This window comes from Lolium perenne, chromosome 3, assembly GCF_019359855.2.
Source record: "Lolium perenne isolate Kyuss_39 chromosome 3, Kyuss_2.0, whole genome shotgun sequence".
NCBI lineage: Eukaryota > Viridiplantae > Streptophyta > Magnoliopsida > Poales > Poaceae > Lolium > Lolium perenne.
This window is the reverse complement of record NC_067246.2, coordinates 344,486,985-344,559,073: the sequence shown is the minus strand read 5'-3', so window position 1 is coordinate 344,559,073 and position 72,089 is coordinate 344,486,985. Positions and strand designations below refer to the sequence as shown.

Genomic DNA, 72,089 nt, shown 5'->3' with positions numbered 1-72,089 from the left:
CTCCTGCTCGTCCCGAGTAGGTAAGTGATAACAAAAGTAATTTTTGAGGTGACATGCTATCACACAACCATGATCATGCAATTGTAAAAGCACATAGAGCTGGGATCATAATAGCATCAACATGGTAGATATAATATTGCAATGAACTTAGAAACCATGTTGGAGTCATGAAAAGAATCAAACGAAAGACAATGTATAGAGTGCATGAAAAGTAAAGTGATTATCTAGAGCATAGAAGAAACACAAAGTGGTATTCAGCTTGTCCATATTGAAAGCAAAAGATAAATGCTTGGACACCTTTAAAGTTCAAGGGTGACTAGATACAAGTAATTTGAGACAAGTCATACCATAATCATGAATCGATCAATAAAATCTTGGGACCATGCACATTAAACTAAGAATGACAACTATGCTCTCATAAGAAGGTGCATATAGCAAAAAACTGGAGACTCAACATGGAAGTAAAAGAAAGTCTCTCTTTGAGAGGCAGGTGGAATTACTCATGTGCTAGAGCTTTTCATTTTGAAATCATTGAGATATTGAAAATGTAATTTGAGAAGTGGACTCAAGTCAACGGCAGTGAAAAATATTTCGTGCAATTGGAATTCTTATAAAACTCCTTGTCTCATGCACAATATACTAATAGTACTCACACCTCGGCCTATTTAGTTCATGTTCCCAAAGATTATCACCGTATGCATATGTTTCTACCAAGTGTCACAAAGGGGTACCTCCTTGCTTCCTGTACAAAGGCTCTAGGAGACAATTCCACTTATGATATCTCAGCTTGGGAATATCTCAACCAGAACATCCATACCGGAAAACACAGACAACAAACATGGACTACCTCTTTTTTAATGCTTTAAGCATTCAACAACAATATTATCTCCTGAAACTTCCACCATGTAAGCATGGCTTTCGTTAGCGGCCCAATGTTCTTCTCTAACAATTATGCATAAATCAACTCATGGAAAATTTACCACATTTACTTCAGCCAAGATGAGTATGCATAGCAACTCACATGATAATCAACAAAAGGATATGATGAAGGCGTCCCCATGTCAGCATGGTTGCCGCAGAACAAGCGTTAGAAGAATTAAAATCACAATTTACCATGAGCAAAAAGTTACACAAAACGATAGTGATTTGAAATTTTAAAGGTAGCACATAAGTAAACACTTGCGGAGTGGCAATGAAATGCCACAAAATAGGTAGATATGGTGGACACGCCTGGAACAACTTAGTTTATGGTGGTTGGATGCACGAGTAGAGCACATACTCGTACAAATGGAGGCTAGCAAAAAGATTGGATGCGACCGTCTAAAAGAGCAATAATTGCCATAATCATGCATAGTGACAAAACAAATTGATCAAACCATAAAGTGATATCACAAGTCAAAAACGAAATGATCATAGAGGCAAAATTGACTATTTTATAGTCACAACATGGTGCAAGCATGCGCCAAGTCGACCCAATTGAAACATTTGCAGGGGAATATTTTCACCGCTATAAAATGCTTTCTATACTAAAAACAATGCATGAAACTTTTAATGGCACAAAAAACACTCTTAGCTATTTGAAACGATTCACGATACTCACATAATTGGTAAGCTCGCAAAAACATCTAACACGTCATGCTAAAATAAATGCCACGGTCTATAAAGCTTCCATTTGCATCTAATAACGCACGGAGAATTTTTTTCTCTACTCTTCCAACACCTATCAACTTATTTGAAACCAGTCTCATGAATAATAAGCAATAAAACCAGAGAGCTATTTAAACATAACTAAAGGAAACTAACAGGCTCTGAACAAAATATGAGTGGAAAACTCAGGCTAAACGAAGTACTCGAAAAATAGAACGCTCACAAAACAATGACAATGAAAACTAGAGCGTTCGTATGCAATTAACGCGGACCGTGTCGGTGGACGGTGGCTGCCGCCAGCTAGGGTTGCCCAACCGGACGACCTGCGCCATGGCCTCCAGCCGCTGCGCAGGTCCTCCTCCTCTGTGGTTGCAGCGCCGATCGCTGCACCATTCTTTGGCGGCGACGAGACCGAGCGTGAGGAGGAAGAGGAGGAACTTGGCCATGTTTGGTGTATTTCTTGGACAAGGAAAGTGAGTATATAGAGGGTATGGTGGATTGGTGGTGGTAGTGGCACACCGAGATCGCGTTGCGCAACTGCCTCAGACTTTGTTTGGTGAGTATAAGCGACATGAGTGGCAGTCGAAAGAGTGTGTGACTGCTTCTTTGACAGCCGTGCACTGGGGCCATTGTTGAGCCTGCATCTTCATGTGAGTGGTACTACTACTACCTGTGGTAAAGTTAATTACACGGTTGACTGTTTCTTATCCCATTCCCTTAAGAAATTGTAGTTTTGTATTTGAGATGAAGCAAAGAATTGTCACTTTTGTTAACTAGGAAGAAGATTATTAGCTTGGCAATTAGAGAAAAACCGAGCGATAAGAAAGACTTCAACACTCCACAAGTTCGCCATGAGACACTGCAGCAAACCGTGTGAGTGAACAGGTTGATCGGTGCATCTCCCGTTGACAAGAACCTGAGCATATATGGTACTGTGGCAGGCACACCAATGTTGCTAGTGCAGTGTAAGCGGCGTGAGTAGCTGACGAAACAGCGTGACTAATCTGTGCATCTTTGTGACCGGTACCAGTGTTCACCTTGTGTGGCCTGCAGCTAGCGTTGGTACACTGTATAGTGTGTGACCCGGCCGGCTGACTGGTTCTCGACTCATTGGCTGTACAAATGATATGGTTGCCTGGTCCGAGTCAATGGTGTACTGTCCAGCTTAGCTTTATGCCTCGCAACATGTACTCTCCTCTAAAAAAAGTTATCGTTGCAAGAGTCACGCAGAACGACCGGCCAGAGCACCATCATATCACATCAACAGCAACATGTAGGCACAGTACGTACATCAGTGACGAATGTCCGTTAAGATCACATGGATCCGATGATTAGCATAAATGATGAACTTGGAAGCCCGTTAACGAACAAATATTTCCATCAAAAGAAGGAGAAAAAGATAGCTCTCCTGAAGTTGAACTGGATGAATCCAAGACCTCTCATAGATGAAAATTACTACTCTACAAAACTTGAATAACATCCATATAAATAAAATGCTATAATAAGACAAGCGCACATTTGGCCAAGTAATGGCGGCAAACTAGCTACTACTACTACTACTACTAAATATAATTGAAATTCTAGACCAATATCTGCCAAGTTTAGAACAAGCTTAGTTCAGGTGCCAAAGACAGGAAAACGCCGTGCCTTGGCATAATCATGCCGGCATCAGAAAATTCCGTCCCTGAATGACTAAATGCAACAATTGGGACTGGAATTTTAATTTTTCATAACTGACATAAGAGGATGTGCTTGGGTGTTTATTCACCTTGTCACAATCTAGTTTTCTTATTTTTATTTATTTATTTGATTTCAGCATTCCGATGACTGTGACTTCAGAAATGTATATTATAGTAAACGTTGTCTTGGTTAAAAAAGGGACATAATATGAAAGTGATGTCTAATCGCATATAGAACACAATGAAGTAGTAGTAGCACGAATACACTAGAGATAATCGAAGAGCAGAAACAAAGCGCACTATACTGCTCACACGACCAGGAAACAATGAAAGGCAGAGGCCTAGAACCAGCTAATAGAACAGAGGACAATTAACAACAGAACATAACGCACTCCCTAGAAAGAAATTAAAGGAGAGGCTTAGATCGATCTCGCCAGCGAAACAACCTACGTTACGTAGCAGCAGTAGCAACGCGTAATTAAGACGACGGACAGCTGCCCGACTGCCTGCACGCGCCGGAGATGTTGTCGCTGCCAAGGAGCAGCTCCCGGTGGTGGCGGATCATGAGCTCCTCGGCGGCGTCGAGCGCCTGGGCCTTGCCGCGGACCTCGGCGACGCTGCTCTCCGGCATCCTGTCGATGGCGTTGAAGACGATCCCGAACGGCCCGAGCTCGCGCTGCATGAAGAGCGTCAACCGGTGCATCGTCTGCGCGTCGGCGGCCGCCGCGGCTACAGGGTCGGTGGACACCCGGATGACCTCGGCCATGGACTCCTGCCTCTCGAGCAGGTCGCCGAGGTCGGCGGAGGAGGCTGCGGCGGTGCTGGCGGCGAGGAGCGCGAGGGTGTAGAGGAGGAGGAGGAGCTTTGCCGCCATGGCTAGTCGAGTCGCTCGGTGTGGTGCTTCTTGTGGACAAGTAAGGTGAGAATATATGGTGGCTGTGGCAGGCAGGCATGGCGTTGTGCAACTACCGCCTGCATGCTGGTCAGTTGGTGCAGTGTAACTTGCGTGAGTGGCAGAGGAGGGACATGTGTTACTGCCCAAATGCCCCATGCCATGTTTACCTTTTGTATGTGCCTGTGGCGGACCCACCGTAGGGGCGAGCAGGGGCGGCCGCCCCGGGTCTCCCGCGGCGAATCAGGGTACCCCTCGTCCCTACCTTGTCTCCGGTGGCCGAACGGAGCAGCGCCATTGATAGATCAGTTCGTTGATGGAAGCTTTCCGTTCACACAGTGACACAGGTCTAAGGGGCACGGAGAAGATCGCCACAGTGGGCTTGGTATCTGGGCTAAAGTGAGAGGCCCAACAATGCGTCACACACAGACCCTGGTAACCTCGTGGTAAAAAAAAGCGGGCACCGAACCTACCGCTCCGTTTAGAAGAAAAATCCTTTTGGATCATAGTGTGGCAGACGACTAGCGTTTTTAGCGGAAGTACACTTTCTAAATTTCCTTAATAGTTTCATGTTCTCCATAGCTATATAAATTTATGAATCGAAAAATTAAATATTTCACAGACAATATGTTTTCTTAATTAGACTTGCGTTTGTACCCAAAAGAATTTGTACGGCAAAAGTTCGCCCCGGCAAACCTCAGTTTCTGGGTCCGCCACTGTGTGCCTGCATCTGCATGTGAGAGGTATTGCATTGTACCCTCTTCCCATCTCATTTGACAGTTGTTTGAACTAGTCTCGTGTGCCCTCCGGCCTCTGTGCTTCATATCGAAGTTGGCCGGATGAATCCGTAATCTGGACATCTACCGCTCCAAGGACTCCACGCTAATCAAGGAAGATAGGCAAACACGCAGCATAAAAACACGGCCATATATATCATAATTAGACAATGAGTAGCAATACCAACCAAACAAGCATTGTCAGTTTTTAGAACCATGCTAAGAAAACATGATTAGACACAAGCAGGCAAACATCAGCCGATCTCTCCCAAAAAAAAACAGCAGCCGAATGAACCCAATTAGCTCACAAGTAATATCAACGCAGATCCCGTAAAAGTGGCCAAATCCGTAAAATAATCGACTTTTATAGTTTTAGTTGAAAAATATGTACAGATCAGATATCCTGAAGTACCTCTACCCATGGAACTTCTTACAGTGGCAGTGAGTCAATGAAGAAAAAGGAAAAAAGGACACTAACAGTGGTTTTTTTATTACGATTTACACACATAGGCATATATTACTTGTATTCATAAACATGATAATAAACAGTTGATATGCATACAAGTAACAGAACACACGGACAACATAAAAGAGCCATCTCCGCAACTCACATGCACACACATTCTTTGCTGTCGGCGGAGAAGAACAACACCAATAGTTGGCCCAATTTTTGGCACCACCAGCCTGTAAGATTGGATCTAACCATATGGGAACATCTGCCGAAGGAGCCCTCTGAGCCTCATCAATGCCGAACCTGGGGCCAGCGCCACCCCTCCCTACGGGCGGCAACACTAGTACAAACTCGCAAGTTAGAGATTGCAACTAGAGCCGGTTTAGCCCCAAAAGATGTAATCCCTTGGATGGCCAAAATTTCTCAAGGAATAGCCAGTTTTAAAAAAACATGCCGTCTATCGTGGTCGATACGTTAACCGGTATTGAAAACTTACTGTCTCCAAAAGAACCACACCACACCCCACCTCCCTCTCTATCTCTCTCTTTCTCTTATCCCCTCTCATAGCTGCACAGGGCCCCTTTCCTTGCTATCTCTCACAACCGCGCAAGGGCACACCCCCTAGGGTTCCTCTCCTCCAAGCCCCACCGCCGAGGTCGAGCTTCCTAGCCGTCTGACACCAATGGTTGTCGTGGATCATTGGAGAAACATATGGAGGTATGCAGCGGCCCTCCACAGTGGGGACGCGGCCCTCTGCTATGGTGATGGCAAAGATGTTGATTCTGGGGCCGCTGGATATGGTCGCCGCGATGGCGTCGCGATGGGGCCGCCATTGGCAAGGCCCCACAGGCAAAAGCTAGCATCTATCCGGACCAGACGCTACTAGGCTACTACTCACTTCCTTTTGTTGCCTAGTAGATCTGTCCATCGTTACTTAGATCCCTTAATATTGAAGCTAGTCCCGTCCCTCATTGACAAGATTATTTAAATCCCACAATCTTGAAGCTAGTCCCCTCCAGTAGATCTGCCATCGTTGAATTTCTGGATGAGGAGTTGAATAATTAACACTGCCACTAGTCTTTTGATAAGGCGTAGCTACATATCCTGTGTTAAGACGGTGAAGAATCACTTGAATTGTGTCATTTGGCAACAACTTTGGCTTCTAATACGACTTTCTAGGTGTTTATTGTACTCATTCTCATGCTCTTGTCTGTGCAAATATCATTGAAGGAGATCAACGCCGGCCTCCCCAAGCTCGGGTACTCTCATGATCAGATTGGTGTGCGGGAGCAGGAAGTGTAGCACACGTTTGGCAGTGGCGCTTGAGAAAAGATTCTTAGTTTGCGTAGTGGATGTTTAGAAGAATTTTTGTTGTCTTAGAAGAAATTATCGAAATTGCATAGTGGATCTTTCGAAGAAATTTCTAGTTTTCTTTTTTATTTTCTTCAATATGTGGAACATAGCCCCCGCCTCTGCATCCAAAGGATGCATACAACCTTAATTTTATTGCATAGTTTAAAATATTCAAATTATTAGATCATGGATCAACTAAGGTTGAGACAAAAATGAACCAGTGAAAAATGAAAAGAAACATGATTCTATCCATCTTGAATTCTACTATGTGCCGCCAGCCAGAAATAAAAGTCATGAGAGATCTAACAACCGGTTGCATTCAGTAATCATAGGCTCTCGCTGATTCTCTAGGAGTAGGAAAGCCCAAAGTTGAATCCAGTGGGCAGCTCGATGAATAACATGCAAAAAATCAGTACCGTTTTGTTTATCAAAAACAATATCATTTCTACAAGTCCATATTGCCTAACATAGAGCTAAAATACCAATTCGAATTCTAGCTTTATCAATCTTGTTCACATCATTCAACCGATTTCCAAACATATTAGTAATATTATTTGGAGGTGGAATATAATAGGCAAAGTAAACAATACGCCATATAATCTGGTGATGAATAGATTCAGGCGCATCACAAAAACAACATTTTGTACACGCCTTCCATTTATGTTGTTGTTGTATTATATTCCAAAAATGTTAATATTATTTATTATCAATTATTGTGTAATATTTGCCAATATATGTATGTTTGTTAAATTATGTCCTATGTGTATTTAAAATTCTCCCATGTATATCATTGAGGAATCCTGCAGTGGGGTACGCATATGTTTTTATTTATCCATCACATATTGTAGACGGTGCTTTGTTGTAGCCACCTGATGGGACAAAACTTTTGGCGACGGTTACTATATACAACCGGCTGAGTGTGTCTACTTATTGGAGCTGGTTTAAAATAGTTATTAGAGAAAATAGGCTTGAGCCGGATGTCAAAACCGGCTTTGGCCAACGGTGGAGAACCGGCTCTAATTCTAAGGGTTGTACTAGTGCAAACACGAAACAGTCAAAACAGTCACACTCCAAGAGCAGCCTATCCTTACCGCCACACCACAACACAAGGCTAGATGGAAACCTCTCCAATAACTTGAACTTCACAAGCCTCTCGTTGGCTTCAGCAACACCTCCGAGGAGAAGGGACATGGACTAGAAGACCATTATTTCTAGAAGCACCAGCAACATCTGCCCCATCATGAGGCTGACGGAGAGACCTCGGAAACCTAGAAAACCTAGAACTAAAACACACACAGAAGAGAACTGGACCTCTTCTCCCCCTCGTGATGCCAGGACGGCGATCGAGTGGGGAGGGGAGCGACTGAATCACCATTAAGAGCGCTACGAGTGCGAACTGCAACCACCACCTTGTGTGGTTTATTTTGAAACTATCAGCCTCCGCGGTACTACATAATTTATTTAGCTACCATATTGATTTTTTGCAAAAAGATACGCACGAGTCCCTATTAAAACTTGTTTTCTCTTCGCTCGTTAATTAACCGGCCGAAAATCCAAGAGCGTAGGGTCAGTGTTATTGCTGAACGACTATAGTTTGGATTTCCGAGTGTTTAGTTTGGTTTTGATCTGATTGCCGGCTGGGCAGACGGTGGAATCGATCAGACGAGGTTCTTGTAGAAAAATAGTTCCATAAAATAATAGACGGTAGGTTCAAAACGAGCCCTACTTTAATTTAACTTAATAAAGCCAGACATGGAACCTCGGCCTTGCTCTTCTCCAGCCCGCCGTTGAAGACGATCCCAAACGGTCCGATCGGGGTTTGCACCAAGATTGTCGTCCGATACGTCGTCTCGCGGTCGGCGGGTCCCGCGGACACGGTGCTGGCGGAGGCGTGAGGCCCGAGCAGGTGCCGGAAGTGGCGCATACTCAGCTCCTGTGCCGCGTCGAGCGCCTCCTCCTTGGCGCGGACGTCGGCAGCGCTCTTCTCGGGCATCTTGCCGATGGCGCGGATGATGGGGTGCGCCCAGCGGCCCGAGCTCGCGTTGCATGAAGGCCGCTGCCCGGTGGGTCGTGGCGGAGTCGGCGGCCGCCGCCGATGCCGGGTCGGAGAACACCCGGACGACCTCCGCCATCGTCTCCCGGCGGGCCGCCAGGTCGCCGTCGTCCGCGGTCGCCGCTCCGCCACGCTGGCCGCCACACCACAACACAAGGCCAGATATATGGAGCATGTTGGCCACTTGGCCTCGGTACCGGCCAGCTTTTGCTTCACAAATTACATGGGTGTGATCATGTGATTGTCGTCCGCAGCGCTGTTGTCGCGGATGGCCTTGAAGAAGCTCGCGCGCGGTTCACCACCACGGAACCGTACGGGTCGTCTCGGGTGGTACGGACCTCGTGAGTGAAGATGCCGGATCGATCGGTTCCACGCGGCCCCGTCGCTCTAAGGAAGGTACGCGCGCACGTGCCGGTTTGTACGGGAGGCACCCAGCAAGCGGATGAGTACGTCTCGTTCCGCGGAAAGCAGATACAGATACGCGCGACGTTGACGTGAGGCCGGTATTTGACAGCGCATCTTCTTCTTCTATAATCGATCAATTAGTACTAGCGTCTAGTACGTGTACACCGCTTAATTCCACGGATCGGATCCATCGCGCGCATACATATGCATAACGTCTATTTGTTTCCTCGACATCACTCCCTCCATCAAGCTGGCCCTACGTACACCCACACGTTATTCCGGGTCGACTAGCTGTCCTGGTTCTCTCTTCACCATGCACCTACTCCAGCCCGGCCACACTGCTGATGCTCATGATTTCGCTACTCTTTATCCTTTGGAAAATACATTTCCGATAATCTGCTAAATAAAATCATTGTGATCGATGTTGAATGAATTTCCCATTCATATATATAATGGCCTTGAAGTGAGGTTATGCACCATTAGCCCAATACATGTGTGTATAATAGTCCTATTTGTCAATCGGGTGCTAGATCAGAGTTATGTTTGGCTACGCCGCTTTAGAAAAAAAGACCATATATATACTCGTATTAGGACCCCACACTACAAGGGAAGAGTTTTCGATGGTTTTGCCGTGATTTCATGTGTTCCTCTGTTTTTCATTCTCCGTGATGTCTCCCCCTAGCATTCCATGGAGAGTGTTGATTCCACGTGACTTTACTCTTTTTGAGTTATAATGGGTCACAATCCCTATAGGAAACAACATCTTTGTCGTGTATCAAAAATACCCAGTGACGATTAAAACACCCGGCAAAGACTTCGCCGTGTACAACACTCGGCGAAGACGACATGACAAAGATCTAGCCGGCGAAGAATCTTTGTCGGGTGCTTTTCTCGAGGGTACACGGAAAAGAGCCTTTGTCACTGTCAAACGCGCAAACACCGGGCGAAGAAAAGCGCAACTCCACTTTCATTCCGTCAAACCGAACGTTTTCTTTGCCATGTGTCTGTTTATGGGTACACTGCAAAGAGTAGAAATCGGCCACGTCATCTCCCTCTCTTCATCGAGTACCTCGAAGAGTAACACACGACAAACACCAAAAAACCACCACCATCGCCGGGTGTTTCTACTGGGGTACACGACAAAGATTTGGTTAAGGATTAAAAAATAACAGCTCGTCGGCGAGGGCCAGAGGATCATGGGGGAGGAGGCTCCCAATATCAGCTCGCCCAGGCACCTCCCTGCCCCCTCTCCATTGCATGTATCACCAGCTCACCCGGTCGCCTCCCTGCATCGGCGAGCATGCTAGCAAGAGGCTTGCGGCGGCCCTCCTCACAACGCGACGACCCTCCTCGTGATAGATGGCCTCGTGGCGGCCCTTCTCAACATACCGTTGCGTAGGTCGAGCTCGTGGCGACCCTCCTTGCGACGCGGTGGTGGCCCTTCTCACGACGTGGTAGCGACGGTTACGCCTAGATCATGTTACCCATCCTCGCGATGCGGATGGTCAACGCGATTCTGGTTGTCCACGAGATGACAATGGTCAACGCGAGCGAAGAACCATCACATGCAAAGGCAACCACCAAATACCATCAAGGGAGAACGCAAAGCCGGGGACCCTACAACTTGCTATAATATGCAAATCTTTTCTTAGCGAACCGTATCGATGATGCATGTCTATAATGCTTTGAAATATGTTACTAATTAAACCATGCTATGAATAATTTTGGCTGCGAATAAGTTATCACAACCGCAATAAATTGTTATGGCTTGAAATATGTTACTCATAGTTAAGTCATGTGACAAATTGCTTTAATATTCGTGAAAATAAGAAAATATATTTGATGATGATTTTTTAATGATCGATGGAAAGTCACGCGCCCGCGCGCGGATGAGTCCGATAGCTAGCTCCCTTAGAGTATCTCCAGTCGCATCCCCTACACGATGTCCGGCAAAAGCGTCGGATTGGTCGTTTGGGGACGTCTGGACCGAAGCAAACAAAAAGCAAGTGTAAAAATCGTGTCCGCTCTTCCTGATAGAGCCTCTATACATAGGAGATGGGCTAGAGACATCGAACAATATTTACGGCCCGTCCAACCGAAGCGACCTTTAGAGCTTGCGACTGAAACAATTTTTTTGGCCAGTGTCCCCCAAATCAATCTCTTTAGGGGACGTTTTAAAAAATGTAGCTGGAGATGCTCTTAATTAATTGGAGACGAGTCAGCTATCGACTCGTGCAGCTACCAACATCCATCGATCGATCGCGCCTATGCGTTGTGCGCATGGCGGAACCATCCAATTAATTCATTTACCTTCCTTTCCATCCATTCGTCTCATGCATTTTTCTAGTAGTATTTTATTTCCAACAATCCATTCCAAAGAAAGAAGAAAATCTAATGCATGCATCAATTCGATTTCCTTCCAACATCGATTCGATTTCCTACTACGGATTGTAGTATCAATTCGATTTCCTTCCAACATCGCGGGATCAAAGGTGCACATTGATTGATTGATTGGTTACCTTTTAATTACGTCCAGGGACCAGATGGATCGAGTTTCTCTTTCCCTTTTACTTGTCGATCTCGCTCCGCCGGCCGCTTCTTCTGCTATTATTCCTTTTTTTTTCTCTCTCTCTCTTTTTTCGCTTTCCAGCTCATTAGATTTTCCGACCAAAAAATACAAACAGGATCTTCGCAAAAGGGAGACGCCGACTTCAGCGCCCGTGCGTGCATGCCGCCGGAACGTACCTGAGACATAAGCGTGCTTTTTTTTTCTTTCCTTTTCATGTAGCCAAAAAAAAATCTCATTTTGCTTTTGGCTTCTGGGTAGCAAAAAATGATTCATCGGAGACCTCATAGCCAAAAAAATATTCTAATTTACCATAAAAGAAAAAAAGAACACCTGAGATCTTGCCGGAGACCCGTCCCAAACATATCACGTATAAGGTTCCACTCACGCTTCCGGGGTGACCTTGGCCGGTAGTGGCGGACGAGCTGCTCCTTCCCATCGACTCGTGGAGAGTCCCCGACGACGGCTTAGAGGCATGTGGTCCTTACGCTCCTTCAAACAAGGGAAGCCGGATTTATTACTTCTAGGCCCGCCGCCCCCAGAGGGCCACCCGCCAAAGGCGCCCGGATTCGATGAAGGGGCGGCAGGGAATTGGTGCCTTGGCTCTGGCGTGGGTGAAGGGAGGGAATCTCCTGCGCTCGAGGGTACATGTACGGCGGGGAGACGGCCCAGCCCGCGCTGACCTGGCGGAAGTTGGATGTCGTCGGTGCTGCTTGTCGGCTCCTTGACTTCACGGGGCGACCTGGTGCCGACAGGTGTGTACAGTGGTCACCCCGCTTAGCTTACGGACAAGATTTGAAGATGGCTGCTCCTCCCCTTGCTGCGCATCCATCCTCCTCGGCCCTGGATTGATCTCCGTCGGTTGGTGTGGTTGGACCAGATGTGGGGCTTACCGGGGAAAACCCTTGGCCGACAACAGAAGCCACGACGCCGACGATGTTGCATGCCGTTCTACTTCATGAAGGCGACTTCGAGGTTTCCCCCGTCCTCCCTTACCAACTTGTCTCGGGGTGAAAACCCAGAGCTTCGGCCTGGGCAGCGGTGGCGCTCCAGCGACATACCCTTCTTGAAGGCGCTTCCTTGAGATAGCGGGTCTGTTGGATGAGCTCGGCGATGGTTGGTGGTAGTTGGTAGCGGTTGCTCTCTTCGTGCGGTGGTTGGTGAAGCACTCGCAAAGGCTCTGCTTTCGGCGAGTTGTCTGGTGACTCTTGGCCAAACCCGGAGGCACTAGCCTTATCTTTCTCACCGTGTCTTCATTGGCGACTTCGCCCGACAGTTTGCGTCTCGACGAGGTGGTTGGTGCTGCAGGCGGCGGCGAAGTCCATGGGTGGCGGTTGTGCCCGGGGTCCCCTCTTGCAACGTGTCTCTGTCATTTCCCTTGCGTGCTCGAGGGAGCGCGCGCCCCCGTGATGTTGTCGTTGCCGAGTAGCAGCTCTCGGTACGTGGTGGCGAATCATCGGCTCCTCGGCCGCGCCGAGCGCCTTGAGACCCTTGCTACGGGCATCGGCGATCGTGCCCTGTGGCATCTTATCGATGGCGTCGAGAATGACCTCAAACGGCCCGAGCTCGCACGTGCTGCATGGAAAACCGTCATCCGACACATCGTGTGGGCGCGCATCTTAGGGCATGTACAATGGGTTATTTTTTAGTCTTATAATCAGATATCCTAAATTTGTGGTGAGAGAGATTGTGCTAAGAGATCATCTCTTAGCTAAGAGATCCGGTTGAGTGAGTCACTTGTATTTTTAGATGGAGCAAGTGTGGTTTAGGATGAGTAGAGGCCAAAATTGCAGATTCAGTGAATTTATTAGACGTAGCCAACATTACATTTTGCTTGAATCTGGTCTAAGTAATAATGTGGGATCCACTAATTACGGATTTTTAAGATAAGAAGGTGAGTGATCATGAATCCCCAAATTTACGGAGCGCGAAATTTGGGAGCGAGAGGAAATATTATGGCACGGAGTTTTGCTTTGGAAAACAAAAGAGAGAACAATATCCTGCCCCGCCGCCGCCGCCGCCGCCGTCCCCGTCGCTCGTCAGCCCGCCGGACTCCACCCCCCACCGAATCATCCATCCCGAGCCTCCAATCGGCCGCGCGCGCGAACCTTCTTCGCCTCCCCTGCATCCCGCCCCTTCTTCCCCGATCCTCCTCCTACGCGGCCGGTCCGCTCCAGCTCAGGCGGCCATCCGTGGAGAAGGACGAGGACCTCCGAACGGTAGCTGCAGGCCCAGAAGCTCCCAACGACCTCCTGCAGACGGCGCGCACCCGGAGACCACCTCCACGACCCCCTGCAACCGGCCATATACGCGACCTGCTGCTGCTCAAGGCCGGCGACGCCCCCAACCTGCTGCACCCGTCGAGGTCTACCTTCTCCTCATCCCTGCTGCATTTCCCTCAATGTTCGTTTCGTGTTCCCTGTCGAAACCGATACGCAGCAGCAACGCACTAACGAATAGGAAATCAGCAAGAACTTGTTCTGTCCGTGCATAGGCAGTGAAGCATGCGTAGGAAACCTTAGATTTTGTTTTTTCATTTGTTTTGCTGCTTACTACTTGACTAACTATGCATATGCGGCAGTGCTCAGCCCTGAATGTACATCTCCTGCAGGTTAATTATGGAGTAGCATCGTGACAACTCCTTTTCATCTTCGGTGCCAGATCGATGCAACTCTTTATCAGATCAGTACGTTAATCATGGAATTTCTCATGGTATCAAACTGTTGTTATCCCTACCTATTTAGTCGAGTCAATTCAAGTGTTCTGTAATACCTGCAAGCTGAAGCAATTTGTTTTTTCTAGATGATTGTAGTACTTGTCAAAAGACAACAAGTAATGGTGCTGTAATCATGTCATATTGATATATTGTTTCGGTTCAGATTATAAATTTTCCTGGTCCCATGTATTAGTTACAGAGTACTCCGGAGTAGATTTGTCACGCTCGCTAGTGTTGCTTTTCGTACATGTACAGAATGATGTTCTGTTCTGAAAATTAAGATAGACCTGTCCTACATTTGTTAGATCTCCATTATACTTGAAGTCATGCGTACGATATCATCGCCTTATTGTTTTTATCGCACGATAATGAAGTAGTCTGACTCCATTTCTTTTTCTGATTAAATTAAATGATTTATGTGGTGGCTAAAGTGGCGATGCTGGTCTGTTGTTGGAATTTCAGCTCGGGTCAAGCTTGCCTGGTCGAGAAGAAGTGCGGGCCTGTCGCTGCTCGCCGGACACCGCCTCCATGGCCATTGAGAAGGAGTTTGAGCTCTTGCACACCTCAGAGTCCTCCTGTATCTTCTTCTCTGGTTATTACAACTTCTTCCAGCCGGTCGACGGAGATGAGATGGATTTTGACTATGAAGAATAATCGAAAGGTATATACATACATGTTGCTGTACTTGTACGTTCTAGTGCTCTTGTGGTGAATGTACCGCGAGGAATTAGGTGGTGGTCTGTTATGATTTCAGATGAAGAGGAAGAGAAAATCATTCCAAGTAAGCAGGAAATGGGTCTGCTGCCTCCTGCCACAGGTACCTAAACTTATGTTGGATAAGATTTTTTATCCAATAAGGAAATATTTTTCAATTATCTGCATGGAATTTCTTTATTCAATTAAAAGACCAAGCTGTTTTAGCAAGGGTTAGACAATGAATAGATTGTTTTTACATGTGGGAATGTTTGATCATGTCAGGTCCAAAGTTGTTGTCAAACAAGTTGGTACATGACTAGGCTTTTTTTTTCACAACTACATACTGATGTTTGATTCTTGGCAGGGCTAATATATGTAGTTTGATGCTGTGGTGGCTGTGAAGGACTTGGGTGGCAGGTAACACGATGATGGACCCGATTAAGATTTCTCCGGTAAGCATCCGCTTATCAGCTTCTAATTCCTCTCCCCCTTTCTTCTGTCATGATCTCGATTGGTGACTTGGCTGTGTGCCAATGGTTTGATCTATTAAGCTTTCTGTGTAGCTGGGATTTGTTGACCTAGCTAATTGTTTGTGCTGTACATTGTTTTCTGCGTATGTGACCTTGTGCTCTATCATGGTGAATTTGTACTGATACTATGCTAAAACTAAAATATGAATCAAAATTGAGAAGATTTATTCGCTTTACGTTGTAATTGAGCATTACTCGTTTCTGGTACTTCGGTTGTGGGCGTCCCCGAGTTTTATGTCACATGGGTCGTAAATATTGTCTTTATTGAATTATATTGTTTGCTGTGCAGGTTTGAATGTCGAAAAAACAGCAAATTTCATGTCGGATTCAATGGTTGGTATTGGTTCCAAAATGTCATGTTCGGAGAGAAAGGGGATCCGGATTCAAATGTTCAAAATTGTTTACACTATAGAGTATAGATATGTAGATAGATATATCATATATGGATGGCCAATTAATACAGAGAGAAACCACAAAATTAAATGCAAAATATCATAACAGAATATGTATCTTGAGGTTAATTAACATGCTGCTGCATAGCCATCTGCATAGTCTTTTTCTTGCATTAGCTACCAAACGACCGTGCAATGCTTATATTTAGCACTTCTAAACTGAATAATGCATGTGATGCTTCTACACGTGCACCAATAAACTGGAGTTAATTGCTGATATATGCTAGCCAATTACATCAAGTGCTCATGTGGTATAAAGTTTATGCATGCAGGGGCTGTACTGCCATCTTTTCTTGAGAGTAGTGTTCGCTGTACTGAATTGATGTTGTTGTCGTGCCTTTCACCAGGGATAGATCAGCCACAGTCATGGGAACCGGAGGGCGCTCAACACTGGCACCAGGTCTGGCCACTCAAACTTCAGTGCAACCGAAGGCGACCAGTAGCAAGGTCCGTTTCGTTTGCCCATCTAACTATTTCCCAGCAAGGTCCCGTCTTGTTTCTGCGCATTGTCTGCTCTGATCCTATTCTAATTTAGCGTGGGAAAAAATTGAGTGCTCAGCTATGGGAGGGGAACATGCTGCAAACTTCCAATGCATCCAGTGATTTTGTTATTTATAGAACTGATTGGAGAATCTTGAAATTGGATAACTAGGTTGGTTCGTTTTTGGTGTGGAAAAGTGCTGGGCTATGAGGTGATTTTATTGTTCATAAAAATGATTAGAGAATCCTCAATTTGGACGACCAATTTGATTCTCTATCTGTCAACTTATGCAGTCTAATTTCTGTTTTTTGCACAGGCCTGTTTCAAGTAGTATTATCCTTTGTTCAGTATTGGCTATACTGAATTAATTTTGTTGTTGTGCCTTCCCCCCGGGACAGATCAGCCACAATCATGGGGACCGAAGGGCGCTGCATGCCGACGACGGGGCGCCAACCACCAGGACACGTGGCTGAGGGAGAGTTCTCAACGTTGGCAAAAGATGACGTGTCTGTGTACACTGCACGCTCATTCGCTCACAAATCAAGCCTTGTTAATGTCACACGCTGGTATGATCATGTCAGTGCTCTACTAAGTGTTTTTATTATGTAAAAACTAAGGGTATGCTTGTTAAATTTTCAGTGGAGTGACTGCAGATGGCGAAGGTGTCGAGGTCGAGTCATCTGCTTATTTTGTGGCATCAACTGCTCAAGTTGCTAAACAAAAGGTTGCAACCAACTACTTATCTTATATGTTTGACTTGTAAGTCTAATTTAAGTGTTTCAGTAAAAGGATACAAAAAATATTCGCTAGATCTATTACATCGTAAAACATGTTGTGCGTGGTATAACATAGCGGTGTTCATGATGGTTTTGTTATGTGAAGTATTTCGATGCGTCATCGTTAAATTTTTTGATAAAAAGGGTAGTTCTAAGACATTTTTCGAAAATAAGCAATGGTAAGGAAATCGGTAATCGTTAACTGCTCGGTCGGCTTGGGAGTAGCGATTAATCGGAATTCGGACTATTAACTGATTTAATCGGTCGGCTATTAATCGGTGTGACCTACACAAATTAGCACGTAAAAAACAGTTTATATAAGAAAAATAATAGTATATGAGCCTCTATATGTCTGGCTCTACTTCTCTAGAGCCTAAAATCCCAGAAAAACATGTATGTTTCTCCTCCGTGACCTAATCTTCAAGGTCACGAGCGAAACAGGATCCACTAGTCGAAGCCACGTTTCTTCCTTCCACTTCTTATCCTCTCACCTCTGAAGTTTATCTTCTCCCACCATCTACCTAGCTAGGGTACGACCCCTCTTACACCTCAACCACCTAACCTATCGAAGGCACCCTTGAGCTCCTGCATGAGCTACTCAAGGTGGTCGAGCTGCTGTATCTAGACAACTGAGAGTAACTGGTCTAGGAGGGCAAGGAACTAGTTGGCGGCGGCGGAATTCGAGCAGTTGGAGGCTACAATCAAGCGGGAGCTTTGCAAAACCTACTTTATTGTTGAGGGGTAGCGTCTGTACTAGCTATATGCATTGAAAAGTTTATAACTTTTTTGACCAAGTGCAGTAGTTAATCGGGAACATACCTAGTAATCGGACTTTCGGTACGATTAATCGGGCTAAAGGATTAACACAAGAGATTAATGGTAATCGACACGGTCAGACCCCTAGTAGCGATTAATCGGCCTAGTAATCGTTGAATCGGCCTAGTTTTTGAACAGTGTTAAATAAGTATGGATGCTTCCTTCTGCTAGTAAATCCATGTTACTTGTCTAGTGGTTAATATTAACATTCTTTACATTGGTACACTTGTATTTCCGTAGGGCTTTTATGAGGTTCCTTACCATGAAAATGAAGGAGATCAATAAAATAATTAAAGAATTATGGTAGCAGGCATCTAGAGGCCAAGATAATGATTGCATAAGCATCAATTCTGATTCTCAGGGTGCTGGCACTCAATCATATAGCTATCGTTGAATTTGAACTAGCTACATGTTTGATTGACTTTCTTGGACTACTACATTAACCATTTTTAACTATCCCTTGTGTTGAAATGTAAAATGCTGCTGCTGACCTGGAAATGCGAGGGTAATGTAGTGCTGGTCAGAAGGTGAACTCTATTGGGCTTCTTTTGTCGGTGTAAACTTTTGTTTACTAGATGAGTGTAGTACTTGTCAGAATTGGCTCGAAAACAGATTCAACCGTTAACAAAAAGACAACAAGTAATGGTGCTGTAATCATGTCATATTGATATGCTGTTTCGTTTTAGATTGTAAAGTTTCCTCGTCCCATGTATTAGTTACAGAGTACTCTAGTAGATTTGTCACGCTCCGTGGTCTCGCTTTTCGTACATGGACAAAATGATGTTCTGTTCTAAAAATTAAGATAGACCTGTCCTACATTTGTCAGATCTCCATTATACTTGAAGTGATGCGTACGATATCATCGCCTTATTGTTTTATCGCACGGTAATGAAGTAATCTGACTCCAATTTTTTTTCTGGTTAAATTAAATGATTGATGTGGTAGCTAAAGTGGCGATGATGGTCTGTTGTTGGAATTCAGCTCGGATCAAGCTTGCCTGGTCGAGAAGAAGCGTGGGCCCGTTGCTACACGCCGGATGCCACCTCCATGGCCATTGAGAAAGTGTTTGAGCCCTTGCACACCTCAGACTCCTCCTGTGTCTTTTTCTCTGGTTACAAGCTCTTCCAGCCGGTCGATGTAGATGAGATAGATTTTGACTCTGAAGAATAATCTAAAGGTATATACATACATGTCGCTGTACTTGTGTATGTTATTGTGCTCTTCTGTTGAATGTACATGGCAAGGAATTAGGTGGTGGTCTGTTTTGATTTCAGATAAAGAGGAAGAGAAACTTATTCCAGTCACCAGGAAAAGGGTCTGCTGCCTCCTGCCACAGGTACCTAAACTTATGTTGGAAAATTTTGTTTAATCCAATAAGGAGCCGCATGGAATTTCTTTATTCAACTAAAAGACCAAGTTGTTTTAGCAAGGGGTTGAACAATTAATAGACTGTTTTTGCATGTGGAAATATTTGATCATGGCAGGTCCAAAGTTGTTGTCAAACAAGTTAGTACATGACTAGGATTTTTTCTTTTCTCATAGCCACATACTGATGTTTGATTCTTGACAGCACAAATATATGTAGCGTTGATCTTTGTGATGGCTGTGAAGGACGTGGGTGGCGGGTAACACGATGATGGACCCAGTTAGGATTTCTCACAGTAAGCAATCGCTTCTCCTCTTCTTCTTCCTCTCCCCCTTTGTTCATTGTTTTCTGCGCATGTGAACTTGTGCTCTATCATGGTGAATTTGTACGGAGACTATTTTAAAATTAAAATATGCCTTTCACCAGGGATAGATCTACCACAATCATGGAGACCGAAGGGCGTTGCATGCCGGACACCAGGACACGTGTACAAGGAAGGGGCACTCAGCATCGGCACCGGGTACGGCGACTCCGACTTTAGTGCCACTGAGGGCGATCACCATCAAGGTCCGTTTCGTTTGCCCATCTAACTATTTCCTAGCAAGATCCCATCTCATTTCTGCGCATGGGCTGCCCTGATTCTATTCAAATTTAGTGTGGGGAAAAATTGAGTGATCGGCTATGAGAGGGGAACATGCTGCAAAATTCCAATGCAGGCAGTGATTTTGTTATTCATAGAATCCTGAAATTGGATAACTAGCCTGATTCGGTTTTGGTGTGGAAAAAGTGTTGGGCTATGAGAGTTGATTTTCTTGTTCATAAAATGATCAGAGAATCCTCAATTTGGACAACTAGTTTGATTCTCTATCTGTAACTTTTTTTGTGTCAACTTATGCAGTCCAATTTTTTTTATACGAGGCCCGTTCCAAGTAGTATGTATCTTTTGTTTAGTATTTGCTATACTGAATTAATTTTGTTGCTGTGCCTTTCCCCAGGGACAGGTCAGCCACAATCATGGGGCCCGAAGGAAGCTGCATGCCGGCAGCGGGGCGACAACCACCAGGACACATGGCCGAGGGAGAGCTCTCAATGTCGGCAAAAGATGACATGGTTGTGTACACTGCACTCTCATTTGCTCCCAAATCAAGCCTTGTCAATGTCACACGCTGGTATGATCATGTCAGGGCTCTACTAAGTGTTTTTATCATGTAAGAACTAAGGGTCATCGCATCAACTCCTCAAGGTGCTGACCAAAAGGTTGCAACCAACTATTTATCTTATATGGTTGACTTGTAAGGCTAATTTAAGTGTTTCAGTAAAAGGATGCAAAAAATATTCGCTAGATCTATTATACATCCTAAAACGTGTTGTGCATGGTATAACATAGTTGTGTCATGTGAAGCTACTATTTCGGGGCGTCACCATTAAATTTTTGATGAAAATGGTAGTTCTAAGACATTATTCTGAAAAATGTATGGATGCTTCCTTCTGCTAGTAAATCCATGCTACTTGTCTAGTGGTTAATATTAACGTTCTTTACATTGGTACACATGTATTTCTGTAGGGCTTTTATGAGGTTCCATACCATGAAAATGGATGAGATCAATAAAATAATTAAGGAATTAAGGCAGCAGGCATATAGAGGCCAAGATAATGATTGCATCAGCATCAATTCTGATTACGAGGGTGATGGTACTCGATCATATGGCTATCGTGGAAGTTAAACTAGCTACATGTTTGATTGACTTTCTTGGACTGCTACATTTACCATTTTTTTACTATCCTTTATGATGTCATGTAGAATGGAGCTGCTAACATGGAAATGCGAGGGCGATGTAGTGCTGGTCAGAAGGTAAACTCTTTTGGGCTTCTTTTATCGATGTAATCTTTAGCTGATGTAACGTCTCCTCTGCAATATTGTTTTAATAATACACTATTTGATTACCGCTAGCATGATTTTATGAACTCAGTAGGCATGCAGAATCATGTCTCACAGCTACATCCACTGCTTTTCAGGTGCTTGCTTCTCTTATAATTACACTAGCACTTGGAGAAACATCCTGTATGAATTGTGGCGTATTAGCTTTGGATGGGCCGAATGCAGGGAACCAAGCTGCTGCACTATTGAGGTACAATTTGGCATGGCAATGTCATTATCATTTGGAGCTTGTACCATTAGCTTTTTTGGGCATATATCTCTTTTGTGTGATTCACCTTTTCACTTTTGACAGCGTGGGCTCATATTTGTGATAATTCTTTAGCTGCTAAATCTTTTTAAGGCTTGTTTAGACTAATGCCTCTGATGCCGTTTGTTACTAGATGATCTCTATTTGTACAATTATCCCGTATGAGGAAATTATTTATCAAATTTTGCAAATATTAGTGCATGTTTTTATGAACCTGTGATTAAAGTTTAGGTTCAGTTTTGGTAGTTGTATAACTAGGACTTGGTTGTTGCAGTAGTAAGTGATGTTTGTCGATGCTTAAGATGAATGACTATTTTCCTGCTCCCTGACTTGAATTTTATGGTTGGATGTCCCCTAAGTGTGCATCTTGTTCAATTTTGAAGTATATTGTCTCCTATGTGATCTGGCTGTCCAAAGACAGCATTAGGACATGCTGAATTTTCTAGCTGAAATATGTATTGGGTACTTTGTTTTCTTACTTTAATTTCCCAGGTAAATAACACTCAAAAAATAAAGCAAAGCAATTTGAAAAAAATTAACATGTAGCAACACAGTAGTAATGCTCATCTTATGGAACAGTTTGATATATCAATCTGATTTGGAAATGTAGCATTTGCAGGTTACTTGGTGCCTTTATTACATGTAACACTTATATTTTGTGTTGATATGTATTTATATGCATATACACGGACATACGTGAATATTGTTGTCGATGCCATACCAAATCCCTTCAAGTGCTGAACTAATTTGTATGTTCCGTATCTTCATTGCTAGAGTATTTCCAGACTTTGTAGATTTGATCTGCTATGCTATTGTGTCTCAGGTTCTAGGATCATATTGGTGCTTTGGAGCATGAGATGCAAGTTGGTGACTTATAGCATGAGATGCTTGTTTGGATGAAGCAACAAGGACCTGACATAAACTCCCTCGCCGACCGTCGCATCGCCTCCGGCTTCTTCGGTGTCCAGCATGATGCAGCTGCGGCTCGCTACGGTCGTGGCCAATGTAATCTGTTGGTCCTTGTAATTATTGTCGAGTAGTCGTCGCCATAGTGGCAAACATCATGCAGGTACCATCATTGATGCTGCACATGTGTCTCCCTTTCTACTACCATCTTCGTTATTTCTGCATCCACATGTTTGTTCATTGAGGTCTTGTTTGATTGACCGAGGCATTAACAAAGTGTGTGAACCTTTTCTCCTGTGCAGATCTTTCTTGAACAGCACGAGAGGCCAATTGAGAGCCTCATGTAGGTTACGTATATAGGGATACATGCTGTCTGTTTATCTGCGATTTGGTTTGCCAAGTATTAGTAACCGTGTGTGTGTGTGTGTGTGTGTGTGAATATGCAAAATGGCATGCATATTTTTTGGCTTGCCAAATCGTAATATACAATATCTTACAAAATGCATTTTTAACATCAATATATAAAAGCTTATTTTTCGAATTATCAATATATAAGCTACTTGAAAAGAAAAAGAAACTGTACCAAAGTATATTACTTAACCATAGAGTTTGACTGCTTCAAATCAATCCTATTGATTCTTTTCGCTGCTGCATTTCATAAAAATATCCTCAAAATTAATTAGTTGTACCTCTTCATGATTTAGAACCTAATTAGATCTTGCCCCAACTATAAGATGCAAGAATCATAACTAAAAGAAATCTCAAAATAGGTGGATGTGGTGACTGCAGTAGATAAGGATAAATTTACAGGTTGGCACAAACGAGATTGCCATCAAATAGACGAGCCGCAACCATTGATCAATCTTTGGCTTTCCGCCGCCGCCAACCATGCCACCGGCCAACCCCCACGGCCACACACCCAGCCAGATCTGCGTCCAAGTGCAGGATTGCAGTCAAGAGAGAAAACCTGATCGTCTCAAACGAAGCTCCCAGGTAGAAGAAGGGACGGACGAGTAATATATTAAGGGGTAGTCTGAATTATCATTTTTGCTAGGGGTCGACCGCCCAGGTTCGCCCCGTGAAGTTTTGCCAGTGATAGTGTTCATAATCATGCTTGCCGCTGAATACCTATTTGCATGTCTGGTTTATATACATCATAATTCATTGAGTGCCATACATACACCAGAAATGATTACCGTGATGCACGGGAACAACTTGTATTAGGATGTATGTATTGCTTCATATGTAAAGTTAGCCTCTCACTGGTTAGTATCTAGTTGCTGTTGTTGTCCAACTAGTAGTGTTTATTATGGAACTTTGACTAGTAATTGTTACTGCAGATTTTTCCGCTGAATATCTAGGGGCGCACTGCGCACCATCCTACTCGAGCCTCCCGCTGTCTTGGAAGAAAAAGTAAGCAACTTTCTCTCTTTTCCCTCCCTATAACCTGCTTGGCTCGGATGTGCGGTAATTGAAGTTTTCTTCAGGCCATTCTGCTGTTTTGGAGGCTGTCTGTGGGCGAATTCTTCTTCATGGTGCCCATGGCCCTGCAGCTCACGACCAACGCCTTCAGGTCCTGCTGGTGGTTGCCTGCCTCCTATGACCCGGCGTTCACCTAGCGCTGCTGCCCGGTGTCTTCCGGCGACCATGCCCTGAGCAATTGGTAAGAGTAACTCAAAAAGGTCAATAATGAAACCCTTAACTCCATGTCATTTTGGTGGTTTGATAATCTCCATTTAGTAAGTGCAAACAGTAATCACTGTTTGATTGTTAATTTAGCAAGTAGTTGATTTTAAAGCATGTTTGGAAACCCAAGTGTATGTTTCGTCTCTTTGAAGTTTGGAGTTGGCATCTTCTGGACATGGTTACTCTTGTACATGCCATCTTTGATTTGTATATTATTTGTCGGGCCAAACTTGCTGATACCGTTTGTCTTCAACGCCATGACATTGTTTTTGCATTTTTACCTGAAAGTCAGAGTTGATGGAGACCGTTGACCTCCAATTCACACAGCGCTAGTAAACTACACAATTAGTATGCTTAGCAAAGCTCATTCATTGTCTAGATGAAAATGTATCAGGTTCCAGTGCCTTTTATTTTTTGCTTCAAGAAGAATGAAGATGACGTCTTTGGTAGAAACTGATTGACGAAAATCTATTTGATGCATTAAACTAATCAAATTTATAGTATCCTGTGAACTTAACTATATCACACGCATAGAGAGATAGGGAGAGTGAATGAGTATATAACTATATATCCAAAGAAAAATTGTAATGTCACACGTTTCATTTCAACAAGAATGGCATTTGCATAGGGATCATAAAAGGTAAGGTAAATGAAACTTTAATATTGAACTGAAGCATTGCACTCATACTTTTTCCGAAATGATGTAATACATAGTGGAATATGGCAGTAGAGAGTAGAGACCCCAAACTTGAACTAATAGTGGACTCTGCCATTAGTGTGGTTCCCTTTCTAATTTTAAATGTTACTATTTGTGTTTAAGTTGACCGGAAAAGCTATTTTGAATATGTTGTGCACTTACATGTCAAAAGTCCGGAAAAGCTATTTTGAATATGTTGTGCACTTATATGTCAAAAGTCCAAGAATGAGCTTTGATGATGTTGGAGTTGCAACTAGAGCAGCTATGTTTTTCTCTTTTGGTTCGCTAGGTGGATCAGGTCCATCGTATTATACTGTGATGTTTCCTGTTTCATCTTGATAATTTGTCTAGCTTGCTGATGGTTTGATAAATTCTTGACCAATGGGGCATATAGGATGGCATCTCTATTGCTGGATTATTTAAGATAACTTAGTACTGAGAGATCTACTCTCAGTCTGGCCTTTTCCTGTTTTTTTTTTGGGTCGGAGATGATAAGGCTCAAAGCTAGGGCATCATGTTGCATCTTGTTAAACTAAACATGTTGCAGATGTATTATACAAACATAATTTCGTATTGTTGTCCTCCTGAAAAACATGTGTAGCTTTACTATGTGCGTTCTTTGATATACTCCCTCCGTCCATAAATAAGTGTACACGTGGGTTTTCCAAGACAAATTATGAAGTGGTGTAAAAAATGCATTGGAAAGATGCATCTCTCATCTTTAATTATTTCACCCCCAATGAGCTAAGTGCATGTAGAAAACAAGGAGAACATATACTCAATATTATTGGGTTTGATTTCCGTTGCTACTCAAGCACGCCGGTGCTAGCACATTACGTGACTATCGGCCGATCAGCCTCATACACCTTGTGGCCAAGCTCTTCGCCCAAGTCCTCGCCTTACGCCTCGCCCCCAAGCTTGACAAGCTGGTCAGCCCCATCCAGAACGCGTTCATCGCCGCCCCATCCAGAACGCGTTCATCGCCGGTCGAAGCCTCCACGACAACTTCGTCCTAGTTCGCCAGAGCGCTCGCCTGCTGCACCAACTGAGGAGCCCACGCCTGCTGATCAAGCTTGACCTGGCCCGTGCCTTCGACTCCCTGTCATGGCCCTTCCTCTTCGAGGCGCTTCGACAATATGGCTTCGGTGACCGTTTCTTGGAGTGGCTGGCCGTGCTCCTGGCCTCGGCCAACACCAGTCATGATCAACGGAGACCCAGGCCCGCCAATCTGGCACCGCCGCGGCTTACGCCACGGAGACCCGCTGTCCCCACAGCTGTTCGTCCTCGCCGTCGACACCCTCGGATGGCTATTCTGCCGCGCCATCGAGCTTGGAGTGCTACGTCGGCTACACCCACGCCGTGTGCTACCGTCGATATCGCTCTACGCTGACGATGTCATCCTGTTCTGCCACCCGCTTCGGGAGGAGATCGAGGACGTCAAAACTATGCTCGAGCTCTTTGGCCGCGCGTCGGGGCTGCGCGTCAATTACGGCAAGAGCACGGCCACCCTCATACGCTGCGCCTTGGAGGAAGCGGCGCCGGCCATTGCGCTGCTGGCCTGCCCTGTCGCCGAGCTGCCCATAACCTACCTAGGCATTCCGCTCACCATCCGCAAGCCCACGAGTGGACAACTGCAGCCGATGGTGGACAAGGTGGCAAGCAGGTTACCCACCTGGAAGGCCGGCCTCATGGGCAAGGCTGGCCGCCTCGCCATGGTGAAATCCGTCCTTGGTGCGATCTCATTTCACCAGCTGCTTGTCCTGGCTCCATCCAAGAAGATCCTCAAGCTCATCGTCAAGATTGAGCGAGGCTTTCTCTGGTTGGGACGCGCGGCCGCCAACGGCAGGCACTGCCATGTCAATTGGCAGCGCGTTGCCCGCCCCATCGCCTACGGTGGCCTGGGTGTCCACGACCTGGAAAGAACCAGCCTGTCCTTGCGCTTACGCTGGCTTTGGCTGAGCAGAACGGACAACCGGCGCGCTGGCATGGCACTGGAGCTCCAATTCTCCGACCAAGAACAGGCCCTGTTCTTCGCTTCCACGACAATGATCCTCGGCAACGGCCGCGACGCCAAGTTATGGGACGATCGATGGATTGAGGGCCGCTCGGTTCGAGAGATTGCGCTGTCGCTCTCAAGTGCATACCAAAGAGGCGCCGCAAATCCCGCACCGTCGCTGATGGGCTGCAAGGAAATGCTTGGGTATCCAAGAGATCGGTGAATACCTGCTCCTTTGGCGAAGGATCGAGGGCACGATGCTCAGCCAAGAACCGGACCGACTCAACTGGAAGTGGACATCGCGAGTATATTCAGCCAAGTCCGCCTACATGGCCACATTCCACGGGTCCACGGCGTGCCCTGCGGCCAAGCACATCTGGCGCACCTGGGCGCCCCAGAAGGTCAAATTCTTCCTCTGGCTGGCCCTCCAAGATCGCTGCTGGACCGCGGAAAGGCTCGCACGACGAGGGCTGCAGCACCACCCTAGATGCCTGCTCTGCGACCAGCTGCCCGAGACCATGCATCATCTGCTGCTGGAGTGCCCGTTTGCCAAGCAAGTTTGGCATGAGGTGCTCTCGTGGCTTTGGATGACATGTAGGATCCCTAGCGCCGAGGATGCTTCGCTCACGTGGACTGGATGGCAAAGGTCAAGCCAGCACTTCCAAAGCCGCTTTGGAAAGGGTTTGCATCAGCCTCCTTGCTCATACCATGGATGCTCTGGAAGCACGAAATGACTGCGTGTTCGACGGGGCACAGCCATCGACGTGCACGCTGCTGGCCAACATCGGGGAAGAAGCTTCTCTTTGGGCAAGGGCCGGAGCTGCGGGGCTGAGGGCCGTCCTTCCAGCCAGTTGGGATGTGCACTAGGCAAACCATCCCCTACCTTGTATCACCGTCTCCTAGGAGACTTGTAATTACAACTCTTTCTTTTCAATGAAATGAAGCGCAAAGGTCCTTTGCGTTTTCTCGAAAAAAAAGAGAGAAGCAATTAAAATGCATTGGGAAGATAGGAGTACACTCTTTTGTGGACAAAGTTTAGAGCTAGATGTCCACTTATTTGAGGACGGAGGGAGTAGTCTTGAACTAGGCCCTACGATATGTTACTTTAAGGCAAAACCACCCTACGGATTCATTTTAGCTAAATTTGAACCTACCATCGGGTAAGTGCGGTAGACATTCAGCCATACAAGAGCAGTAGAGAGTCTAATACCGCTAGAGTAGGCATATGGTAGCCATCTTACCATAACTCATCTTAGTTATTTGGTTCAGTAGTTACATAATGATCAATTTACTGGCGTTTCCAGTATATGTATGCCTTATGATAACACAATACTATATGAAACATTGCGAAGTGTATTTGTAATGTTATTATCAAGTGTTGCGGTTATTGGTGTGTCTTACGGCTGAACTCCATATACATGTTCTTTTCATATTATAATATAATGTTGTGCGGTATATTTTTCATTTTACGCACTTAAGTACTTACGGTCTCTCGCATTGTTTCTACGGGCGGTCATCAAGCCTCAGTATCTTGACTACATTCCAAGAGCTGTCCAAGAAAATTTTGGGCAACTACTTGATGAGTAAGTTGGCACGGGACTGAAAACTAAGTTGTGCGTTGACTTTGAATTGAACCAGGTTATTGACCGAAATGTGGGAGATCTTTTGGATGGTGAGCTCCAGAGTTGTGCAATAGCATTTCTTGCTTCAAAAAGTGCAGAAATTTACATGTTTGACGAACCATCAAATTATATACTCCGTATCTTGTTGTTAAGCGGAGACTGAAGGTTGCATCTTTTGAATCTTCTGACTAAAAGCTTTAAAAAATTCACCGACAAGCTCTTGATCTATGATGTCATATGCTCTGTGAAAAGTTACATCTCTAGCTTTTTTACGACAATAATAAACAGTAGGATTCGGGTGGTATTGTGGGAGATTTCACCCCTTGGGTTCTTGGCAAGTATTAAGGCATACCGTCACATAATATACAATACTAGTTTGCACACTTACTGATTGTTTGTTCATTTGTTATTGGTTTGCATAGCTGTTGAAGTGAGTACTGTAACAAAGCTATGCTCGGTTTTTCAGGCTTAGGTTTACTATATATGTTAATTACTCAATTGAAGTTACATTTAGTTTTACAAACTAAGGACCTTTACATCACAAGTGGTGTTCCCAGTTTTCTGAAATATCATTTCAATACTTGTATAGACTGTAGCTACATATGCATTTCCCAGATGGAGCTCACAATATCATCCATTTTCTTCTTTTCTAGCGCAAATAGTCTTCCTTGCCTTTTGCTATGCTCTATGTAAATTAATGTTGTTTAGTTGCTTTTAAGCAATGTTATGGATTGAAGCTTGTGTATACAAGGGTTGCACTTTTGGCCTGTGAAAATAAATTGTACCCTACCGAGTTAATCCCCTCCTCTTTTGATGTTTGACATGTTAACAATGAGTTGTCCTTAACAATACAAGTAAGAATTGTGTGTGCGGCATTCTTTTACGAAGGAATATCCTATTTTTGTTATCTTGTAGATCTTCAAAAGGAAGACCTTTTTGGCAAGGAATGATTGTTGAAGCTGGATATGTTCATAATCTTAGGCAAGATTTTAGCAGGTACCTGTGCGATGGAGGTCCTAATTTTTATATTTAAGTATTTCTTTTGTGTGACCATTTTTATATGTGTATGCTTCATTTCACGCCACGTGTAGAGTAGTATTCTTGGTGTGGTTTTCAATTAATCTGTCGAATCGGGGGCAAGAAGTTTTGTCTCATCCATGGGCATTGAAAAACTTGATCCTGTTCTAAATGATCTGGAAGCTGCTGGTCTGCATGGTATTGACTATTGAGGCATGACAAACCGATAGTATGGGCAGAATAATCATTTTGCAATTAATTGCAAGAAGTAATACTTAATTCAAGTCTTTTAAGCACACCTCACTTCTTCGTATCCACCTATGGCCTTCCAGGGAGCAGCATTACAACGGTAAACCATGGTCTCCCTGCCCCCAACTCCTCTGGATCCGCCATCCCTATTCATTTTTTGGTTCAAAAACATCTCTCTTATAGTGATGCTTCGGTGTTGGTTCAGGTTTGGACTTTCTTTGTGTTAGTGCTGAAAATTCCAATGAATTTTACCATATTCATCCAACCATGCATTATTTTTTAAACTGTATGAGATGTTTAGGAACAGTAATCATTCACTTGGGATTTGGTTAAACTCTTCCTCGAACATATTTCTCACAAGTCCAAAGTGGAGTTTTTTTCCATATTGTTTGTGATATGTTCGATTTGGCTAATTGCAGATTTTTTGTATGGTGCTAGGTGCTAGCTTGTACAAGGGGTGCGTGCATGTACCTACTTGTGTACTTTGACTAGCTTCTGGGTTTTCATGCATATATAGTTATAAGCACATACGCGAACATGGATGTACTTTCACAATGTCTTAATCTTGTCGCCATTGTTTTTTGTGCACCATTAATAAAGTAGAGAACAGTGGGTAGATGATTTTGCCAGGTTTTAAATTCACATGGAAGCAAAGCACTCTCTTGGATTGCTGAATGATTTGTAGTTGGTTCTAGCTAGCTTCAGGTTGTCATTTTTGTCGGCAAGCCTGTAGAAATGTGCATTGGCTGCAAAAGATTCATTGAGCTTGTGGATATTATTTACTGAATGTTAATTATTTGCATGTGCCATGTTGAATGCTGATCAACAACTACTATACATGCTCTCACGATTAGTAGCAAGCAGCAGTTGCAACTTGTAATAACTTGACTGTAATTGAGTCGGCAGTGTTGTATCCGGAACACTTACTATTGTTTGTAATAGTGTGCTCATTTTTATCCTGTTAAGTTAATTACTGGTGTAAAGAATGGCAAATTTAATTATGTTGATTTATTTCACTGGGCTTGATCAAGTATTTTGACCATTTTCTCATGCTGGTATATACGCACTAGATCTAAAGGTTGGGCGCTGATGGCCATGGTCAACCACTAGGTCTCCAAGATGGACGACATCATCATGATGTAGAGCATTTAGGTAAACTCACTAGTTCCTACAGTGGCTTGCTGGCTGTTGCATCTTAGGCATGTCCTGGTGCTTGCTTTGGATGCTGCTATTCTGCTGGCAGTGAACCTGGTTACTAGTGCCTAGTGATGTGGTTGTATAGTAGTGTCATTTGCTGCAATCTAATTTTCTTGGACTTGACGATCATGTGACGCTTAATTTTCTATGTATGTTGAGCATATGCCTGATATGATGGTTGTACAGTAATTATGTCTCGCTGATTGAGATTATAACATCAATTTTCAGTTCTACAACTGAGTTTGATGCAAAATACCAAGGTTGTAGTTTTTTTGCGAGCTGGTGACCGTTGTTATGCAAGTACTCATCAGCCAGAGCCCAGATGTATCCCTCCATCCATTTTGTTCTGGAATTTTCTGAAATCCTGTGTAAAAGGAGCTGCCTTTTACAAATGGCATGGTTCTGAATTGTTGACATTTACAATTCATGTTATTTGAAGCATCAATACGTCTTTTGGCATGGTAGCTATTCTGGATTAACACAAGTCCATGTTTTGTTGTGTACTTTCTGTTGAATTTAGAATGCTTGTCCAATACTTGGGAATAATGAAATTAACATCAGTTCGTCTTGCTTGCTTCTAGGAATAAGTCTATAGATGTAGCAGGGTGCAAAAAAATGCTTTTGCTTTGCTCATATAGTTTACTTGCATAATCTACATGAGTGAGTTGGACTCTCATACTCATCATGTGTAAGTAATATGAAATCGCAAAAACTCATAATCATTATTTGTTGAACATTCCTTGTGCCCATCTTGGTGCTTGGTATGTCTTAATTATCTGTGTGCCGTTCAACTGTTTCTTTTGCCGTGGAGGTAACATTTCTTGAAACTGTTATCTTGCAGGTAATTGGCGAGCCGAGCCTTCCTTGGCTGACAGTGCAGGGCTGTACATGGAGCAAGCCCGGTTGTGGCGCTCGTGAAGGGGGGACGTGGATTCGGCCCTGGTGCAGCAGCAACGGGGAAGCAGAGCTGACGGGAGGGAGCCTTTCCTGTGGGATGGATCATGCTTTTCGGTGATGTTTGACTTGTTGGCTCTCTGCCAGCATGGTGCCAGTGGTTGTCGGATCTGGCTAGTCTTTATAGGGATAAGCTCGACTACTGGGATGACCAGGGAGTAGTGCAGCATGTATTTGAAATCCTGGTGTTTCCAAGTTGTTTTGTGTAGATCATTCCAAAAAATCTGAGACTAGTTAAGCATATCATGTACTGATGTTGTTATATTAGAATTGCTGGTATTATACTCCATCCGTCCTTGCCCTTGACAACAAGTAGCAAAGTTTGTGTAAATAATTTTTGAATTCAACCTGGTTCCCCGAATATATTTATCAGGCAAACATGGTCCGTAGCCTATGTGAATATTTGTGCAATATTTACAGGCCTGTGTACTAGCACCAGATTAGATGTGCGTATAAGTAGTAAAGCTGCACATGCATATGCAATATTCTAGATTTTCTTTATTATTTCTAGTTACGGTGGTGCTTGTATACTAGTCAGTGTAGTTGTGAAGGAAGAAAAAGGAAAAAAAGTTCTGTCCCTGTGAAAAAAATTTGATCTTGGCTGAAACGTGATTTACATATATACTACTCTCCATCTCTCCCGGTGTATTGGGCTCAGTAAAAGTTGCTAGATAATTCCGGGCGCAGCTCCTCTACAGCAGTGGTGTTACTGTACCAGTTTCATCGAACGGGTCTCCTGCCATTCATCGATCGGTGGACACCAGATTATAAAAATAATTCATGTGTTTAATTAAGGTGGTATGGAGGGGATATCACATATATCTTCCTGTTGGCGCCAAATGAATTGTGTGAGAAGTACAAACTAGCGCCAAAAAATAGAGCAGGATCATCTCCTGTAGATTGAGAATCACTTGGCTAAACAGCTGCATCGTAGGACATCTCTAGTTGTTCCTCCAAGTGACATGAAAACAATACGTAATTGCGATTTGGGATGCCTCGTTGCTGTCACACACGGCCCTTGGTCGACGACTCGCCGCCAACAGCCTGACACGACGCCCTTGATCGACGCCTCGCCGGCGGTAGCGACACGACGCCCTTCCTCTCCACCTCGCCGCCAATAGTGACACAGTTCTCATCCTCAACGCCTTGCCGCTGCCGATGGCAGTACATGACGCCCTTCCTCACCAATTACCCTTCCTTGACTTTGCGTTGTCCTTGTCGTCTGATGCCTTCGGCCACCTCTCCCTACTCTTGCGCAACCGAGGTTGTATTTGCGAAAACATGGCTGGCTCTGCAATCTGCAATGTACATATTTGGCGCAACTGAGTTGTACAGTGCAGGCTAGCCGGCCGGCCTCGTCGGCCTCGTCGATTGCTGCAGCCGCCGGTGCCGGGCTTCTACGTCCAGCGGTGTAGACCGGTCGGCCGTGACAGCTGGTTCCGCTGGTGCCGATCTTGGACGGTCAGCAATCAACAATACTGTTGCGAGTACGTGCAGCCATGCAAGTTCAACAATGGGCGCGGCTCTTCTGAAATATTACTTGCGAATTTGGCGCAAAGTTTGTTCCTAATCCGTTATCCATCGATGAGTGGCAGGAGGCTCGTTAGATTAAACTGGACGGCAGATTTTCTGAATTACTGTACGGGTACAGTAACATCAGATCTTGTAGAGGATCCACGCCCCATAATTTCAGATAGGGAGTAAGTTTTTCCTCTAATCAGGGTAACTTTAGGAGCCACATCTTAATAGCTAAGGCTGGTCATAGTGATGGTATCATAGGTAATATTATGCATTTTAGGCCCACAAAAATGATGATGTGGCATCTAATTAAGGAGGAGAGATAGGATTAGAGTAACATAGGTGGATATTGTATCATAGCGGATGTTACGAGAAAAAGTAAATGGAAAATAAATCTTGTACGTAGATTAAATTGAGATTCTACAAAACAATAAATTTGAAAGTTTATGATAGTACTCTATAATACCACCCACTATAGAGATAGTATCATAAATAAGTATCATATGCATGATACTAGTATATGATACTATGCACTATGACCAGTCTAATTTACTTGGGCAAGCCAAGTTAATGAAGGACCACATAACTTGTGCATGCATAGGTCCTAGTTACGGGATCATGCAAGGCGGGAGAGAGATGGAGAGAAATTAGCGGAACAAATTAGTGCTAATTAATTGTCAAGCGGGCCTTATATCGGAGAATAAATCGTGACATATATATTTACCTAGTGGGACTAATACACCGGGATAGAGGGAGCAAATTGATTTGGAAGCTGCCATCAAATACGCAATAATAGACCAGGTATACATAGGCAATCACACATAATTAGGACCCCATTTACCGGTCCGGCGAGCCACTTGGGTAGGTAGTCAGGTATGCCCATAAATTGTGTTTGTTTTTTCTTTTGAGGTAACCCATAAATTGTGTTTGTTAGTTGCCTTGCATGCGCTCCAATTTAATGGCCACATCATCTATCCGCGGCCACAACTCATCTGAGCGTTCCATCTTACATACCCTCTCATAACAAACAACAAGTTAAAAGAGATTACAATGTCCAATTGGGACTAATACACCGGGATAGAGGGAGTAAATTGATTTGGAAGCTGCCATCAAACATCCGTAGGCAATCACACATAATTAGGATCCCATTTACCGGTCAGGCGAGCCACCTGGGTAGGTAATCAAGTATGCTCATAAATTGTGTTGGGTTAGTTGCCTTGCATGCGCTCCAATTTAATGGTCACATCTCAGCGGTCCATCGCAAGCCCGCTCATAACAAACAACATGGTAGAAGAGATTACAACGTCCAAACTCATTATGAAAAACGAAAAAAAGAGCGGCAGCAACGAAAAAGTGGCGCCATGTTTCAAAATAATTTGAATGAAAAGCTCAATCTTGACCTCCTCTCGCAGTCTATAAATATGAGGAGGGGTCGAACAAACGCGTGCGTCGTGTGTGACGACTTAGACTTTGACTCTTTACTCGTCGAGGAGAGGAGAGGAGAGGAGTCACCATGTCCTTGTCTTTATCGATCGATCTAATCGCCGGCTGCGTCGAGGAGAGGATCCATTTAAGAGGTACTTAGTTCATGCATCCACACCGTCCCTTCTCGTTGGTGTATTTGCTTTTTTGAACTGCTGGTATTAGATCTCATCTGATCGATGGTACCTTTGTTTTAATAAATTGATGACCAAGGGAAAGTGAATTCGGCGCGCGGCGAGCGGGTGCAGGGTGGTCGGCGGCGAGCGGCGAAGTGGACGCAGGTCGGAAGGAAACCGTGGCGCTAGACCGGTAAGTAGTCGATCCTTTTCGTTGACTTGCACTGCGCGCTCTGTTTTTTTTCCCCTTGATGGAGTGTTTTGCTGTGTGCGTGCGAGATCTGGTAATCGATCGAACTAAATATTGATCCATCGAGACACTGGGCTTCGAGCCGCCAGGCGCGCAATCTGGTGCTTGATCGAACTAAAATTTGAACGAAGGCGAGAATCTATGTGCTTTGGCACACGCCACATATCCGACTCAAATTCCCCGTGGGAATAATCGTAAGGTTGGTCTAACTGCTACCTTGTCGACATGAGTGTGGGAGACAGGCAGAGACGCGCGTTGACCAACTAAAATCCTGGTTTACATAAGGTTGGTCTCGCTGCTACGTACACCTAGCTTTCCAGCGGTTTGTGGTCTGGTAGTCTGAACATCCTGCTGCAGGATCGCTTGGCTTCAGGCAAATCTCTGCACGCTCCTATTGCAGGCATGAACGGCCGCTGATGCTAGTACTAGTTCGTGCCATGCATCAGCCACGCTCTTTTTACTGCCATTCACGCCGCGGTAGTTGCGCAACGCGATCGGTGCGTCCCTCACATACTCACAGGTCAGAGCACACCATATATGCTCATCATTTCCTTGGCTCAAGCGCTGCACACCGATCGATCCACCTATCCCAGTTCGCTATGGCAAGGGCTCCCGCGGCGAGGCGCCGTGTCCGTGTGGACCAAGACGCCATGGCCAAGTCCCTCCTCGTCGTCCTCGGGCTTGCCCTCCTCGCGGCCGCCTGCACCGGCCAGCACGGCCGAGGAGCAGCCACCGCCGCCTCGTCGGACGGCGACAACCTGCAGCAGCGGCAGGCGGCCATGATGGAGGCCGTCCAGGTCTTCTCCGAGTACAACCAGGAAGTCACAGACCCCCGGGCGCTCGAGCGGGCGGTGGCCACGGTGAACCGCGAGGTGGGGACGCTGCGGCCGATCTTCCAGGTCGTCAGCAGGATGCCCGAGGGCAGCGCCAAGGAGGAGGCCAGCGCCGCGGCCAAGGAGCTGCTCACTCGCCACCTCGCCCAGCTGCTCCCTGGCGGCTCCGTCAAGATCGCCGACGACATGCCGTAACTTGCATGCTGGTTTCTTGTTTAGACTTTAATTACAAAAGATCGAGAAGATCCTTCTGTGCTCTAGTAAGCCTCCATTTCATGATCGTCGGAGCATGTAAGCGCCTAGCGCTTCATTTGTTATCCCTGTCCTCTGTTCGACTAGGTTTAATGGATTGTTCCACTAGTGCGCGCTGCTGCTATCTTTGTTGAGCAATAAGCACTATGTGCTCGATTATGTGTCAACAGAAGTATGGGTAATATTGGAAGTAACTTTTTTAAAAAGCTGAGCAGTGGGTTCTTTTTCTTCTTTTGGCACATTGTAATGCTTAAATTAATCAAGTTACCATTTTCAGTTGAAAAAATATGATTTATGGTGAATAAACTCCCAAGTAAAATTTTAAATTCTATCTACATTCTTTCTTTGGTCATGAATATTCACTTGTTCACAGAATTAACGAAAACACAGAACAAATTTGCATTGCGAAACTTCACGAAAACACACATACTTATATATGGGGGACGAGCATCCTGAAGAGTGGGACCAGCTGGTAGGTCACTACGGGTCGACATCCTCCACACAGTAGTCAGTCCCAAGCAACTCCTTATGGTATATCGATCCCCTCTCCCCTCCCCAAAGCACCATGTCGGTCTTATTGGGGTCCGAGCACAAAATTAGTCTCCAGCAGATACCCCTCGACTTTATTCGGACACCCTCATTGACTTTATTGGAAGCAGTATCCAACGTTCTTTTTCTTCTTTTGGCACATTATAATACTTAAATTAATCAAGTTACCATTTTCGGTGGAAAAAATAAGATATGTGGAAAAAGATAATCGAATAAACTTCCAAGTAAGTCCAGCATGTACATTGGTTATAATTTTTAAATTCTAGCTGCATTATTTTAGTTTGGCGATGAATATTTGTGATCTGATCCCATCCGTTACAGAAAATAAGGCATACATTTTAAAATGAAATAATGCAAAATTCAATCAATTTTTTAGAATTGATAATTATTGTACAATATAATTATCCCATAAAATAGCACTTCATTATGAATTAACGTTATTGATTTGTATTTTACATGTTAATCTTTGTTTTCTACAAGCTTGATCAAACTTTACATATTCAACTTCTTTAAAAGACAAACAAATCTTGTTCTATTACTAGGCGGCCGGGGCCTTATAACGGCCGTTCGATTATCAAGCCGAAATGAGAATACTGCCCTTGTAATTTGTGAAGCAAAAGCTGGCCGGTATTGAGGCGAAGTGGTCACACTCTTTCCTCTGCTATACTCACGCCGCTTGCATCGCAGCAACCTAACAAGCAGTGGATCGGAACGGCAGTTGGTAAACGAGATCGGTGTGCCGCAGTGCCTGTCACCACACCATATATGCTCAGCCTCAGCTTCTTGGTCCAAGAGAGATACACACCGAGCAACCCATTCCACTCGATCACCATGGCCAAGCTCACCCTCCTGTTCCTCACACTCGCTCTCGTCGCCGCCAGCACCGGTCAGCGTGGTGGAGCAGCGACCGCGGACGACGGCGACCTGGCGGAGCGCCGGGAGACGATGGCGGAGGTCGTCCGAGTGTTCTCCAACCCGGCATCGGCGGCCGCCGCCGACTCCGCGACAACCCACCGGGCAGCGGCGTTCATGCAACGCGAGCTCGGGCCGCTGGGCCCCATCATCCGCGCCATCGACAAGATGCCGGAGAAGAGCGCCGCCGACGTCCGCGCCAAGGAGGAGGCGCTCGACGCGGCCCAGGAGCTGAGTATGCGCCACTTCCGGCAGCTGCTCGCGCCTCGCGGCTCCGCCAGCACCGTGTCGGCTGGAGCCGCCGACCGCGAGACGACGTATCGGACGACAATCATGGTGCAAACCCCGATCGGACCGTTTGGGATCGTCTTCAACGGCGGGCCGGAGAACAGCGCCTCCGACGACGTCCGCAGCAGGGCCGAGGGGCGCGACGCAGCCGAGTAGCTGTATGCATGCGTGCTGATTCTCCAGCATCGGCTGCCGCTGCTTGGCTCCGACGACAAGATCATGATTGCGTGCTTAGACTTTACTACTCCAATCTTTGTTGTCTGCTGGCCATAGCAAGGCATCTCCTTTTTATTGTTCGTTCGCTGAGCATGTTCGTAGTGTTTTGCTTGTTTTCCTCTGTTCGGTAATTGTCTGTAATGAATGGACTGCGTTACTTCATTTTATTTTATTATTGAAAAAGGGAATATATTAATATCGCGAAGATACCAATTACACCCAGCCTCTGCAACAACGTAGTGCCCTAATGACAATACGGATGCACACAGCCAAAAAAGAAAGAAGAAATTACATAAAGAAAAATCTCGCTACAATGACAAGTTCCTTGTAAAAGCGGACCAAACACCACCAAAACAACACTAGAAATCCATCAACTCCAAAAGCGATGCCTCCAAGAAGGGAACAGTGCACAAGCGCCGTCATCGCCCTGATCAAAGACCATAGGTTTTCACCCCGGAGAAAGTCCATACTCACAAAACAATACCTTCAACAAGGCCATTGCCAGGCACAACCATTTAAGGCCAGACCTTGGGCTTTCACCCTGCAGGTTTAGACACTAGATTCCTCCTGTGTTGTCTCCCCCACTTGCCAATTCCGCTGCTCCAAGTCACAAATCACCAAGCCAGAATTCCCCTACACCCCCTGGATTGAAACTTCCATTGCCAGCCTTCAGTTCCTGGCTAAACATGTCATTCTCCGCATCTGACTTCACCATGGACCTAAGGCATGTCCCATGATTGCAACAGACCGCAGAGCTTCACAATGCTCCCTCTGAAACCAAACGGTCAGAAAAAATATGGTTGCACGTGACCGAAACACCATCCGCACCGGCAAACTTCAGGCATGTCGTCCATTTGAAATTCGTTGGAGGAGTCTTCCGGAACTCGGTAGTCTGCCCAAGATCAATGACGGTCGGCGAGAGGCGGTTCTTCATCACGGAGAGAGAGGAATCCAAGGATTGTAACCTTTATTCAAAGCCATGCCATCAGCCCCAAACCCACATGTGAGATGGAACTTCTAGAGCCTATCCGATCTTCGTCAAAGGCGAGCGCCATGACCCCCCATCAATACCTTGAAATCGCAGCAATAAAAATGCCAAGGCGGGATCCAAGGTAATAGGGTTGCCACTAGCCATATGAACATGGATCATCGTCACTTGAGACAGCAGTTCTTGCGCATTGTGCTGACATGCATATCACCATGCAATTGATTACCATGCTCACGATGTTGCCAAGAAGCATCAAGCATCGCTTGCCGCAGTGACCGACATCACCGATTCATGTGTGTGTTGCACCGGGTTAAACAAATCTTGAAATGATCTTGCAAATCATTCTTCCTTGTCATTTTCGTCCCCTATTCATGTCGAACCCGAGAAGATGAAGTTGGGATAGTCTGCCTAGTATGTATTTTTCTACCGCCATATTACTCATCCCTTTGTAATCATCGTTGTTATGGTTTTTTCGTTGTGTGCAACTGCATATAGTTGTGCAACTACCCATATGTGTAACTGAAAACATATACTCCTTGTTATAAGCCAGGCCCCCTCCTTCGGTGACTCAATCCCCTCTCCATGACGCTCACATCCCTACTCCTCCGTTCATCCGGTTCTTCCTGCTCCATCATGGAGTACTCCTTGTCGAGTGGTGCAGTAGCCCGACATCCCTTCGAATCGCTCTTGTCGTCCCCTGCCCCCCTTGTCCTGTGCTCCCATTCGTTGCATCTTGCAGCAGACGGGCTGCGCCAGATCTGGCTGTCCTGGTTGCATGGTTCCCTCCCTATCAGAACCTCCATCTCGCGAATGTCGCGGAAATGTGCACCTCTGGAGGGGCAAGGTGGTGGCCATCCGTTGGCCAACGTGGGTTGCTCCATATACAAGGGCTGCTCCACATAAGCCTCCAACAAGGGCACGTCCTGTCAAAGCCCGGAGTGCGGCTTTTCCTGGTAGCCTCACCCACCAAAAACCTGGAAAACCCCTGCCACCACGACCGATCACGCCCACAAGACAGCACACCAAACATGGGTGGAGCAGCACTAGAGTGTCCCTGACGTCACCACACCTACCACCACGGCAACGCCTTGGCACATGATGGCAATGCATGGCCGAAGCCACACAACGTCATCGTCGTACGTGCCACGTTGATGTGTCATATGACTGCTCTATCTTTGCGATGGCCAGGACCTCACTAGAACATATGTGACATTATATGAAGAATTATTCGATTATGACGTTTTTTTCTAGATCATCACCGAATGAGCGTCTTATAATGTCACATATGCTTTAGTGCCTGATATGCCTAGATCAGGCCCTCACACCCAGATTGGGCCCGCAAGGCCAGATCTAGCCCATCTTTGGTTCACAAACCCGCAATCGCCTCCACCACCAACGGTCTTGGCACTCGGCGGCTCGGCACCACCTTACCTGCCTATCCAGATAGGCTAGATTGTGTCACCGTGCCATCCCCCATTTCGCTAGCTCTCCGCGCTCGGAAGGTTCGAGGGGGGGGGGGGGTACTCTCCTCTCCCCACACCTTCAGTGGAAGGGCACCACCACCACATCGTGCCAAAGGCAGCGGCTAGGGGTTCCGGCCTTGGGGGCTTTTTACTATAGGGAGCAGCCTGCGTGAGGGAGTCTCATTGGATCCAGAGATACGTCAGGTCAAGTCTTGCCTATGTCCTGCAATAATCCAAACAGTAGCTAGGAACCATAGGAGGAAGATATATAGCAATAATCCACCGGGTGCGGATTTTTGGATCACGGGCGATATAGAGCTTTTTTTTAACGTTTCAAAAATGGTGATTTCAAGTTTTAAAAAATACGCTAAATAGTTCAAGATGTTGGAAATAATGTAATCTAGCGACCCAAAAAAATCTACCATGCATTGCAAAAAAATGATAAAAATCTGACATCTGAAGTAGTGAATAGTGCAAGAAAATTGAACCTCTAAAATCTGAAAGATTTCGTCATTTTGTTTAAGCCCAAAATATAAGGTATTCGGGTTTAAATTTTGTATGTTGGTAGAGTATATTGTTATATATATGTCTAAAATTTCTTTTAGAATCGTTTGAAACATTGAAATAGTTGTTTTAACTTTCGAAAAAAAAAAGAGCTTCAAAGCAAATTTCGGTAATCCAGCAGATATTTGTTCAAGACTCAAGAGTACGAACTAGAAGAAGGCTGGTGTGCTTTCGCAAAAAAAAAGGCTGGTGTGCAGTTCAATCCTATCCGGAGTAGGAGTACTTTCCAAATCTGCAGTGCGTCACTATATGATTCGGTTTTACTTTTGTGACGATAGAACGGTACAGTTTGTCAGTGCAGCATATGAGAGGTCGACACGTACATACAAGCTACCAAGCTAGCCCCATCACTGCATCTACTGTCGCGCCTGCTCTTCCCCTCACGAGCCTCGTCTGTCGTCTCCCATATCTCTGCCAACAAATTAAGTGCCTCTTGTTGAATTTCAGCAGCGCGAAATTATGTTGGGCGAGATGGAAGTTTGGCAATGTTTTTCCGTTGGTTTTCGTCACCGGATCCGACGAAATGGCGGTTCGAATTTAGAAATTGTTAATCTAGGTGCGAGACTGGGATGTTTATTCGCTACTGCACCTTATCTCTCCGCAAGAAATCGTAGGATCTACAATAATGCTACAGATCCGTCGAATGCCTAGCGGCTTTGAGGGTAAAACCACAATGTCCGAATCTCCTTGAGCAACTCAATTGATTCAAGCATCTCAAGTAGTGCCGTAGGAAAAGAAACCTAATGATAGATAGATCCATTAACTGAAGACACAAGAAGAACAGAGGATAACAAGGAACAGAGGACAACAACGAACAGAGGAATAGCTAGCGTGCGCTTACATCCTCGACCGACCACGAACAAGAAGCTTAAGTAGGAAACTAAATGCATAGGGCCTGAGCCAACAATCTACGAGGAACCCAGAATGATGCAAAGCTACAGCTCGTTGATGATCTTGACGGATCCGCCGGGCAGCAGCTGGCCGAGCTGGCGGGTGAGCTGCTCCTTGGCCGCGGCACGCGCCTCCTCCTTGGCGCGGGCCTCGGCGGCGGTGCTCTCCGGCATCTCGCTGATGGCCATGAAGATGGGCCGCAGCGGCGCCATCGCCTCGTTCACCGTGGACACCGCCCGCTTGAGGTCCTCGGGGTTGGTGCTCGCCGGGTTGTAGCCGGAGAACACCTTGACGGCGTCCGACATGGCATCCTGTCGCTGCGGGAGGTCGTCGTCGTCCCTGGCGGCGGGGAATGCTCCGGCGCGGTCGGTGCTGGCCATGGCGGAAACAAGGGCGAGCGTGACGAGGAAAGGGATGAGCTTCTGAGCTATGGTTATGGGAGGAGAGCGGATCGAGTAGTGCGTCTGCTAGGAAGGAAGGTGATGAGTATATATTGAGGAGAGTGGTGACCCTCGCAGGCACACTGCCGGGAAGTGGCTCTCTTTTTTTTCTTTCTTTTTTTCACACCCGGAGCATATGTTCCTAGTATTTTGACATAAATTTTAAATGTACTATAAAATATTGAAAACTCCTATAACAATGCCGCACACTGTTAGACTGTATATACATCTAGAGTCCTTGTATTGTACTATCCTGTATTTGTACCCATATATACTATATAGTATTGGGCGTTCCTCAACTTGTCTTGTCTTACATGATATCAAGAGCGTAAAAGCCATCTATGTCTTCCGCATGACCATCTCCGCGTCGGTCTCGGCTGCCTCGACCACCTCCACAACGTCTCCGATGGGTTCCCTGACGGCTGCGCCTGCTGTGTCCCTGTTCCTCGCGGCGCTTCTCGCTAGCACCGTCCCGCCGCCTCTTGCGTCGCCGCCGATCTCAACGATGGCCACGGGTGTGTCCTTCTCCGGCACCGCCGGCGCCAGCACTTTGGGCACGGGCGCATGGCATTTCGCTCCGCCCTGTCATCCCCGCCCTTCCCGACGTCGGGTGCTGCTACTGCCCCCGTCCCGATCTCGACGCGGAACCTTGGTGCATTGTATGCGGCGGCTCCAGCCGCTCATGTCTCGCCGCCGTACGCTGATCTCTCGATGGCTCTGATGCCCTATGGTGCGGCGCCGTCACCCTATGGTGGGTCTATACAGCCAACCACTGTTCTATGGTGCGCACTCGCCGCCTTCCCCGTACGTGCCACCGTCTGAGCCGCCTTCGCCGCCACCACCTGCACCAGCTCCGACGGACTATGATGTCGGCTCGGTCCCATCTCCTGCCCCGGTCCACTTTGCGCACCTCCTGGCCGTGATACTAAACGTCGACAACTATCTTCTCTGGCGTGCTCAAGTGTTGCCTGATGTCTACGCACACTCCTATTCCTGTAGACAGTTGCTTGCGCACAGTTGACGTGGGCGTAGTAGCTTCCTTGTGACGGTAAAGCACTCGTCCGTTGGGAACCCCAAGAGGAAGGTATGATGTGTATAGCAGCAAGTTTTTCCTCAGTAAGAAACCAAGGTTTAATCGAACCAGTAGGAGTCAAGAAGCACGTTGAAGGTTGTTGGTGACGGAGTGTAGTGCGGCGCAACACCAGGGATTCTGGCGCCAACGTGGAACCTGCACAACACAACCAAAGTACTTTGCCCCAACGAAACATTGAGGTTGTCAATCTCACCGGCTTGCTGTAACAAAGGATTAGATGTATAGTGTGGATGATGATTGTTTGCAGAAAACAGTAGAACAGTATTGCAGTAGATTGTATTCGATGTAAAAGAATGGACCGGGGTCCACAGTTCACTAGAGGTGTCTCTCCCATAAGAAATAGCATATTGGGTAAACAAATTACAGTTGGGTAATTGACAAATAGAGAGGACATGACAATGCACATACATGACATGATGAGTATTGTGAGATTTAATTGGGCATTACGACAAAGTACATAGACCGCTATCCAGCATGCATCTATGCCTAAAAAGTCCACTTTCAGGTTATCATCCGAACCCCTTCCGGTATTAAGTTGTAAACAACAGACAATTGCATTAAGTATGGTGCGTAATGTAATCAATAACTATATCCTCGAACATAGCATCAATGTTTTATCCCTAGTGGCAATAGCACATCCGTAATCTTAGAGGTTGCCGTCACTCCCCCAGATTCACGGAGACATGAACCCACTATCGAGCATAAATACTCCCTCTTGGAGTTACAAGCAATGACTTGGCCAGAGCCTCTACTAGCAACGGAGAGCATGTAAGATCATAAACAACACATAGATAGATTGATAATCAACATAACATAGTATTCTCTATTCATCGGATCCCAACAAACACACATGTAGCATTACAGATAGATGATCTTGATCATGATAGGCAGCTCACAAGATCAGACAATGAAGCACAATGGGGAGAAGACAACCATCTAGCTACTGCTATGGACCCATAGTCCACGGGTGAACTACTCACTCATCAATCCGGAGGCGACCATGGCGGTGTAGAGTCCTCCGGGAGATGATTCCCCTCTCCGGCAGGGTGCCGGAGGTGATCTCCAGAATCCCCCGAGATGGGATTGGCGGCGGCGGCGTCTCAGTATGTTTTCTCGTATCGTGGCTCTCGGTACTGGGGGTTTCGCGATGAAGGCTTTAAGTAGGCGGAAGGGCAACGCGGGGGGCCACACGAGGGCCCCACACGCCAGGGCCGCGCGGCCAAGCCCTAGGCCGCGCCGCCCTGTTGTGGCGGCGCCTCGTGGCCCCACTTCCTTTCCCCTCAGGTGTTCTGGAAGCTTCGTCCAAAAATAGGACCCTGGGCGTTGATTTCGTCCAATTCCGAGAATATTTCCTTACTAGGATTTCTGAAACCAAAAACAGCAGAAACAAAGAATCGGCTCTTCGGCATCTCGTTAATAGGTTAGTGCCGGAAAATGCATAATAATGACATATAATGTGTATAAAACATGTGAGTATCATCATAAAAGTAGCATGGAACATAAGAAATTATAGATACGTTTGAGACGTATCAACAGTGTTGGGCCTCCAAGGGCAGAGGTTTGTAGAACAGCATCAAGTTTCCCTTAAGTGAATCACCCAAGGTTTATCGAAATCAGGGAGGTAGAGGTCAAAGATATCCCTCTCAAGCAACCCTGCAATTAAAATGCAAAAAGTCTCTTGTGTCCCCAACACACCCGATACACTTTTCAAATGTATAGGTGCACTAGTTCGACGAAGAGATAGTAAAACACATGTGGTATGGATGAATATGAGCGACACTATTAATATGCAACAAGTAAACATGCAGTAAAACAATAAACGAACGGTGCCAGAAAAGAGCTTCGTCGGCACTAAGGAGTGTGATGTAATATTATGAAACAAGGCCCAGGGATCATACTTTCACCAGTGGCACTCTCAACAATGCAATCATAATTAGATATAAATATAAGCACTTCATCATGCTACTACGAAACACTTTCTTGTTAGATAAAGAACACAAACTCATCGTGCATGGGCTATAAAAGCACACCTCAAGATGCAGCCCCAAGTACCATGAACACCCCACGCTGTCACTTTGAGCATTCATAGGAGGAATTAATATTATACAATTCATAAGGGAGCCACACACGGTACATACCGCGATCACGCTGACCCCAAAGTTCATATGATAAAACACTAGAGTAGCACAACAACATCTAGATTACAAAGCGTACGATCATATAAAAAATCATATCACGAGAGTGAGAGAAACCACATAGCTACCGGTACGGCCCCTCAGCCCCGGGGTGAACTACTCCCTCCTCATCATAGGAGGCAGCGATGGCGATGGCTCCGGGGGAACTTCCCCGTCCCGGCAGGATGTCGGAACAAAGACTTCTGTCCCCCGAAACTTGGTTTCGGCGATGACGGCAGCTACGGAGCTCTTCTTCCACGGAAAAGTTACGCCTCGTAACTTTTAGGGTCAGGAGCTTCTTATAGGTGAAGAGGCTACGCGAGGCGGTGCTCGAGGGGGGAATACATGGGGCAGGGGCGGCCAGGAACCAGGCCGCGCACTGCCCATGTATAGCCACCCTGTGGCTCTCCCGGCACTCCCCTTCTGGCTCCCGGAGTCTTCTGGTGAATAAGAATTTTGGTGAATTTTCCAGATTTTTCCGAGCACTTTCATTTTTGGACTATTTCTGCAATAAACAGACATAATAAACAGAAACTGGCACTGTGGCACTTGTTAATAGGTTAGTCCAAATAATGACATAATATGATACAAAGTGCCTATAAAACATGTTGGAATTGGTGCAAAACAAGCATGTAGCATCAAAAATTATAGATACGTTTGGAACGTATCAACATCCCCAAGATTAACTCCTGCTCGTCCCGAGTAGGTAAGTGATAACAAAAGTAATTTTTGAGGTGACATGCTATCACACAACCATGATCATGCAATTGTAAAAGCACATAGAGCTGGGATCATAATAGCATCAACATGGTAGATATAATATTGCAATGAACTTAGAAACCATGTTGGAGTCATGAAAAGAATCAAACGAAAGACAATGTATAGAGTGCATGAAAAGTAAAGTGATTATCTAGAGCATAGAAGAAACACAAAGTGGTATTCAGCTTGTCCATATTGAAAGCAAAAGATAAATGCTTGGACACCTTTAAAGTTCAAGGGTGACTAGATACAAGTAATTTGAGACAAGTCATACCATAATCATGAATCGATCAATAAAATCTTGGGACCATGCACATTAAACTAAGAATGACAACTATGCTCTCATAAGAAGGTGCATATAGCAAAAAACTGGAGACTCAACATGGAAGTAAAAGAAAGTCTCTCTTTGAGAGGCAGGTGGAATTACTCATGTGCTAGAGCTTTTCATTTTGAAATCATTGAGATATTGAAAATGTAATTTGAGAAGTGGACTCAAGTCAACGGCAGTGAAAAATATTTCGTGCAATTGGAATTCTTATAAAACTCCTTGTCTCATGCACAATATACTAATAGTACTCACACCTCGGCCTATTTAGTTCATGTTCCCAAAGATTATCACCGTATGCATATGTTTCTACCAAGTGTCACAAAGGGGTACCTCCTTGCTTCCTGTACAAAGGCTCTAGGAGACAATTCCACTTATGATATCTCAGCTTGGGAATATCTCAACCAGAACATCCATACCGGGAAAACACAGACAACAAACATGGACTACCTCTTTTTTAATGCTTTAAGCATTCAACAACAATATTATCTCCTGAAACTTCCACCATGTAAGCATGGCTTTCGTTAGCGGCCCAATGTTCTTCTCTAACAATTATGCATAAATCAACTCATGGAAAATTTACCACATTTACTTCAGCCAAGATGAGTATGCATAGCAACTCACATGATAATCAACAAAAGGATATGATGAAGGCGTCCCCATGTCAGCATGGTTGCCGCAGAACAAGCGTTAGAAGAATTAAAATCACAATTTACCATGAGCAAAAAGTTACACAAAACGATAGTGATTTGAAATTTTAAAGGTAGCACATAAGTAAACACTTGCGGAGTGGCAATGAAATGCCACAAAATAGGTAGATATGGTGGACACGCCTGGAACAACTTAGTTTATGGTGGTTGGATGCACGAGTAGAGCACATACTCTGTACAAATGGAGGCTAGCAAAAAGATTGGATGCGACCGTCTAAAAGAGCAATAATTGCCATAATCATGCATAGTGACAAAACAAATTGATCAAACCATAAAGTGATATCACAAGTCAAAAACGAAATGATCATAGAGGCAAAATTGACTATTTTATAGTCACAACATGGTGCAAGCATGCGCCAAGTCGACCCAATTGAAACATTTGCAGGGGAATATTTTCACCGCTATAAAATGCTTTCTATACTAAAAACAATGCATGAAACTTTTAATGGCACAAAAAACACTCTTAGCTATTTGAAACGATTCACGATACTCACATAATTGGTAAGCTCGCAAAAACATCTAACACGTCATGCTAAAATAAATGCCACGGTCTATAAAGCTTCCATTTGCATCTAATAACGCACGGAGAATTTTTTTCTCTACTCTTCCAACACCTATCAACTTATTTGAAACCAGTCTCATGAATAATAAGCAATAAAACCAGAGAGCTATTTAAACATAACTAAAGGAAACTAACAGGCTCTGAACAAAATATGAGTGGAAAACTCAGGCTAAACGAAGTACTCGAAAAATAGAACGCTCACAAAACAATGACAATGAAAACTAGAGCGTTCGTATGCAATTAACGCGGACCGTGTCGGTGGACGGTGGCTGCCGCCAGCTAGGGTTGCCCAACCGGACGACCTGCGCCATGGCCTCCAGCCGCTGCGCCAGGTCCTCCTCCTCTGTGGTTGCAGCGCCGACTGCTGCACCATTGCTGGCGGCGACGAGACCGAGCGTGAGGAGGAAGAGGAGGAACTTGGCCATGTTTGGTGTATTTCTTGGACAAGGAAAGTGAGTATATAGAGGGTATGGTGGATTGGTGGTGGTAGTGGCACACCGAGATCGCGTTGCGCAACTGCCTCAGACTTTGTTTGGTGAGTATAAGCGACATGAGTGGCAGTCGAAAGAGTGTGTGACTGCTTCTTTGACAGCCGTGCACTGGGGCCATTGTTGAGCCTGCATCTTCATGTGAGTGGTACTACTACTACCTGTGGTAAAGTTAATTACACGGTTGACTGTTTCTTATCCCATTCCCTTAAGAAATTGTAGTTTTGTATTTGAGATGAAGCAAAGAATTGTCACTTTTGTTAACTAGGAAGAAGATTATTAGCTTGGCAATTAGAGAAAAACCGAGCGATAAGAAAGACTTCAACACTCCACAAGTTCGCCATGAGACACTGCAGCAAACCGTGTGAGTGAACAGGTTGATCGGTGCATCTCCCGTTGACAAGAACCTGAGCATATATGGTACTGTGGCAGGCACACCAATGTTGCTAGTGCAGTGTAAGCGGCGTGAGTAGCTGACGAAACAGCGTGACTAATCTGTGCATCTTTGTGACCGGTACCAGTGTTCACCTTGTGTGGCCCTGCAGCTAGCGTTGGTACACTGTATAGTGTGTGACCCGGCCGGCTGACTGGTTCTCGACTCATTGGCTGTACAAATGATATGGTTGCCTGGTCCGAGTCAATGGTGTACTGTCCAGCTTAGCTTTATGCCTCGCAACATGTACTCTCCTCTAAAAAAAGTTATCGTTGCAAGAGTCACGCAGAACGACCGGCCAGAGCACCATCATATCACATCAACAGCAACATGTAGGCACAGTACGTACATCAGTGACGAATGTCCGTTAAGATCACATGGATCCGATGATTAGCATAAATGATGAACTTGGAAGCCCGTTAACGAACAAATATTTCCATCAAAAGAAGGAGAAAAAGATAGCTCTCCTGAAGTTGAACTGGATGAATCCAAGACCTCTCATAGATGAAAATTACTACTCTACAAAACTTGAATAACATCCATATAAATAAAATGCTATAATAAGACAAGCGCACATTTGGCCAAGTAATGGCGGCAAACTAGCTACTACTACTACTACTACTAAATATAATTGAAATTCTAGACCAATATCTGCCAAGTTTAGAACAAGCTTAGTTCAGGTGCCAAAGACAGGAAAACGCCGTGCCTTGGCATAATCATGCCGGCATCAGAAAATTCCGTCCCTGAATGACTAAATGCAACAATTGGGACTGGAATTTTAATTTTTCATAACTGACATAAGAGGATGTGCTTGGGTGTTTATTCACCTTGTCACAATCTAGTTTTCTTATTTTTATTTATTTATTTGATTTCAGCATTCCGATGACTGTGACTTCAGAAATGTATATTATAGTAAACGTTGTCTTGGTTAAAAAAGGGACATAATATGAAAGTGATGTCTAATCGCATATAGAACACAATGAAGTAGTAGTAGCACGAATACACTAGAGATAATCGAAGAGCAGAAACAAAGCGCACTATACTGCTCACACGACCAGGAAACAATGAAAGGCAGAGGCCTAGAACCAGCTAATAGAACAGAGGACAATTAACAACAGAACATAACGCACTCCCTAGAAAGAAATTAAAGGAGAGGCTTAGATCGATCTCGCCAGCGAAACAACCTACGTTACGTAGCAGCAGTAGCAACGCGTAATTAAGACGACGGACAGCTGCCCGACTGCCTGCACGCGCCGGAGATGTTGTCGCTGCCAAGGAGCAGCTCCCGGTGGTGGCGGATCATGAGCTCCTCGGCGGCGTCGAGCGCACAGGCCTTGCCGCGGACCTCGGCGACGCTGCTCTCCGGCATCCTGTCGATGGCGTTGAAGACGATCCCGAACGGCCCGAGCTCGCGCTGCATGAAGAGCGTCAACCGGTGCATCGTCTGCGCGTCGGCGGCCGCCGCGGCTACAGGGTCGGTGGACACCCGGATGACCTCGGCCATGGACTCCTGCCTCTCGAGCAGGTCGCCGAGGTCGGCGGAGGAGGCTGCGGCGGTGCTGGCGGCGAGGAGCGCGAGGGTGTAGAGGAGGAGGAGGAGCTTTGCCGCCATGGCTAGTCGAGTCGCTCGGTGTGGTGCTTCTTGTGGACAAGTAAGGTGAGAATATATGGTGGCTGTGGCAGCGGGCATGGCGTTGTGCAACTACCGCCTGCATGCTGGTCAGTTGGTGCAGTGTAACTTGCGTGAGTGGCAGAGGAGGGACATGTGTTACTGCCCAAATGCCCCATGCCATGTTTACCTTTTGTATGTGCCTGTGGCGGACCCACCGTAGGGGCGAGCAGGGGCGGCCGCCCCGGGTCTCCCGCGGCGAATCAGGGTACCCCTCGTCCCTACCTTGTCTCCGGTGGCCGAACGGAGCAGCGCCATTGATAGATCAGTTCGTTGATGGAAGCTTTCCGTTCACACAGTGACACAGGTCTAAGGGGCACGGAGAAGATCGCCACAGTGGGCTTGGTATCTGGGCTAAAGTGAGAGGCCCAACAATGCGTCACACACAGACCCTGGTAACCTCGTGGTAAAAAAAAGCGGGCACCGAACCTACCGCTCCGTTTAGAAGAAAAATCCTTTTGGATCATAGTGTGGCAGACGACTAGCGTTTTTAGCGGAAGTACACTTTCTAAATTTCCTTAATAGTTTCATGTTCTCCATAGCTATATAAATTTATGAATCGAAAAATTAAATATTTCACAGACAATATGTTTTCTTAATTAGACTTGCGTTTGTACCCAAAAGAATTTGTACGGCAAAAGTTCGCCCCGGCAAACCTCAGTTTCTGGGTCCGCCACTGTGTGCCTGCATCTGCATGTGAGAGGTATTGCATTGTACCCTCTTCCCATCTCATTTGACAGTTGTTTGAACTAGTCTCGTGTGCCCTCCGGCCTCTGTGCTTCATATCGAAGTTGGCCGGATGAATCCGTAATCTGGACATCTACCGCTCCAAGGACTCCACGCTAATCAAGGAAGATAGGCAAACACGCAGCATAAAAACACGGCCATATATATCATAATTAGACAATGAGTAGCAATACCAACCAAACAAGCATTGTCAGTTTTTAGAACCATGCTAAGAAAACATGATTAGACACAAGCAGGCAAACATCAGCCGATCTCTCCCAAAAAAAAACAGCAGCCGAATGAACCCAATTAGCTCACAAGTAATATCAACGCAGATCCCGTAAAAGTGGCCAAATCCGTAAAATAATCGACTTTTATAGTTTTAGTTGAAAAATATGTACAGATCAGATATCCTGAAGTACCTCTACCCATGGAACTTCTTACAGTGGCAGTGAGTCAATGAAGAAAAAGGAAAAAAGGACACTAACAGTGGTTTTTTTTATTACGATTTACACACATAGGCATATATTACTTGTATTCATAAACATGATAATAAACAGTTGATATGCATACAAGTAACAGAACACACGGACAACATAAAAGAGCCATCTCCGCAACTCACATGCACACACATTCTTTGCTGTCGGCGGAGAAGAACAACACCAATAGTTGGCCCAATTTTTGGCACCACCAGCCTGTAAGATTGGATCTAACCATATGGGAACATCTGCCGAAGGAGCCCTCTGAGCCTCATCAATGCCGAACCTGGGGCCAGCGCCACCCCTCCCTACGGGCGGCAACACTAGTACAAACTCGCAAGTTAGAGATTGCAACTAGAGCCGGTTTAGCCCCAAAAGATGTAATCCCTTGGATGGCCAAAATTTCTCAAGGAATAGCCAGTTTTAAAAAAACATGCCGTCTATCGTGGTCGATACGTTAACCGGTATTGAAAACTTACTGTCTCCAAAAGAACCACACCACACCCCACCTCCCTCTCTATCTCTCTCTTTCTCTTATCCCCTCTCATAGCTGCACAGGGCCCCTTTCCTTGCTATCTCTCACAACCGCGCAAGGGCACACCCCCTAGGGTTCCTCTCCTCCAAGCCCCACCGCCGAGGTCGAGCTTCCTAGCCGTCTGACACCAATGGTTGTCGTGGATCATTGGAGAAACATATGGAGGTATGCAGCGGCCCTCCACAGTGGGGACGCGGCCCTCTGCTATGGTGATGGCAAAGATGTTGATTACGGGGCCGCTGGATATGGTCGCCGCGATGGCGTCGCGATGGGGCCGCCATTGGCAAGGCCCCACAGGCAAAAGCTAGCATCTATCCGGACCAGACGCTACTAGGCTACTACTCACTTCCTTTTGTTGCCTAGTAGATCTGTCCATCGTTACTTAGATCCCTTAATATTGAAGCTAGTCCCGTCCCTCATTGACAAGATTATTTAAATCCCACAATCTTGAAGCTAGTCCCCTCCAGTAGATCTGCCATCGTTGAATTTCTGGATGAGGAGTTGAATAATTAACACTGCCACTAGTCTTTTGATAAGGCGTAGCTACATATCCTGTGTTAAGACGGTGAAGAATCACTTGAATTGTGTCATTTGGCAACAACTTTGGCTTCTAATACGACTTTCTAGGTGTTTATTGTACTCATTCTCATGCTCTTGTCTGTGCAAATATCATTGAAGGAGATCAACGCCGGCCTCCCCAAGCTCGGGTACTCTCATGATCAGATTGGTGTGCGGGAGCAGGAAGTGTAGCACACGTTTGGCAGTGGCGCTTGAGAAAAGATTCTTAGTTTGCGTAGTGGATGTTTAGAAGAATTTTTGTTGTCTTAGAAGAAATTATCGAAATTGCATAGTGGATCTTTCGAAGAAATTTCTAGTTTTCTTTTTTATTTTCTTCAATATGTGGAACATAGCCCCGCCTCTGCATCCAAAGGATGCATACAACCTTAATTTTATTGCATAGTTTAAAATATTCAAATTATTAGATCATGGATCAACTAAGGTTGAGACAAAAATGAACCAGTGAAAAATGAAAAGAAACATGATTCTATCCATCTTGAATTCTACTATGTGCCGCCAGCCAGAAATAAAAGTCATGAGAGATCTAACAACCGGTTGCATTCAGTAATCATAGGCTCTCGCTGATTCTCTAGGAGTAGGAAAGCCCAAAGTTGAATCCAGTGGGCAGCTCGATGAATAACATGCAAAAAATCAGTACCGTTTTGTTTATCAAAAACAATATCATTTCTACAAGTCCATATTGCCTAACATAGAGCTAAAATACCAATTCGAATTCTAGCTTTATCAATCTTGTTCACATCATTCAACCGATTTCCAAACATATTAGTAATATTATTTGGAGGTGGAATATAATAGGCAAAGTAAACAATACGCCATATAATCTGGTGATGAATAGATTCAGGCGCATCACAAAAACAACATTTTGTACACGCCTTCCATTTATGTTGTTGTTGTATTATATTCCAAAAATGTTAATATTATTTATTATCAATTATTGTGTAATATTTGCCAATATATGTATGTTTGTTAAATTATGTCCTATGTGTATTTAAAATTCTCCCATGTATATCATTGAGGAATCCTGCAGTGGGGTACGCATATGTTTTTATTTATCCATCACATATTGTAGACGGTGCTTTGTTGTAGCCACCTGATGGGACAAAACTTTTGGCGACGGTTACTATATACAACCGGCTGAGTGTGTCTACTTATTGGAGCTGGTTTAAAATAGTTATTAGAGAAAATAGGCTTGAGCCGGATGTCAAAACCGGCTTTGGCCAACGGTGGAGAACCGGCTCTAATTCTAAGGGTTGTACTAGTGCAAACACGAAACAGTCAAAACAGTCACACTCCAAGAGCAGCCTATCCTTACCGCCACACCACAACACAAGGCTAGATGGAAACCTCTCCAATAACTTGAACTTCACAAGCCTCTCGTTGGCTTCAGCAACACCTCCGAGGAGAAGGGACATGGACTAGAAGACCATTATTTCTAGAAGCACCAGCAACATCTGCCCCATCATGAGGCTGACGGAGAGACCTCGGAAACCTAGAAAACCTAGAACTAAAACACACACAGAAGAGAACTGGACCTCTTCTCCCCCTCGTGATGCCAGGACGGCGATCGAGTGGGGAGGGGAGCGACTGAATCACCATTAAGAGCGCTACGAGTGCGAACTGCAACCACCACCTTGTGTGGTTTATTTTGAAACTATCAGCCTCCGCGGTACTACATAATTTATTTAGCTACCATATTGATTTTTTGCAAAAAGATACGCACGAGTCCCTATTAAAACTTGTTTTCTCTTCGCTCGTTAATTAACCGGCCGAAAATCCAAGAGCGTAGGGTCAGTGTTATTGCTGAACGACTATAGTTTGGATTTCCGAGTGTTTAGTTTGGTTTTGATCTGATTGCCGGCTGGGCAGACGGTGGAATCGATCAGACGAGGTTCTTGTAGAAAAATAGTTCCATAAAATAATAGACGGTAGGTTCAAAACGAGCCCTACTTTAATTTAACTTAATAAAGCCAGACATGGAACCTCGGCCTTGCTCTTCTCCAGCCCGCCGTTGAAGACGATCCCAAACGGTCCGATCGGGGTTTGCACCAAGATTGTCGTCCGATACGTCGTCTCGCGGTCGGCGGGTCCCGCGGACACGGTGCTGGCGGAGGCGTGAGGCCCGAGCAGGTGCCGGAAGTGGCGCATACTCAGCTCCTGTGCCGCGTCGAGCGCCTCCTCCTTGGCGCGGACGTCGGCAGCGCTCTTCTCGGGCATCTTGCCGATGGCGCGGATGATGGGGTGCGCCCAGCGGCCCGAGCTCGCGTTGCATGAAGGCCGCTGCCCGGTGGGTCGTGGCGGAGTCGGCGGCCGCCGCCGATGCCGGGTCGGAGAACACCCGGACGACCTCCGCCATCGTCTCCCGGCGGGCCGCCAGGTCGCCGTCGTCCGCGGTCGCCGCTCCGCCACGCTGGCCGCCACACCACAACACAAGGCCAGATATATGGAGCATGTTGGCCACTTGGCCTCGGTACCGGCCAGCTTTTGCTTCACAAATTACATGGGTGTGATCATGTGATTGTCGTCCGCAGCGCTGTTGTCGCGGATGGCCTTGAAGAAGCTCGCGCGCGGTTCACCACCACGGAACCGTACGGGTCGTCTCGGGTGGTACGGACCTCGTGAGTGAAGATGCCGGATCGATCGGTTCCACGCGGCCCCGTCGCTCTAAGGAAGGTACGCGCGCACGTGCCGGTTTGTACGGGAGGCACCCAGCAAGCGGATGAGTACGTCTCGTTCCGCGGAAAGCAGATACAGATACGCGCGACGTTGACGTGAGGCCGGTATTTGACAGCGCATCTTCTTCTTCTATAATCGATCAATTAGTACTAGCGTCTAGTACGTGTACACCGCTTAATTCCACGGATCGGATCCATCGCGCGCATACATATGCATAACGTCTATTTGTTTCCTCGACATCACTCCCTCCATCAAGCTGGCCCTACGTACACCCACACGTTATTCCGGGTCGACTAGCTGTCCTGGTTCTCTCTTCACCATGCACCTACTCCAGCCCGGCCACACTGCTGATGCTCATGATTTCGCTACTCTTTATCCTTTGGAAAATACATTTCCGATAATCTGCTAAATAAAATCATTGTGATCGATGTTGAATGAATTTCCCATTCATATATATAATGGCCTTGAAGTGAGGTTATGCACCATTAGCCCAATACATGTGTGTATAATAGTCCTATTTGTCAATCGGGTGCTAGATCAGAGTTATGTTTGGCTACGCCGCTTTAGAAAAAAAGACCATATATATACTCGTATTAGGACCCCACACTACAAGGGAAGAGTTTTCGATGGTTTTGCCGTGATTTCATGTGTTCCTCTGTTTTTCATTCTCCGTGATGTCTCCCCCTAGCATTCCATGGAGAGTGTTGATTCCACGTGACTTTACTCTTTTTGAGTTATAATGGGTCACAATCCCTATAGGAAACAACATCTTTGTCGTGTATCAAAAATACCCAGCGAACGATTAAAACACCCGGCAAAGACTTCGCCGTGTACAACACTCGGCGAAGACGACATGACAAAGATCTAGCCGGCGAAGAATCTTTGTCGGGTGCTTTTCTGAGGGTACACGGAAAAGAGCCTTTGTCAGCTGTCAAACGCGCAAACACCGGGCGAAGAAAAGCGCAACTCCACTTTCATTCCGTCAAACCGAACGTTTTCTTTGCCATGTGTCTGTTTATGGGTACACTGCAAAGAGTAGAAATCGGCCACGTCATCTCCCTCTCTTCATCGAGTACCTCGAAGAGTAACACACGACAAACACCAAAAAACCACCACCATCGCCGGGTGTTTCTACTGGGGTACACGACAAAGATTTGGTTAAGGATTAAAAAATAACAGCTCGTCGGCGAGGGCCAGAGGATCATGGGGGAGGAGGCTCCCAATATCAGCTCGCCCAGGCACCTCCCTGCCCCCTCTCCATTGCATGTATCACCAGCTCACCCGGTCGCCTCCCTGCATCGGCGAGCATGCTAGCAAGAGGCTTGCGGCGGCCCTCCTCACAACGCGACGACCCTCCTCGTGATAGATGGCCTCGTGGCGGCCCTTCTCAACATACCGTTGCGTAGGTCGAGCTCGTGGCGACCCTCCTTGCGACGCGGTGGTGGCCCTTCTCACGACGTGGTAGCGACGGTTACGCCTAGATCATGTTACCCATCCTCGCGATGCGGATGGTCAACGCGATTCTGGTTGTCCACGAGATGACAATGGTCAACGCGAGCGAAGAACCATCACATGCAAAGGCAACCACCAAATACCATCAAGGGAGAACGCAAAGCCGGGGACCCTACAACTTGCTATAATATGCAAATCTTTTCTTAGCGAACCGTATCGATGATGCATGTCTATAATGCTTTGAAATATGTTACTAATTAAACCATGCTATGAATAATTTTGGCTGCGAATAAGTTATCACAACCGCAATAAATTGTTATGGCTTGAAATATGTTACTCATAGTTAAGTCATGTGACAAATTGCTTTAATATTCGTGAAAATAAGAAAATATATTTGATGATGATTTTTTAATGATCGATGGAAAGTCACGCGCGCGCGGATGAGTCCGATAGCTAGCTCCCTTAGAGTATCTCCAGTCGCATCCCCTACACGATGTCCGGCAAAAGCGTCGGATTGGTCGTTTGGGGACGTCTGGACCGAAGCAAACAAAAAGCAAGTGTAAAAATCGTGTCCGCTCTTCCCGATAGAGCCTCTATACATAGGAGATGGGCTAGAGACATCGAACAATATTTACGGCCCGTCCAACCGGCTTACCTTTAGAGCTTGCGATCAAACAATTTTTTGGCCAAAGTGTCCCCCAAATCAATCTCTTTAGGGGACGTTTTAAAAAATGTAGCTGGAGATGCTCTTAATTAATTGGAGACGAGTCAGCTATCGACTCGTGCAGCTACCAACATCCATCGATCGATCGCGCCTATGCGTTGTGCGCATGGCGGAACCATCCAATTAATTCATTTACCTTCCTTTCCATCCATTCGTCTCATGCATTTTTCTAGTAGTATTTTATTTCCAACAATCCATTCCAAAGAAAGAAGAAAATCTAATGCATGCATCAATTCGATTTCCTTCCAACATCGATTCGATTTCCTACTACGGATTGTAGTATCAATTCGATTTCCTTCCAACATCGCGGGATCAAAGGTGCACATTGATTGATTGATTGGTTACCTTTTAATTACGTCCAGGGACCAGATGGATCGAGTTTCTCTTTCCCTTTTACTTGTCGATCTCGCTCCGCCGGCCGCTTCTTCTGCTATTATTCCTTTTTTTTTCTCTCTCTCTCTTTTTTCGCTTTCCAGCTCATTAGATTTTCCGACCAAAAAATACAAACAGGATCTTCGCAAAAGGGAGACGCCGACTTCAGCGCCCGTGCGTGCATGCCGCCGGAACGTACCTGAGACATAAGCGTGCTTTTTTTTTCTTTCCTTTTCATGTAGCCAAAAAAAAATCTCATTTTGCTTTTGGCTTCTGGGTAGCAAAAAATGATTCATCGGAGACCTCATAGCCAAAAAAATATTCTAATTTACCATAAAAGAAAAAAAGAACACCTGAGATCTTGCCGGAGACCCGTCCCAAACATATCACGTATAAGGTTCCACTCACGCTTCCGGGGTGACCTTGGCCGGTAGTGGCGGACGAGCTGCTCCTTCCCATCGACTCGTGGAGAGTCCCCGACGACGGCTTAGAGGCATGTGGTCCTTACGCTCCTTCAAACAAGGGAAGCCGGATTTATTACTTCTAGGCCCGCCGCCCCCAGAGGGCCACCCGCCAAAGGCGCCCGGATTCGATGAAGGGGCGGCAGGGAATTGGTGCCTTGGCTCTGGCGTGGGTGAAGGGAGGGAATCTCCTGCGCTCGAGGGTACATGTACGGCGGGGAGACGGCCCAGCCCGCGCTGACCTGGCGGAAGTTGGATGTCGTCGGTGCTGCTTGTCGGCTCCTTGACTTCACGGGCGACCCGGTGCCGACAGGTGTGTACAGTGGTCACCCCGCTTAGCTTACGGACAAGATTTGAAGATGGCTGCTCCTCCCCTTGCTGCGCATCCATCCTCCTCGGCCCTGGATTGATCTCCGTCGGTTGGTGTGGTTGGACCAGATGTGGGGCTTACCGGGGAAAACCCTTGGCCGACAACAGAAGCCACGACGCCGACGATGTTGCATGCCGTTCTACTTCATGAAGGCGACTTCGAGGTTTCCCCCGTCCTCCCTTACCAACTTGTCTCGGGGTGAAAACCCAGAGCTTCGGCACAGGCAGCGGTGGCGCTCCAGCGACATACCCTTCTTGAAGGCGCTTCCTTGAGATAGCGGGTCTGTTGGATGAGCTCGGCGATGGTTGGTGGTAGTTGGTAGCGGTTGCTCTCTTCGTGCGGTGGTTGGTGAAGCACTCGCAAAGGCTCTGCTTTCGGCGAGTTGTCTGGTGACTCTTGGCCAAACCCGGAGGCACTAGCCTTATCTTTCTCACCGTGTCTTCATTGGCGACTTCGCCCGACGCCATGCGTCTCGACGAGGTGGTTGGTGCCGCAGCGGCGGCGAAGTCCATGGGTGGCGGTTGTGCCCGGGGTCCCCTCTTGCAACGTGTCTCTGTCATTTCCCTTGCGTGCTCGAGGGAGCGCGCGCCCGTGATGTTGTCGTTGCGAGCAGCTCTCGGTACGTGGTGGCGAATCATCGGCTCCTCGGCCGCGCCGAGCGCCTTGAGACCCTTGCTACGGGCATCGGCGATCGTGCCCTGTGGCATCTTATCGATGGCGTCGAGAATGACCTCAAACGGCCCGAGCTCGCACGTGCTGCATGGAAAACCGTCATCCGACACATCGTGTGGGCGCGCATCTTAGGGCATGTACAATGGGTTATTTTTTAGTCTTATAATCAGATATCCTAAATTTGTGGTGAGAGAGATTGTGCTAAGAGATCATCTCTTAGCTAAGAGATCCGGTTGAGTGAGTCACTTGTATTTTTAGATGGAGCAAGTGTGGTTTAGGATGAGTAGAGGCCAAAATTGCAGATTCAGTGAATTTATTAGACGTAGCCAACATTACATTTTGCTTGAATCTGGTCTAAGTAATAATGTGGGATCCACTAATTACGGATTTTTAAGATAAGAAGGTGAGTGATCATGAATCCCCAAATTTACGGAGCGCGAAATTTGGGAGCGAGAGGAAATATTATGGCACGGAGTTTTGCTTTGGAAAACAAAAGAGAGAACAATATCCTGCCCCGCCGCCGCCGCCGCCGCCGTCCCCGTCGCTCGTCAGCCCGCCGGACTCCACCCCCCACCGAATCATCCATCCCGAGCCTCCAATCGGCCGCGCGCGCGAACCTTCTTCGCCTCCCCTGCATCCCGCCCCTTCTTCCCCGATCCTCCTCCTACGCGGCCGGTCCGCTCCAGCTCAGGCGGCCATCCGTGGAGAAGGACGAGGACCTCCGAACGGTAGCTGCAGGCCCAGAAGCTCCCAACGACCTCCTGCAGACGGCGCGCACCCGGAGACCACCTCCACGACCCCCTGCAACCGGCCATATACGCGACCTGCTGCTGCTCAAGGCCGGCGACGCCCCCAACCTGCTGCACCCGTCGAGGTCTACCTTCTCCTCATCCCTGCTGCATTTCCCTCAATGTTCGTTTCGTGTTCCCTGTCGAAACCGATACGCAGCAGCAACGCACTAACGAATAGGAAATCAGCAAGAACTTGTTCTGTCCGTGCATAGGCAGTGAAGCATGCGTAGGAAACCTTAGATTTTGTTTTTTCATTTGTTTTGCTGCTTACTACTTGACTAACTATGCATATGCGGCAGTGCTCAGCCCTGAATGTACATCTCCTGCAGGTTAATTATGGAGTAGCATCGTGACAACTCCTTTTCATCTTCGGTGCCAGATCGATGCAACTCTTTATCAGATCAGTACGTTAATCATGGAATTTCTCATGGTATCAAACTGTTGTTATCCCTACCTATTTAGTCGAGTCAATTCAAGTGTTCTGTAATACCTGCAAGCTGAAGCAATTTGTTTTTTCTAGATGATTGTAGTACTTGTCAAAAGACAACAAGTAATGGTGCTGTAATCATGTCATATTGATATATTGTTTCGGTTCAGATTATAAATTTTCCTGGTCCCATGTATTAGTTACAGAGTACTCCGGAGTAGATTTGTCACGCTCGCTAGTGTTGCTTTTCGTACATGTACAGAATGATGTTCTGTTCTGAAAATTAAGATAGACCTGTCCTACATTTGTTAGATCTCCATTATACTTGAAGTCATGCGTACGATATCATCGCCTTATTGTTTTTATCGCACGATAATGAAGTAGTCTGACTCCATTTCTTTTTCTGATTAAATTAAATGATTTATGTGGTGGCTAAAGTGGCGATGCTGGTCTGTTGTTGGAATTTCAGCTCGGGTCAAGCTTGCCTGGTCGAGAAGAAGTGCGGGCCTGTCGCTGCTCGCCGGACACCGCCTCCATGGCCATTGAGAAGGAGTTTGAGCTCTTGCACACCTCGTAGTCCTCCCGTATCTTCTTCTCTGGTTATTACAACTTCTTCCAGCCGGTCGACGGAGATGAGATGGATTTTGACTATGAAGAATAATCGAAAGGTATATACATACATGTTGCTGTACTTGTACGTTCTAGTGCTCTTGTGGTGAATGTACCTGGCGAGGAATTAGGTGGTGGTCTGTTATGATTTCAGATGAAGAGGAAGAGAAAATCATTCCAGTAAGCAGGAAATGGGTCTGCTGCCTCCTGCCACAGGTACCTAAACTTATGTTGGATAAGATTTTTTTTATCCAATAAGGAAATATTTTTCAATTATCTGCATGGAATTTCTTTATTCAATTAAAAGACCAAGCTGTTTTAGCAAGGGTTAGACAATGAATAGATTGTTTTTACATGTGGGAATGTTTGATCATGTCAGGTCCAAAGTTGTTGTCAAACAAGTTGGTACATGACTAGGCTTTTTTTTTCACAACTACATACCGATGTTTGATTCTTGGCAGGGCTAATATATGTAGTTTGATGCTTTGTGGTGGCTGTGAAGGACTTGGGTGGCAGGTAACACGATGATGGACCCGATTAAGATTTCTCCGGTAAGCATCCGCTTATCGCCTTCTAATTCCTCTCCCTTTCTTCTGTCATGATCTCGATTGGTGACTTGGCTGTGTGCCAATGGTTTGATCTATTAAGCTTTACGTAGCTGGGATTTGTTGACCTAGCTAATTGTTTGTGCTGTACATTGTTTTCTCGCGTATGTGACCTTGTGCTCTATCATGGTGAATTTGTACTGATACTATGCTAAAACTAAAATATGAATCAAAATTGAGAAGATTTATTCGCTTTACGTTGTAATTGAGCATTACTCGTTTCTGGTACTTCGGTTGTGGGCGTCCCCGAGTTTTATGTCACATGGGTCGTAAATATTGTCTTTATTGAATTATATTGTTTGCTGTGCAGGTTTGAATGTCGAAAAAACAGCAAATTTCATGTCGGATTCAATGGTTGGTATTGGTTCCAAAATGTCATGTTCGGAGAGAAAGGGGATCCGGATTCAAATGTTCAAAATTGTTTACACTATAGAGTATAGATATGTAGATAGATATATCATATATGGATGGCCAATTAATACAGAGAGAAACCACAAAATTAAATGCAAAATATCATAACAGAATATGTATCTTGAGGTTAATTAACATGCTGCTGCATAGCCATCTGCATAGTCTTTTTCTTGCATTAGCTACCAAACGACCGTGCAATGCTTATATTTAGCACTTCTAAACTGAATAATGCATGTGATGCTTCTACACGTGCACCAATAAACTGGAGTTAATTGCTGATATATGCTAGCCAATTACATCAAGTGCTCATGTGGTATAAAGTTTATGCATGCAGGGGCTGTACTGCCATCTTTTCTTGAGAGTAGTGTTCGCTGTACTGAATTGATGTTGTTGTCGTGCCTTTCACCAGGGATAGATCAGCCACAGTCATGGGAACCGGAGGGCGCTCAACACTGGCACCAGGTCTGGCCACTCAAACTTCAGTGCAACCGAAGGCGACCAGTAGCAAGGTCCGTTTCGTTTGCCCATCTAACTATTTCCCAGCAAGGTCCCGTCTTGTTTCTGCGCATTGTCTGCTCTGATCCTATTCTAATTTAGCGTGGGAAAAAATTGAGTGCTCAGCTATGGGAGGGGAACATGCTGCAAACTTCCAATGCATCCAGTGATTTTGTTATTTATAGAACTGATTGGAGAATCTTGAAATTGGATAACTAGGTTGGTTCGTTTTTGGTGTGGAAAAGTGCTGGGCTATGAGGTGATTTTATTGTTCATAAAAATGATTAGAGAATCCTCAATTTGGACGACCAATTTGATTCTCTATCTGTCAACTTATGCAGTCTAATTTCTGTTTTTTGCACAGGCCTGTTTCAAGTAGTATTATCCTTTGTTCAGTATTGGCTATACTGAATTAATTTTGTTGTTGTGCCTTCCCCCCGGGACAGATCAGCCACAATCATGGGGACCGAAGGGCGCTGCATGCCGACGACGGGGCGCCAACCACCAGGACACGTGGCTGAGGGAGAGTTCTCAACGTTGGCAAAAGATGACGTGTCTGTGTACACTGCACGCTCATTCGCTCACAAATCAAGCCTTGTTAATGTCACACGCTGGTATGATCATGTCAGTGCTCTACTAAGTGTTTTTATTATGTAAAAACTAAGGGTATGCTTGTTAAATTTTCAGTGGAGTGACTGCAGATGGCGAAGGTGTCGAGGTCGAGTCATCTGCTTATTTTGTGGCATCAACTGCTCAAGTTGCTAAACAAAAGGTTGCAACCAACTACTTATCTTATATGTTTGACTTGTAAGTCTAATTTAAGTGTTTCAGTAAAAGGATACAAAAAATATTCGCTAGATCTATTACATCGTAAAACATGTTGTGCGTGGTATAACATAGCGGTGTTCATGATGGTTTTGTTATGTGAAGTATTTCGATGCGTCATCGTTAAATTTTTTGATAAAAAGGGTAGTTCTAAGACATTTTTCGAAAATAAGCAATGGTAAGGAAATCGGTAATCGTTAACTGCTCGGTCGGCTTGGGAGTAGCGATTAATCGGAATTCGGACTATTAACTGATTTAATCGGTCGGCTATTAATCGGTGTGACCTACACAAATTAGCACGTAAAAAACAGTTTATATAAGAAAAATAATAGTATATGAGCCTCTATATGTCTGGCTCTACTTCTCTAGAGCCTAAAATCCCAGAAAAACATGTATGTTTCTCCTCCGTGACCTAATCTTCAAGGTCACGAGCGAAACAGGATCCACTAGTCGAAGCCACGTTTCTTCCTTCCACTTCTTATCCTCTCACCTCTGAAGTTTATCTTCTCCCACCATCTACCTAGCTAGGGTACGACCCCTCTTACACCTCAACCACCTAACCTATCGAAGGCACCCTTGAGCTCCTGCATGAGCTACTCAAGGTGGTCGAGCTGCTGTATCTAGACAACTGAGAGTAACTGGTCTAGGAGGGCAAGGAACTAGTTGGCGGCGGCGGAATTCGAGCAGTTGGAGGCTACAATCAAGCGGGAGCTTTGCAAAACCTACTTTATTGTTGAGGGGTAGCGTCTGTACTAGCTATATGCATTGAAAAGTTTATAACTTTTTTGACCAAGTGCAGTAGTTAATCGGGAACATACCTAGTAATCGGACTTTCGGTACGATTAATCGGGCTAAAGGATTAACACAAGAGATTAATGGTAATCGACACGGTCAGACCCCTAGTAGCGATTAATCGGCCTAGTAATCGTTGAATCGGCCTAGTTTTTGAACAGTGTTAAATAAGTATGGATGCTTCCTTCTGCTAGTAAATCCATGTTACTTGTCTAGTGGTTAATATTAACATTCTTTACATTGGTACACTTGTATTTCCGTAGGGCTTTTATGAGGTTCCTTACCATGAAAATGAAGGAGATCAATAAAATAATTAAAGAATTATGGTAGCAGGCATCTAGAGGCCAAGATAATGATTGCATAAGCATCAATTCTGATTCTCAGGGTGCTGGCACTCAATCATATAGCTATCGTTGAATTTGAACTAGCTACATGTTTGATTGACTTTCTTGGACTACTACATTAACCATTTTTAACTATCCCTTGTGTTGAAATGTAAAATGCTGCTGCTGACCTGGAAATGCGAGGGTAATGTAGTGCTGGTCAGAAGGTGAACTCTATTGGGCTTCTTTTGTCGGTGTAAACTTTTGTTTACTAGATGAGTGTAGTACTTGTCAGAATTGGCTCGAAAACAGATTCAACCGTTAACAAAAAGACAACAAGTAATGGTGCTGTAATCATGTCATATTGATATGCTGTTTCGTTTTAGATTGTAAAGTTTCCTCGTCCCATGTATTAGTTACAGAGTACTCTAGTAGATTTGTCACGCTCCGTGGTCTCGCTTTTCGTACATGGACAAAATGATGTTCTGTTCTAAAAATTAAGATAGACCTGTCCTACATTTGTCAGATCTCCATTATACTTGAAGTGATGCGTACGATATCATCGCCTTATTGTTTTATCGCACGGTAATGAAGTAATCTGACTCCAATTTTTTTTCTGGTTAAATTAAATGATTGATGTGGTAGCTAAAGTGGCGATGATGGTCTGTTGTTGGAATTCAGCTCGGATCAAGCTTGCCTGGTCGAGAAGAAGCGTGGGCCCGTTGCTACACGCCGGATGCCACCTCCATGGCCATTGAGAAAGTGTTTGAGCCCTTGCACACCTCAGACTCCTCCTGTGTCTTTTTCTCTGGTTACAAGCTCTTCCAGCCGGTCGATGTAGATGAGATAGATTTTGACTCTGAAGAATAATCTAAAGGTATATACATACATGTCGCTGTACTTGTGTATGTTATTGTGCTCTTCTGTTGAATGTACATGGCAAGGAATTAGGTGGTGGTCTGTTTTGATTTCAGATAAAGAGGAAGAGAAACTTATTCCAGTCACCAGGAAAAGGGTCTGCTGCCTCCTGCCACAGGTACCTAAACTTATGTTGGAAAATTTTGTTTAATCCAATAAGGAGCCGCATGGAATTTCTTTATTCAACTAAAAGACCAAGTTGTTTTAGCAAGGGGTTGAACAATTAATAGACTGTTTTTGCATGTGGAAATATTTGATCATGGCAGGTCCAAAGTTGTTGTCAAACAAGTTAGTACATGACTAGGATTTTTTCTTTTCTCATAGCCACATACTGATGTTTGATTCTTGACAGCACAAATATATGTAGCGTTGATGCTGTGATGGCTGTGAAGGACGTGGGTGGCAGGTAACACGATGATGGACCCAGTTAGGATTTCTCTGGTAAGCAATCGCTTCTCCTCTTCTTCTTCCTCTCCCCCTTTGTTCATTGTTTTCTGCGCATGTGAACTTGTGCTCTATCATGGTGAATTTGTACGGAGACTATTTTAAAATTAAAATATGCCTTTCACCAGGGATAGATCTACCACAATCATGGAGACCGAAGGGCGTTGCATGCCGGACACCAGGACACGTGTACAAGGAAGGGGCACTCAGCATCGGCACCGGGTACGGCGACTCCGACTTTAGTGCCACTGAGGGCGATCACCATCAAGGTCCGTTTCGTTTGCCCATCTAACTATTTCCTAGCAAGATCCCATCTCATTTCTGCGCATGGGCTGCCCTGATTCTATTCAAATTTAGTGTGGGGAAAAATTGAGTGATCGGCTATGAGAGGGGAACATGCTGCAAAATTCCAATGCAGGCAGTGATTTTGTTATTCATAGAATCCTGAAATTGGATAACTAGCCTGATTCGGTTTTGGTGTGGAAAAAGTGTTGGGCTATGAGAGTTGATTTTCTTGTTCATAAAATGATCAGAGAATCCTCAATTTGGACAACTAGTTTGATTCTCTATCTGTAACTTTTTTTGTGTCAACTTATGCAGTCCAATTTTTTTTATACAGGCCCGTTCCAAGTAGTATGTATCTTTTGTTTAGTATTTGCTATACTGAATTAATTTTGTTGCTGTGCCTTTCCCCAGGGACAGGTCAGCCACAATCATGGGGCCCGAAGGAAGCTGCATGCCGGCAGCGGGGCGACAACCACCAGGACACATGGCCGAGGGAGAGCTCTCAATGTCGGCAAAAGATGACATGGTTGTGTACACTGCACTCTCATTTGCTCCCAAATCAAGCCTTGTCAATGTCACACGCTGGTATGATCATGTCAGGGCTCTACTAAGTGTTTTTATCATGTAAGAACTAAGGGTCATCGCATCAACTCCTCAAGGTGCTGACCAAAAGGTTGCAACCAACTATTTATCTTATATGGTTGACTTGTAAGGCTAATTTAAGTGTTTCAGTAAAAGGATGCAAAAAATATTCGCTAGATCTATTATACATCCTAAAACGTGTTGTGCATGGTATAACATAGTTGTGTCATGTGAAGCTACTATTTCGGGGCGTCACCATTAAATTTTTGATGAAAATGGTAGTTCTAAGACATTATTCTGAAAAATGTATGGATGCTTCCTTCTGCTAGTAAATCCATGCTACTTGTCTAGTGGTTAATATTAACGTTCTTTACATTGGTACACATGTATTTCTGTAGGGCTTTTATGAGGTTCCATACCATGAAAATGGATGAGATCAATAAAATAATTAAGGAATTAAGGCAGCAGGCATATAGAGGCCAAGATAATGATTGCATCAGCATCAATTCTGATTCTGAGGGTGATGGTACTCGATCATATGGCTATCGTGGAAGTTAAACTAGCTACATGTTTGATTGACTTTCTTGGACTGCTACATTTACCATTTTTTTACTATCCTTTATGATGTCATGTAGAATGGAGCTGCTAACATGGAAATGCGAGGGCGATGTAGTGCTGGTCAGAAGGTAAACTCTTTTGGGCTTCTTTTATCGATGTAATCTTTAGCTGATGTAACGTCTCCTCTGCAATATTGTTTTAATAATACACTATTTGATTACCGCTAGCATGATTTTATGAACTCAGTAGGCATGCAGAATCATGTCTCACAGCTACATCCACTGCTTTTCAGGTGCTTGCTTCTCTTATAATTACACTAGCACTTGGAGAAACATCCTGTATGAATTGTGGCGTATTAGCTTTGGATGGGCCGAATGCAGGGAACCAAGCTGCTGCACTATTGAGGTACAATTTGGCATGGCAATGTCATTATCATTTGGAGCTTGTACCATTAGCTTTTTTGGGCATATATCTCTTTTGTGTGATTCACCTTTTCACTTTTGACAGCGTGGGCTCATATTTGTGATAATTCTTTAGCTGCTAAATCTTTTTAAGGCTTGTTTAGACTAATGCCTCTGATGCCGTTTGTTACTAGATGATCTCTATTTGTACAATTATCCCGTATGAGGAAATTATTTATCAAATTTTGCAAATATTAGTGCATGTTTTTATGAACCTGTGATTAAAGTTTAGGTTCAGTTTTGGTAGTTGTATAACTAGGACTTGGTTGTTGCAGTAGTAAGTGATGTTTGTCGATGCTTAAGATGAATGACTATTTTCCTGCTCCCTGACTTGAATTTTATGGTTGGATGTCCCCTAAGTGTGCATCTTGTTCAATTTTGAAGTATATTGTCTCCTATGTGATCTGGCTGTCCAAAGACAGCATTAGGACATGCTGAATTTTCTAGCTGAAATATGTATTGGGTACTTTGTTTTCTTACTTTAATTTCCCAGGTAAATAACACTCAAAAAATAAAGCAAAGCAATTTGAAAAAAATTAACATGTAGCAACACAGTAGTAATGCTCATCTTATGGAACAGGTTTGATATATCAATCTGATTTGGAAATGTAGCATTTGCAGGTTACTTGGTGCCTTTATTACATGTAACACTTATATTTTGTGTTGATATGTATTTATATGCATATACACGGACATACGTGAATATTGTTGTCGATGCCATACCAAATCCCTTCAAGTGCTGAACTAATTTGTATGTTCCGTATCTTCATTGCTAGAGTATTTCCAGACTTTGTAGATTTGATCTGCTATGCTATTGTGTCTCAGGTTCTAGGATCATATTGGTGCTTTGGAGCATGAGATGCAAGTTGGTGACTTATAGCATGAGATGCTTGTTTGGATGAAGCAACAAGGACCTGACATAAACTCCCTCGCCGACCGTCGCATCGCCTCCGGCTTCTTCGGTGTCCAGCATGATGCAGCTGCGGCTCGCTACGGTCGTGGCCAATGTAATCTGTTGGTCCTTGTAATTATTGTCGAGTAGTCGTCGCCATAGTGGCAAACATCATGCAGGTACCATCATTGATGCTGCACATGTGTCTCCCTTTCTACTACCATCTTCGTTATTTCTGCATCCACATGTTTGTTCATTGAGGTCTTGTTTGATTGACCGAGGCATTAACAAAGTGTGTGAACCTTTTCTCCTGTGCAGATCTTTCTTGAACAGCACGAGAGGCCAATTGAGAGCCTCATGTAGGTTCTGTATATAGGGATACATGCTGTCTGTTTATCTGCGATTTGGTTTGCCAAGTATTAGTAACCGTGTGTGTGTGTGTGTGTGTGTGTGAATATGCAAAATGGCATGCATATTTTTTGGCTTGCCAAATCGTAATATACAATATCTTACAAAATGCATTTTTAACATCAATATATAAAAGCTTATTTTTCGAATTATCAATATATAAGCTACTTGAAAAGAAAAAGAAACTGTACCAAAGTATATTACTTAACCATAGAGTTTGACTGCTTCAAATCAATCCTATTGATTCTTTTCGCTGCTGCATTTCATAAAAATATCCTCAAAATTAATTAGTTGTACCTCTTCATGATTTAGAACCTAATTAGATCTTGCCCCAACTATAAGATGCAAGAATCATAACTAAAAGAAATCTCAAAATAGGTGGATGTGGTGACTGCAGTAGATAAGGATAAATTTACAGGTTGGCACAAACGAGATTGCCATCAAATAGACGAGCCGCAACCATTGATCAATCTTTGGCTTTCCGCCGCCGCCAACCATGCCACCGGCCAACCCCCACGGCCACACACCCAGCCAGATCTGCGTCCAAGTGCAGGATTGCAGTCAAGAGAGAAAACCTGATCGTCTCAAACGAAGCTCCCAGGTAGAAGAAGGGACGGACGAGTAATATATTAAGGGGTAGTCTGAATTATCATTTTTGCTAGGGGTCGACCGCCCAGGTTCGCCCCGTGAAGTTTTGCGGTGATAGTGTTCATAATCATGCTTGCCGCTGAATACCTATTTGCATGTCTGGTTTATATACATCATAATTCATTGAGTGCCATACATACACCAGAAATGATTACCGTGATGCACGGGAACAACTTGTATTAGGATGTATGTATTGCTTCATATGTAAAGTTAGCCTCTCACTGGTTAGTATCTAGTTGCGGTTGTTGTCCAACTAGTAGTGTTTATTATGGAACTTTGACTAGTAATTGTTACTGCAGATTTTTCCGCTGAATATCTAGGGGCGCACTGCGCACCATCCTACTCGAGCCTCCCGCTGTCTTGGAAGAAAAAGTAAGCAACTTTCTCTCTTTTCCCTCCCTATAACCTGCTTGGCTCGGATGTGCGGTAATTGAAGTTTTCTTCAGGCCATTCTGCTGTTTTGGAGGCTGTCTGTGGGCGAATTCTTCTTCATGGTGCCCATGGCCCTGCAGCTCACGACCAACGCCTTCAGGTCCTGCTGGTGGTTGCCTGCCTCCTATGACCCGGCGTTCACCTAGCGCTGCTGCCCGGTGTCTTCCGGCGACCATGCCCTGAGCAATTGGTAAGAGTAACTCAAAAAGGTCAATAATGAAACCCTTAACTCCATGTCATTTTGGTGGTTTGATAATCTCCATTTAGTAAGTGCAAACAGTAATCACTGTTTGATTGTTAATTTAGCAAGTAGTTGATTTTAAAGCATGTTTGGAAACCCAAGTGTATGTTTCGTCTCTTTGAAGTTTGGAGTTGGCATCTTCTGGACATGGTTACTCTTGTACATGCCATCTTTGATTTGTATATTATTTGTCGGGCCAAACTTGCTGATACCGTTTGTCTTCAACGCCATGACATTGTTTTTGCATTTTTACCTGAAAGTCAGAGTTGATGGAGACCGTTGACCTCCAATTCACACAGCGCTAGTAAACTACACAATTAGTATGCTTAGCAAAGCTCATTCATTGTCTAGATGAAAATGTATCAGGTTCCAGTGCCTTTTATTTTTTGCTTCAAGAAGAATGAAGATGACGTCTTTGGTAGAAACTGATTGACGAAAATCTATTTGATGCATTAAACTAATCAAATTTATAGTATCCTGTGAACTTAACTATATCACACGCATAGAGAGATAGGGAGAGTGAATGAGTATATAACTATATATCCAAAGAAAAATTGTAATGTCACACGTTTCATTTCAACAAGAATGGCATTTGCATAGGGATCATAAAAGGTAAGGTAAATGAAACTTTAATATTGAACTGAAGCATTGCACTCATACTTTTTCCGAAATGATGTAATACATAGTGGAATATGGCAGTAGAGAGTAGAGACCCCAAACTTGAACTAATAGTGGACTCTGCCATTAGTGTGGTTCCCT

General features: G+C 45.2%; 2 protein-coding genes and 1 long non-coding RNA gene across 3 annotated transcripts; 2 read left to right on the top strand and 1 right to left on the bottom strand.

Moving 5' to 3' along the window:
- The first annotated feature begins 13,777 nt into the window (after window positions 1–13,777).
- On the top strand, window positions 13,778–71,576 carry LOC127321863 (uncharacterized). Its single transcript, XM_071827729.1, has 25 exons — window positions 13,778–14,187; window positions 15,001–15,199; window positions 15,293–15,355; window positions 15,599–15,686; window positions 16,564–16,663; window positions 17,096–17,263; window positions 17,337–17,421; window positions 19,235–19,466; window positions 62,165–62,226; window positions 62,472–62,561; window positions 63,436–63,535; window positions 63,968–64,135; window positions 64,209–64,293; window positions 66,107–66,338; window positions 66,436–66,497; window positions 66,732–66,820; window positions 66,952–67,092; window positions 67,520–67,693; window positions 68,089–68,216; window positions 68,326–68,376; window positions 68,541–68,653; window positions 69,535–69,780; window positions 69,920–69,960; window positions 70,957–71,029; window positions 71,104–71,576. The coding sequence occupies exons 1-4, from the start codon at window positions 13,778–13,780 to the stop codon at window positions 15,602–15,604; spliced, it is 678 nt and encodes a 225-aa protein (XP_071683830.1). The 3' UTR covers window positions 15,605–15,686; window positions 16,564–16,663; window positions 17,096–17,263; window positions 17,337–17,421; window positions 19,235–19,466; window positions 62,165–62,226; window positions 62,472–62,561; window positions 63,436–63,535; window positions 63,968–64,135; window positions 64,209–64,293; window positions 66,107–66,338; window positions 66,436–66,497; window positions 66,732–66,820; window positions 66,952–67,092; window positions 67,520–67,693; window positions 68,089–68,216; window positions 68,326–68,376; window positions 68,541–68,653; window positions 69,535–69,780; window positions 69,920–69,960; window positions 70,957–71,029; window positions 71,104–71,576.
- On the top strand, window positions 28,641–32,543 carry LOC127321864 (uncharacterized). The gene is made up of 4 exons (XR_011756481.1): window positions 28,641–28,798; window positions 29,664–29,744; window positions 31,085–31,166; window positions 32,053–32,543. It is a non-coding gene; the product is annotated as an uncharacterized lncRNA (long non-coding RNA).
- LOC139830138 (uncharacterized) lies at window positions 42,271–42,963 on the bottom strand. Its single transcript, XM_071827021.1, has one exon. The coding sequence runs from the start codon at window positions 42,865–42,867 to the stop codon at window positions 42,532–42,534; it is 336 nt and encodes a 111-aa protein (XP_071683122.1). The 5' UTR covers window positions 42,868–42,963; the 3' UTR covers window positions 42,271–42,531.
- Window positions 71,577–72,089: the final 513 nt, after the last annotated feature.

Excerpts from the sequence above, each read along its gene's own strand:
- LOC127321863 (XM_071827729.1), top strand. The coding sequence starts at position 13,778 with ATGGCACGGAGTTTTGCTTTGGAAAACAAAAGAGAGAACAATATCCTG. Across the intron at positions 14,188-15,000 it reads AACCTGCTGCACCCGTCGAG|CTCGGGTCAAGCTTGCCTGG; the intron begins GTCTACCTTCTC and ends TTGGAATTTCAG. Across the intron at positions 15,200-15,292 it reads CTATGAAGAATAATCGAAAG|ATGAAGAGGAAGAGAAAATC; the intron begins GTATATACATAC and ends TTATGATTTCAG.
- LOC139830138 (XM_071827021.1), bottom strand. The coding sequence starts at position 42,867 with ATGGCCAGCACCGACCGCGCCGGAGCATTCCCCGCCGCCAGGGACGAC.